Genomic DNA, 71,877 nt, shown 5'->3' with positions numbered 1-71,877 from the left:
GGACAGATTGTGGAAGATGGAACTGGGATCAGAAAACCTGGCAGCTGGAAAAGGGAGAGAGCAGGAGACCTGCTCACTGCATCCCTGCCGAGGCATCTTCTCTCACAGAAAGCAGGCCCTTATAGTGAGAAATGCTGTTCAGCTAAAACTGCATTTCAGTTGAAACTTTTCACCAGCTCTACACTTGCTTTCATTTGCAGTTTCTTCTAATGTTTTGCCCACTGGGTCTCTGTGCAATGAAAAATGCCTCTTAATTCAGAGGTGACCGTTAAAAATGTGTGTTAACCAGGCAGCATCGTTTACAGGCAGAGCTGCAGCATTCAAACAAAATTGCCTTAAGTGTAGCCATTAATGGTTTGCAACAGCACTGACTGTGGCAGGATAGGACATTTAAAATTCAGCCCATGTGCTTTCCATTCCAGAGAGTTTTGTGGTTTGCACAAGAAGGGTTATTGATAGTTTATCCAAATGTTTTTTGACAGACCCTTTCACACGTTCCTCCTAGGTGGTACAGCACACAGGGCTGCGTTTTATCACTGTTGGTTGGATGTTACCCAAGGCGGCTGTTCTGCCCTTGTTCATCACAAAACGATCCATAAAGCAAATTGGGATATCTAAATGCACCAGGCTGTTCACAGATCCCACAGCAATTATTTTGGAGTGTTGGATGTAGAAATGTTTGCCAGAGGTGGAAAGCAAGTCGCAAATTGTATGAAATCCGCTCTCTGCAAGTAGTGGCTGGTCTCAGTCCACTCTCACTTGCTCAAGGAGAAGGATGTTCTTGGCAAACCATCCCATTTCGAGCTGAAATATTAAGCACAGCCCATCATGGATGGTCCAGGTTGGAAGTTGGACTAAAGGACAAAACTAATCTCTTTCAGCCTCACTGTTTACGCATTTTCCAGCCCTTGTCACCCAACATGAGGGCTTCTGGGCTGAACCCCCTTGGGCCGCTGGTTATTATCCGATGGTGGGGATATGCTGAATGCACTGTAACTGACTGATGTGGTATCAAGCTGACATCTTTTTTCTTCTTACACAGAGGAATTATCTCAATGATCAGCCAGCTCTCTGCAGGCCATGGCCAAGAAATTCTTGTACCGCATGGGACCTATAGATTGCAGTCTGGGAACAGGGGATTAGGACTCTGAATGCCAAAGCCGATGGGTATATGTGCCTAGAGCATGCGATCAGATATATATTTATCGTGTGTGTCTCTGCATGGACATGTGTTTTTGTGCATGTGTTGCATGTAGAGATGGTTATTTGATAACTGTCACGCATGAGCAATATGGGTGAGGCATCTTCTCTGTTTCTGTACCTGACGTACACGTGTGTACAGTGAATGCTCTCTCTTTGTGCCTGTATATAAAGGCTGGGAGAGCTGCGTGAAATTTGGACCTTTGCTTTCATGTGAAACATTATCAGATCATTCCTTTGCTGAACTGGTTGATCTGATTAGAGGTGGCTTAAAAAAAATAAAATGAAGTGAACAGGTGGCAGACATAAATACACAGCTGTGCATTATTGCTGATTTTATTGCTATTTTATAATGTTGTCCGTGGTTATTTTACAACAATTTTCTCTATTCGTGACATTGCTGTAAATCTCATTGTAAAATGGCCCTAATGTGCAATGAATAACATTAAGCAAAATGGAGAAACTTAGAGAGTCACTCTTTTGCTGTGAAAAGAGAGACAGGGAGAGAGATGCAGCTGGGCAAATAGCAGAAAGCCATGGGGAAAGAATTAGGGGACTGAAAGGCTTGTTATGTAACAAGGGTAAATCTCCGCATGCGATGCCATAAAAGCATCGCAGGATAAAGCAATATCTCATTTGACCCACTAGATGGAGATGGAAAGAAGCATTTTCTACATGGTGATATTCCTGGTAGCTGCCTGCTATGTACTCTGCTTGCTTATTGAATGGCTTTTACTTACAGTATCTTAAGCCTATCCTTAAAGCAATTACAAGATTTCTCCAGAGTAACATTTGGCATGTGTGGGCTATATCTAGGCTTTTAGCACCGGCTAATTTGCCTGGCCTAATTTTGTATATGTTCCCATTTATATTCATGGTCAGTGTCTATTGTAGTTACAGCTTTTTCATATAAAAGGCACCTCATTCTTTTCTTAATTTTATTGAGAATTAATACAGCTTCTTGTATGTCAGCAGGATGAGGCTAGAGAATTGGAAATACTTTTCCTTCTGAAAATCAATACCTCAGTGGCTCTATCCATCATTAACTTTGCTCACTTCTTTAGTACCTACAAAGTCATTTGGGGTCAAGTCCTCTGGCTAGGACTGACCGAAATACAGAGAAGTCCAGCACCAGTGCTTGCACCGAAGTCCAAGGCAAATCTTGCATATGTCCTGCCATGAAAAATGTCAAATTCTCTGAAATGTTTTTGTTGGTGAAGCAGTCACCCCCTTTTTCTGAAAGTTGATTTTATCACAGAGTGAAGCCAGAACTTTACAAATGCCTCAAACCCAGAAATTTTGGGATTGAGGAAAAAAACCCAGACCTCCTGGCCTGTGATGTTTCTAAGAGAAAAGGTAGCGGGGATGGCCAGGCTGCGGCAGCCTGCGAGCTGCACGGCTCCACAGCTGCGCTCCCTCACTACAGTCACATCTGGAGCGCTCTCAGCTCCTGTGGGCTCCTGTGTGCCACTGTGGCACCGGCACTGCCTGCTTTTCCAGCCACTCAGCTGCCCGACACAGAGCCTGGAAGCCCAGCTTTGCTAGCAAAGCCTGAAGAGAACAGGATTCCCATCCAGTAGCCCTCTTGGAATCCATGCCCACAGACCCACTGCGATGTGTTGGAAGTTTACAGGGCATTTCTGACAAAATGTTTTGGATTCAGCAAAAGAGCATCTTCCACTGAAATGGTGTGTTGCCTGAAAATTTCTGATCAGTTCTGCACTGATGGCTTTGGGATGTGGGGAACAATTCAATGAATACCAGAAAGTCATGGAGCATCTTCTGTGTTGGGAGCTGACTGTCCTCGTAGTGCTCGGGAACTGGAACAGCCTTTGCTGTGTTTTCTGAGAATCTCTTTTATTGAGGTTTAGCTAACAGAGTTCACTCTGTGACCAGGGCAGGCTAAGAGCCCGCAGCTGAGTAGTTGTGGCAGCTCTACTGATGGATGGTGAAGCACAGAGCTGCTGCAATTCATTTGCCCTTGACTGCATGACCATCTCTTGAGCACTAGGCTGGCTTACAGTCCCCTTCCGCTGTGCAATAAGCTGTATTCTTGCAAGGTATCTGCTCTATTGCTTGTAAAGACTCTGATGGTTGAGCAGAGAAAGCGTGTTTGAACATGGCCATGAGTATTATACAGATCGTGTAATACTACCCCACAGGGCCATGTTCCAGCCGTTAAGGTTGTGAATCTCCATGCACTGTTTGCACCTGTAATATTTGCTCCCGTCTCTTGCAACCCCCAAAGGACTGGCAGCTCCACAGCAGCACTGATTCTTTCATCCTTTGCTTTTCTTTCCTCTCTCGATTGTCACTCACTGCATGGGGCAGAGACGTGCGTACAGATTTCCACACCCCCCAGACAGCAGCCGTCCTCTTGGAAACCTGGGTCCCAGGGCTCAACGTGCTTTGCACCTGCAGATCTCAGGCTTTGCAGGGCAGAACCTAAGACACTTTTTAAGCTGTTTATTCAGTGTTACTGTCACTTTTCATTCTTCAAAGGAGTGAGATCAGAAGCCACTTCAGCAGACCCTTCTCTCTCAACAACCAACTTCATGAATCACTTCCAAGCCTGCCAAATGTCAGCAAAGTGAACGGGAGTTATAACACTTGGGCTGCTCTTGCAGAGGAGCTTTCCCACACACAAGCTTTGGCCTCCTTACAAGATTATGGGTGATTTTTAGGAGGTGGTGATATATAGAATGTCAGAATAAATGCAGTAATGGTCTGCTGTGGGCTTGAACTGCAGAAATTCCACAAAGGAGAGAAGTAGTGCAAGTGCTATTCCTCTAGCAGGGGCCACAGTTTACCAAGGGTGGGGGATTTGTCCTGCCCATGATTGGGAAACTTGCATTACAAGAAAACAAGGAATGGGTCTTGATTAGGTGGAGTTGCCTGTAGGCTTGAAATGATGCTGAGCTGCGGTTAAAGGCAGGTACCGCTCCTGGCTCTGGGCAATTGCCCTCGTCGCTTGTCCCTAAAACTGCCCTGGGAGGCTTTCTGCAGTTAGCAATCTGTTTTAATCCCTAGAGAGATTATTTACTCTCATACTTCAGCTCTTACAGCTGAGCCTGTGTCTGGCCTTCATTTCAGAGCTGCCCAAGTGCTCGCTGTAACAGCTGCCTTGTTGGAGGTGAATTTTCAGCTGTGCCAGAAGAGGTTTGCAAGGAAGTTTGTATTATACTTAGTCATGCTGCTTGGTTCCAGCAATGTTATTTGTCCCGCAAGACCACAAATGCAAAAATCACTTACAAATGTATAAAAGCCCTCAAACCACTGAGCACCAAGCAGAAACACTCTTTTACAAGCCACTGATTGCTCCAAGGGTCTCCCTGGCATTGAAAGCCCGCCATTTGTTGGCCTTTTGTAACCAAATACACAAACCATGTCTCTCAGGTGGCAGGGGGAGTTTGTTTCCAAATCTAAGTGCTGTCACCAAGAGTATGTTAGAGCAGTAGAAAATAAGTATGTGTTTAAAGAGGGATTACATTTTCCAACTCAGAAATGTGTAAGGTTTTTCAAACTGATTGCAACTCTCTTTCTTTCTCTGGAGAGGACAAGTGTGTTGTCTGGCTGTAAACTGAAGTGGAAGGAAATTGGAGTAAGTGTTTTTTGATGGTATTTGAACAATGTCATTAGAAAGCCCTCAGATAGGCAGCAAATACGTCGCGGCAAGGGATGGTCAGGGTTCACTGGCTCTGCAAAATCCGGCTTCCCCACTGGGAACCCAGAGCCGCTGCCTGGCATGGGGGACGTGCCACGCCAGGGCTCCACGCACCAGCTGGTTTTTCTGTGGTAGGTGTGGGTCCTTATAACAGCAGAAGTTAAATCTGTATAACGGGTGCAGGGTTACCAAAGGCAGATTGTTCAGCTCATGTTATGTATGTGAAGGGCCGTATATGGAGTATGAATCTAATCCTTCTGTTATTTGGTGCTTCAAATTCCTGTTAACTAATATGTTATGCCTTTTACTTCTCTAGTACAAATGACTGGGCACTGTGAGTATTCTTGCCCCCATGGCGAAGCTGTGAGGGGGCAGTGGGAAATGTTTGATCATACAAGACTAGGATGAGGAGTCACTGTGTGATGAGAGCAGACCAGAAAATTTCTCCTGTGTTTAAATGAGTGGAAGTACGCTAATGGGAAGAGTTTGGGATGGCTGTTGTCATGTGCAGGAAGAAGTGCGAGGGTGGAAAATGTCTTGTGCGAGAACATGAAGGGAACAGGAATAATCTCTGCTGCGTGATGAAGTGAGAGGAGAGTCCTGTTCGGTGGCACAGGCACCCCTGTGTGTGAGGGAGGTCCTGTGCAGTGAAGCTAGCCCTCTGCTAAAGTAAAAGCATTTGAAAGGGAAACCTGCAGGTCAGTCTGTTTGACCTCCAGAAGTGGCACAAAGAAACAGCAGTTTGGTCCCCTTCACATGTGGTGACAGCTTTCTGTGCTGGGGGGGACGCGGCCCTGGACATCTTTAACATCCCCAGGTGTGATAGAGACACGGGTAACATGTTTATCGAAGGATCTGTCTTTTGCATGTTGTACACCCATGTATCTATTTCAGGGTAGAGCAGCTTCATTTAAACTGCCTGGAAAGATTAAATTATATTATTCTCTTAACATGACAAGAGGGTGACAGACTCCGGTTTCACCGCACAATGGTACACAGCGAAGCGGAACTTGGAACGTGTACCTGCTCCCTCCCAGGGAGGAGCGTATCGATTGAAGAGCCGTGCAGTGCATTAGAAGGACGAGAAAGCGTGGATTAATTTCAACAATCTGATGTAAAACATGAACATCCCCTTCTTGAGCTAAATCGCGAAGGGGGGTTCTGGGCCTGTCAGGTGTCACAGTGCAGGCAGAAGCAGGGGACTCCATGGCACCAAGGGGGACAGAAGACCAGCGGAGGAACAGCTTTAGCTTTTTTCATCTTTGTTTTGTTGTCAGCTTCTGACCTCACAACAAATAAATGCAACTTTGCACAGACAGAACAAAATAATCCATCTTATTTTCTAGATGGGAGCAAGAACAGTCCCTTGTTTGGGGACCAGCTGAGGGAATTAACAGGATTTCACTTTCCAGATCTTCTCCCTGCCCTTTGGCAGATCTGCATAGATAAACTTTGATTTTGATGGAAGTCTGGCACAGATCATCTCTGGGCCTCCTTTTGTTGTTTGCAAAACATCATTTCCCTACCTTACAGGAGTGCTGTGACAATTCATGCATTAAAGATTGTGAGATGCTCAGATTTGGGGGTAATTCATACAGGTGACTTAGACAAAGATAGACTGCTTTGTAGTGCATTAGACAAGATGAGCCAGGCATGTTTGATTAAAAGACACTTAGATGGACATTCAGTGATTGGTAACATAAACATCAAGGGTCTGGTAGAAATACCTATTTGGCTTGCAAATCTGTCTGTTATCCTCAGTTTTGGCAGGACCTTTAAACTCTTCAAACTTTTCTCTATTAACATGGCAAAGTGTCTCCAACGCAAGTTTTCACATGTGCTGCAGGAATATTTATTCTACTAGGAAGAAACTGTGGAGCTGTGCTGATGGCTTAAGCTCCTGAAGGCACCCATGCAGTGGGAAAATCAGGCACCAAGTTAGCTCTGACAGTAAATCCTGCAGATTTTCACGGCTAATATCAGAGGTCCCGTAGACCTTCTTATATCTCCTGTTGCTTACTGCTTATGCAATGGAATGCCAATGGCTGGCTCATACACCGTGCCTTTGATGCCAGAATAGGCTCTTGCTCAGCATTGAAGGGAGCCAGTTGCTCCGGGATGCACTCTCAATTAGATGTTTGATTTGCTCTCAGGAGGAGGGGAGGGATTTGTCAGGAGGGAAGATGGCATTGCTTCTTTTTTCACACCCAGCGTTAAAAAGCTTCTTGGGAACACCAGACCCCTGTATGCTTTCTCCCAGGTGAACACATCAGGTCTGACTGTTCTGCACAATAATCGTAAACCTCCAGAGCTTGGAGCATGAAGCATTTAGGAATAATGAAATTTCTTTTGTATTTCCTTACATGGGGTCACATCATGACATCAGGGGAATTCTGCTTAAAACCTGACATCACAAGACTGCTTAGCGACTACTGGCTTGACTAAGTAGCTACCATCAGTACATGTGAAAGCCAGTTTGTTTCGGAAGGTTGAATTCCTAAATACTCCAATCATACACACAACTGCTTACACAAAGCATTAGTTATGCTTAGTTCACTAAAAAGATTTAAGCGTGTGCTGTGCTAGAGGCAGCGAGACCATACTGTGCAACAAATGCTGTTCTCTGACAATGGCAACTCGCACTCTAGGTTAGATACTGGTAATTTATCACAAAGGCTTGACAAGTTTAACAATACATCAGGTAGATTTACTCTCACTTTGAGCTTAATGTTCCTCATTCTCTTATGTTCTAGAAATGATCCTTCGGTGAGGTCCGGAGGCTGGGAAGCTGTCTTAGAGGTGTAATGGGACTCACTTGTGGCTATCGTGAAATCTAAAATTGTTCCTTTGAATATTGTCTGCAGCCTTTAAGATGCAGACTGCATGACTTTAATGCTGCCAAAGGGTTTTTCTTGGTAGAGAAAAATCTTCCTCTTGATATTCAGCAGTTTCTTTATGGAGTTGTTTGGTCTCTAGACATGAGAAAATCCTGGCAATTTTGATCATTTGAAGAGAATGAGTAATGCGTAGTGCTTAGTACAGTGTGTCCCTCTTCAAATCACTGATTATGCTTTATTTTCTATTATGTTGAACGGAGTGATTCTATTATGGACTATCATTTTCTCCTTTTACTGCGGTTTATTTCAAGGATTCCTGCTGGAGCCCTATCTACAGAACATTTCTAGATTACAATTGACTACCTAAGACTGTTTCAGGAATACTTAATGGGCCAACTCAAATTAGCCAATCTGAAGAAGTGAATTTTGGCCTTGAGAGCTCTCTGAACACATGCCATTCTGCAAGCAAAGAGAAAAGGCTGGCTGCTGTCAGAATTTCAGTAGGTGTCAGTGTGGATTTTAAGCTGGATGCTCACCCTGAGTATTTAGGTTCTTTTCTTTGTGAATTTGTCACAGTCCTGTTCTCAGTTATCCGCCCTTGGTTCAATTTAACCTCCTCTTTCCACACTCTGATCAAAGATTGCTGGTGATAGATGGTCACTAACTTAGATAACAGAGCCAGGACTAAAAGGGGTCTTTTGCTCCTGTGGTCATAAGTCTCCACAAAACCATGACCCGTATATCCTGCCTCTGTAGCTGGGGACTGTAATAGAGCCACACATCTGGCTGAGGCCCAGGGTGAGATACTTCACATCCATCCTGGTGCAACCTTCAAGGTCCTTATCTGGCAGGAATTGCTAAGCCTGCATGGGAAGATCAAAAGAGCTCATCTCATTCAGCCCATCAACATTTGGGCCTAACTCTGATTGCTGTCAAGAGTACATCAAAGGTAAACAAAAGAACAAAACCAGGCAAATAATGGCCAAGAAGAAAGGTGGGCTGCCAGCGAGAGGCCATCTAATCTTCAGGGAACGATATCCAGTAACAGCCTTCAGAGGGAACATTGTGATGGGTGAGAGCAAACACTGAGCAAGGTAGAAGGCAGCAAGCGGTCAATTTATGGCAGTTTGTTCCAGATTTTGGGCAGAGTTTCAGCACATTTCTCATTTGATTGGCTTATCTGACTCTAATTACTACATTTTCAAAACTTATGTGGTATATACTGTCAGGAAATACACTGCTTATTGATGGGACTGAACTCCTGAGCATACTCTTCAAGCTACAGAATTATCTACTCTATTATATTCTTCCTCTTTAGCTTGAGGAAATTATGAAAAGGAAAAGAGCAAAATTATAGGCTGGAGGCATATTTTTTCCCCCAAAACTCTTCTTTCTCTAGTTATTAAATCTTGCAAAGGTTTTAATTTCATAAACTGAGATGGATACAGAGGCACTGATCCAATAAGTTGTCTTTCAGAGATCATTATTAAAATATCAAGGAATAATTTAATTTTACCTCTGCATGGTTTTATTTTTTCTTCTGTTTGAGACATAATCGTTCATGTGTATGTAAGTCACAGCTGAAGAGTGCACTGAGCATCCAGGGACTGGGGGAGAAAAATGTCAAAGTGGGCCTAAGCCTTTCTCAGCTATTTTCTAGGTTGTCTTCATTTGAGTGGCATTTATCAAGTACAGAGAGCATCAGGAAGACTGATATCCATTACAGAGCAATGCAGAAGTCCTCAAGAAATTAGGACAGCAACTACAGAGAGCAAGGCGCATTCCTGTCAGGGCTCTTTATATGAAGTTTCTTACCCCTGCAGAAGAGTGTGGGTTAGGCTAGGGGACCAACAAGGTCTGCGTAAACCTCTGAAGCTCCACCTTAGAGCTGTCCACCATGGAAGTGTGTCTAACCAGGAGCCTTGGGACGTGCTTCCCCCTCCTCACTGCTGCCCAGAGCTGTTGCACATTTGTTAACTGTTGCCTTTTGCTCCAGAGATGGTGGATTTCAGGATTGGTTTTGGCACTGCATCCCCTTTTCGGGGAAGGGCACAACTAGCTATTTCAGTATGGGTAATGCTTGCAGGATGTGAAGCGTGAGATTTTTGTTTGTTTGCTTGCTTGTTTAAATGAAGATGGAGTTAAGTGCATGCTTAAGTGATTTCCTGGTGGAGGATCCAATTTAGAACTTTGTGATGATAATTAAGGGGCCATTAGCAAAAAAAAAAAAAAAAAAAAAAAGAAAAATATTAGCTCATATTTGATAACAGCCCAGAGAAGAATGTGAGTGCCCTTCTTACTATTAAAATATTCCAGTGCATTCCCCTGGTCATGCTTTCATTGGGAAATAGCACTTCACAGAGAGGCCTCAATACGTGTACCTGTAAAATCTCTTGTGTGTTTGATGTTGGCACTTCTCTGAAGATGTATTTTTCCAACACAAGCCTGAGTCAGTAACAGACAGCTCAGAGGAAAGGCTGGGCTCCAGGAACAAATACAGCTTTCGTCTCCTCTCTTTGAGGGCTTTGGATCGCAAAAAGAAATGTAACCTGGCTGTTCGGTGTGTTTCTGTTCTGCGTTCAAAAGTCTGATGTGGAGGAGACCAAGAGCTGGTAATCGGTATTGAGTTAATTCCTGCCTTCATCGTTGCTGCCTTGCAAACTTCAAAGCAGAAAAGCTACTCTCTTTACACCTACAAGCATAATTTCCAGAGCTGAAGCAGGGTAATTTTCACATGCAAATTCAAGAGGCAAGCCTGCCTTATCTGAGCGGGTGGACATGCCGTTTAATGGGACAACAGCACCTCTCCTTTTCTTCCCAGAAGGGGAACAAGGCAGCAGAAATAAAAGGTTTTCTTTTGCTGTTGTTTTAGAGGAAGAGATGTGTACCTTTACAAAAGGGGAAAATGCCACCTTGTGCTTTGTTTTCATGCTTTGAATTGTGTTCAATGCTGGAAAAAATAGAATTCAGTTTACCATCTAGAGCTTTATATTACATTTTTCATAAGCTGTTGGAAGCATAATGCAGAAATCAAAGACTTGGCAAAGGAACAGGTCAGCTTTACAATCCCCCTTGTTCTCAGGCATTTGAAATACACAGATTTGAGGACATTAATCCTAACGTTATTAATGTAGTGGGAAAACAGGGAGCAAATTTATAGTATTTACAGTTCTCACTGTTGGTTTTTTTCATATTCTCTTTGGGACAGTAATTTCTCTCATTTGTTATTTCAAAAGCCGCCTTCTTCGTCTTGAATATTGGTTGTTTTTTTCATTGACTGTAACAGCGGAATTATTGGGAAGGAAAGTTATTCAGAGCAGAGAAGAGTGAGTGCCAGAGGACCAGGCAGGATAACAACTGCCGGTATGTTTTAGACAGGTCACTGTGCAAGCTTAGGTACTCCTGCTAAGTCATCTCTGAAATGACCTGAGGGTTTGAGCAACTCAAACCCTCTAGCTGGGCTGTTTGGCGGTGGCACATCGGTGAAGTGGGCACATCTAGCAGGTTTGCAAGCATAGCCTCAGGCGTTCGTTGGCCCTCAAGCATAAGCCTGCGTGCAGGATGCTATGTATAAACATATAAACAGCTGAAGCTCATGAATACTTGGAAAGTTGCATTTTCACAGCACAGCCTCTCTGCATTAGTTTCCTGTGCAGGTTGTCAGGTGAGTGTGCAGCTTTTTAACATGCTCAGGAAAAAGCCTCATCCCAATGCAGAGTGGTTTGGGGTGAGGGCAGTACTTTCCACTGGATTGACTATTACTGAGGCTTGCTCTCCTCGAGCAGCATGCAGGGAGCGTGTTGCTGTTCCCTGATCCAGGCACACAGGCCAACGTGGGCTGGCTGTCATCTCCCTGCACCCCACCACGTCTCTCCCAGCTGTCTGGGAGAGAAATGACTGATGACCTCTGCAGAAACTGAGGACTTCATTGTTAATTGCTATGGACTCTAAGTCTGATTAAAATCGGCCTTTATTAAATTAAATAAGCTCCATCTGTTAATAGTGTGTGTGCCCTTCCACTGGAGATGGAGAAAGCAAGTCAAAGTGAGCATCTTTCAGATAATATTCTGGTTTCGGTTAAGGTGCAGAATAGAGAAGTGGCTCAGTCCTTGAAGTCTAAGCCAGATCACCCCAAGTCTCCTGTCTCTAATGAATCAAACCCAAACCCCAGCTCCAGCAGCTCTGTGAAGTGGGAATGGGAATAAAAATGCAGATTCAGTGGAATGAATCTCAATGGTTTGGGCCCCACTCTTCAGTGTTGGCGATAAATGTGAGCCAGGAACTGGTCTGAAATCATACTATGGGAGAAATGGACTTATGGTTCCATTCTCGTTCTTCTTTTAAAGAATTAAATGTGTTGGGATGACATTTCTCCTGGCGTTTTCAGGTACCTCTGCGGGAATCTTAGAGTGAAGACAGATGTAATTTGGGTGGATGCTTTACTCCCCTGGTTTTGTTCTGCTTTTTCATGCCCCTCAGATCCCAAAGTCAATGAAGTACAGAGGACTTGCCATTTGTGTTTGCATGTATGCATCTGCCTTCCCACTTGATGAAGCTTTTAATTCACCCTTTGACATGCAAGAAAAATGGTGCAGAACTGAGGTCTAAGTATGGAGGAACCTTTAGTAAAAGAAATCCTACGGAAGGGAGCTTGGCAGAATTACAGCAGAGCTGATAAGATAATGATGCCTGTGCTCCACATTTCCCTTCCCTTCCCGAAACAGCCTCTTGGGGTATTTGGATTCTGGGTCTGAAAGCATTGCTTGACACCATTTACAAATCAGCCCAGATGACTTGCTGATATGAATGACCCCTGGGCAGATTTCCGATAGACCTGATATGCTAAACAACCTTTGGATGGATAAGAGAGAGCTGTGGAGAGGAAAAGGCATCTCTGGGTCAGTGATGCTGTCACATATGTTCTGTCACCTTGCTTTTGTGGCAGTGGGCAAGCAACATGGAAACTGTGTAATGCCTGGATGAGGAAGGCAATGCAATATCCATAAAAGCACCGTCTGGTACCTGGGGCAGTCCACGGTCATGAGGGACGCTGTGGCCTTCGGTGGACCTGTGTGGAAGAAGAAGCCTGAGGACCCAGAAGGCATCTGACTCCCACATGAGAAACTGTGAGCCGATGCCATGTGCTTAGGTACAATGTGAGAGGGCGTCAGAACAGGATATGCCCTGCAATCATGCACCAACCCCTGTCCTGCCACGGTTTTCAGGGAGCTGTTTTTTTCTCTTTAAGTTGCACATTGTGTTCATGTTTTTGTTTTTAGAGGTTGGAGAATCACAGAAAGTCCATTTAATGAAATGCCCATTTGAAAAATTCTGCTTCCATTGAAACCAGTGATAAAACTCCCACTGATTTCATGTAGGCTGAGTTTTTTTCCTAAGTCACCAGACAACGTGGTTGAGTCTCTTTGATTTGTTGATTGAAAGTTGAGGCTCTATAAAGGCAGTAGTCCTTCCCATATTTAGCTATGTTGAAAATATTACAACGACATCCTTTTATGAAGTACGTTATACTGTGTTCCTTGACCTTGGTCATGTGAGCAAAAATGAATTTTGATGTGTAAGTAGCAGAGGTAAGCATTAAATAATATTTTGAGGAGATTTATTTTAGGATTGAGAAGAAAATGCAAAAGGTTTATTGCATAGCCTGTCTCAGCAAGAGGAGAGCAACTTTTCTTACGTGACCTAAAGAGCACATAACAAAGATAAAAGGATGTAATTAAGAGAAAGTTGAACTTAGGCTGAACTTTTCGCTATATACGGGAATATTGTCCCAAAGGATGTGGTGGATGCCTCACTATCTGAGTCACTTATAATAACGCTAGACTGAACTTCTGTTTACTAAAAAATGTACAGCAGTGAACAGGAGTATTGCCCTTCCTCCAAGGGACGGATTCTGTAACCTCATTGGTCTTTTTCCTGCTTATTTCTGTGATAGCGTCTGCCCCGTTTTGACAATTCCCTTATCAGAGAACAGCCCTGTCCTGCCTGTCAGGTCTTCCAAATCAGTAAGACTTAGAGAGATATGACTGTACTATTAACTCGTGCCTGGTTTTATATCAAACCTTTCTACCATCTACATGAAAAAATTCTCTGGCTGAAGTCAGATTTCTACAGCCAAGCAAACTTCTTTGGCAGTGAATTTAGGATGAAAACTCATTGCTTTTAACAGGGATTAGCAATACTGAAGAAGACCTGTGGCCTCGGAAGATGCGCACCTCATAATTCAAGACTAATAATAATGTTTAAAAGCTTGGACAGAGCATTCACCGGCTGATCAGAGAAGAAACCGCAAGTGAGTATGCAGTAACAAAAAAGCCAAGCGTCAGAAGTAAGCAATGTGTTCATACAGTATAGAAACTGCAAACTATGGGAAAAAAAGGAACTAATCTTTCCCCATCACAGTTTAGAAACAGCCAAAATATGGGCTTATCCTTACACTAGACAACTGCTGCTGTGTGTCCACAGAGTAAAGAGGACCTTCTTCAGCTAAATGGGCCGTGGGCTTGACCAGGTTTAACATAGGAAATCTGTGGAAAAATGAGGCAAGAAAGAAAATCCCCTCAAAATCAAAGGAGAGGACTGTGGGATGTTCATTGTCAGATCAAGTCAGCCTAAAATCTGTCTGGCCATCGAGCAGAAATCGTGTCAAGTCATTTTGAAAGGTCTTGAGCCCAACTCGGCGTTGCCCTGAGAAGCCTAATCAATCCTACAGACTCTTGTTGTGGTTATTGCGTACATGCCTTCTAATAATCATCTGTTCTACTGGGTAGCAATGTAACTTCATCACTGTCACAGGGCCTTTGAAATTAAGGGACTTTTAACCGAGTGATTAGCGAGTATGAATTAACTCCCCTGGGTGCTCCAAAAATCCCAACCAATGCACGAATACTTCTTTCAATTGCTGTCTTGGTTGCCATGCCTATATTCTAGCTTAGCAGATTCAGAGCTTCAATGATGTGTGTAAAATGTCATGCCCTCTGTTTTAATTTTTTCTCAACCTCACCGAGGTTTTGCTGAAAGAGATAATTCATCAGTTTCCCATGCCTGTGAGGGAAGACTTGGGTGTTGGCAGACCAATGCTGGGGAAGAAACCAGAAGCAGTGAGGTTTGGGGAGAAAAGGGGGAACCAATCCTAATTTTCTTTGAGCGAGAAGCCAGGCTTGACCAGCAGTTGGCCTTGGATAGATGGGCAAACTATCTTTCTGAGGAGTTTGAGAAAGGTAATTTATCCCAGGGGGGCTTTTCGATATTTACTTGCAATTACATTTGTTTTAGTGAAGTGAACAGAATTTGTGCTTTGGATTCTCATTTCCATGCCCAGAGTTTAGAGTTGCAGGTACCACCTGTTAACACTATACAAACAAAATATAATTGACTCCCGCAGGAATCCCTCTGAAAGGCAGCACCTTGGGATTAAAGTTGCCGAGCCATCTATCTAAAATGATGTGGCAGATTTAATTAACGTGTCTAAAAATACACAGGCTGCAATCAAGCCTTTGCTTCTGCCCGTGTCTGTTCCCTGAAGGGGAATGCACATAATTTTCAAAATCTTGGGTTCTGTCAGCCACCTGTGAGTTGAATTTATTGATGCATGAGATTATCATAAAATTAATTTGGACACTGCTGAATTATGAGGTTGAAAACAGGTTGAGAAGTAGTTTCTCACCCAGTTTAAGCAATATGCTGTCAATAATGTTCTTTCAAGCCCATATGTAGAGCATTACTAGACAGCCACAGTTACAAACTGTAAATGCATGGAGATTGGATGCCTATAGCCCCTTGTGGCAGAGAAAGATCTCCGTAGTGTGGTACCGGGAATTATTTGGAATGACTTGAATCTGAGCGGCAGATAACTATGGACATCAAATACATTTCACCGCTTGCCACTCAGGAGACAGATCTTTGCTACAGAGTCAGAAAATGGTATAGCACCGAAACAGCCAAGGAGCCTTCAGTCAATATGTCTATCTGTCTATGCATCGCTTGGGGTTTCAGGCTTTAGATCCGCTTTTTAATTAAAAGAACTTGTTTTTGTTAAAGCAGTAATGGACAGCGATGAAATGCAGTTTGCTCAGACTGCAGGAAAGATGTTAAGGGAGAAGAACAAATAACATTTCTGGTAGTGCTAACATGGTCTGCATAGAAGTTGCTCCTAGTGCACCTTCTTGTGCTGGCAGGTTTTGGCATTGCTTTTTGTCAGTTGTTCCCAAAGGTCCTCCTAGGCTTTAGGGCGCAATAGAGGGCCTGAAATTAGATGCCCATGGTCTGGCTGAATGAAGCCATATTAATGGCTTCACTCACAAGCCCAAATGGGAGATTTCAGGTCAGGTTCTTCTCTGGTAGAGCTCCAATGAGTTCAGTGAAACTATCCCAGAGCATTGACCTAACTAAGCTAACCAGCAGTAATATTCCTTGGAACTGAAATAATACCCTTCAGCCGGAAATATCAGACCCTGTAGAAACACGTGCGTGGGAATGGAGTTGGGAAACAGAGTGCAAGTAACTCTGGGCACTGACATCCTTGGTCAAATTTTAAAAATCACCCGTCTTGCTGCACACGCAGTCCTGTGTGACAGGATGCAGCTCTGCTGAGAAGGGCCTTAAGGGAATTCAGGGTTTGGAGCTTGTAACTCAGGCTCTTGGCAGAGCCAAGTAGATATTGCCCGTTACGCTTAATTCATGTTTCAGGGTTATCTTACAATCTAGAGATTGATAAAACCACTTTTGAGAAGCTGAAAATGGGGGATCTGCTGGATTCCAGTGGCTGTGACTCTTGGAAGAAGGGCTGTAGTGCCTTATTTCAGCCTGGTTGCGATGGCTGCCTCAACTGCCTGCTGATTATCTGCCTTCGTTAGCACAGCAGGTGGCTGTCAGCGTCCTGGTAACTCAAGTGGCCTCCCCAGCCATTTTTATAACTACACTTGAGAGAATAGATATAGGTGCCAAGGTGACTGTTCCAGTTTTAAAGCCCAGTAAGATAAGATGATTGAGAAAGCTTTAAATAAAAGCTAACCTGTGGAAATCCCTTGACAAATCATCCGTTTGTGAACTTTTACTTCCTCTTGCATTGCCTTAATCTCCTCCATCAGATAGGCTAAAGAAAGTCCAAGGGTACAGGAGAACTATTTTAATTTAGACCACCAGCCTCATCCACATTAACAGCTGCGGCTGTTTGCGAAGGCCTTCTGCATGTGGGATAGCATGTGTTGGAGGGCTAAAATCTGGTGTTCCTTCAAAATGGAGTAAAAATATAAAATAAAAATGAGAAACTGTAAAATATTTTCTTCTGATAAATAAAGGGAGGAGCAGAGAAGAACTGTTGTGCAATGCAAAATGCAAATTCACATCTCTATGATCGGACTTCTTTGCCACCAGCAAAGGCCTATGCTAAACTTTAAGAGTACATTTATGTCTGTACCTTTGTCAGCAATTGTTTTGTGTGGTATTTCTGATCACAGTAGGATTGCAGGGGTATTTTAGTGTGCCTGCATGTATGTGAAGTAATCTAATGAAGTCCGGTGGGCTGCTCACGTGCCCTGTTACCAGATCAGGGCTGTACAGTCGGTATTGTGAGGCTTAATGACTTTGTACAATGTTAAATTGTGCATCCTCTTGGAGAGAGGGTTCTGGCTCTTTTTCAAGATCTATAAATACTCTGGAAGTCGGCCTGATTTCTTGTTGAGGACTCTGGGCACGGTGCAGGCTGGGTGTGTGTACGCGTGTGCTCTGCAGGGAACTCCTCGCCTGGTACAGGGCTTGCAGTCAGCCAGTCTCCTTTTCTAAAGAGATGGTGGAAAACACCACAGAGAGAAACAGGCAGGTCCCCCATGCAGGATGGATTTATTTACTTTTTCACCTTTCAAATATCTTACAAAAATGTTAGGAGGCCATTAAATAGCTCATCTGTCCCCCAGTGGGTGTCCTTCCCTCAGGTGGGGAGGAAAATGGGGCCAGATGTAAGCAAGCTGAGACTTTTGGAGGAGGACTGGGGATGTGAAGATGAGGAAAATATCCAGGATTGTGACTAACAGGGAGAGCTGTGAGATGTAACAGCTCTCACGTCACTGAATCTGCCTGGGGGTGCACAGAGAAACACATGGGGGACTGTGAAGCTCTCCACAGCAATGTGATACGGCAGAAGTAGCCCTTGTACATGGGATTTACCTACTGCAGTTGTGAGAGAAAGAAATGATTACTGCAGCCTCCAGGAAATGCACTTTATTAATTTATTTTACTGCTTTTTACCCACAAGCAGGGGACTGAGAGAGCGTGCACAGCTGATGGCTGGTTACCGGCCGGGCAGCCATCCGTCGGCTGTGGGTCTGTCTGCAGCGACAGGAGGCACTAGGAAGCACACCAAGGCTACCACCAGCTCCAATAAATAAGTTCTCAAAATTTTTTTAATAGCAGACACTGAATAAGTCTTTTGGACTGCAAAGTAAATGCTTCTTCTGGAACTTTGCAGTGGATTTTTATTAGAGCTGGCTGAGGCTGGAGGAAACAGCCCCTCTGACGTCAGAGGCTTTATATCGGGCTGCTTCCATTTTTATACTGTGCTCCTCTGGGCATTTAAGGCATTTCTGCTACATTGCAGATCCGCCTGGAACTGCTTCATTCCGTTCTGCTCTGATTTAAAGCAGATAAAAGTTCTTGCCTGTTGCCAATTACTAGAACGTGTTTCAGTCTAATTTCAGGTATCGTTTGGAGTTTATGTCAGTGGATATTTAGTTCTTTGGAGCACGAACCTTGGGCGGACCAGGTTTGCCATAAATAAGAGAGCAAAGATGCTGAGCCTACTCTGTTGCTGGAGATATACGATCACACTCCCTCTCCCTGTGTGTTGTAAAATGCGTGGTGTTGCATCTGCTGGCTCCCGGCCAGGTGTTTGAGTCTGTTTAGCTAGGGCTAGACTTGTTGCATGTGTTCTTCATTCATCACAAGTCATGTTTGAACTTGGCAAGTGCTGCCTAGGCCATGGGCGGCCACTCTGCCAGGTGAGCCATTAGTGGCTGGTCTCGGCTGGAAGTCTTCTTCCTGCAGATCTTGGATGCAATTCAACCATGCTAAACAGCAAACCGCAGCTACGCTCACGTGCATGCAGTAGTGGAAACAGTTTGACACGCAAATCAGAAATGTCACTTCATTTAGCCAACGACTCTTGGCTGAGAAAGACCTGGACTTTTGCTCGGACCTGCAAGAGACCAGATGGCTAATGTGGTCATCAGCCATTGCACCGTAATCCCACATCAAAACTTGGCTTTCCACAGAGGTCCGTGAACAGGAGTGAAATGTAGAATGTTAAATACAAAGCAAAGCAGAACCACTCCATTATAACCTGCAGTGATGGGAATTCAGTGCTGCTTTTAAGCAGCAGGGTTCTTAACTCCAGGCTTTTTCTATTTGGTTTTATTTCCCAAACCCTGCATTATCTTGTTAGAAGAGACATTATTTCCCTTTGGTAATTTCTCTTCCCTTCCTCAACTCTCCTGCATTTTTTAAGCTCGCAGTGGGGAGATTAAAATTTATAGTTGTTGGAGCTCTGTCTGTCTTTATTTCCCCCCTTTCCTAATTCTTCAACTCATCATGTTAAAATAGCACTAATTAAATCTGTTCTCACTTAAAATGCAGTCCTGCCTTCAGTAGGCAAAATTACATCTGGACTCTCCTCGAATCGGTCTAACCTTGGCAGTATTTCAACAGAAATCAGTGGCACTCTGCTGGGGTAAGATTGGTGTCGATAGATCAGAGTCAGGCCTCTGGTTATTTGAGTCATACGCAGTCAGTATGCTACTATCTGTCAGAGTTTGTTAGCTCACATGCGAGGTTACGTGAGCACAAGTACATTGCTCGTCTGGGTCAACTCGGGCTCAGCACCAGATCAGCCAGCTAGGAGGGGGAACTGCAAGCAGCCGTTTGGATCCTCTGCGCTGCTCCGCTGTTTTGGAGAGGATTTATTAGCCTGGGAGTAGCGTCCAGCCCATGGTGGCTGTGTGCTGCACCCACACGAGAAAGTCTGTGGAAATAATAGAGCAAAGACACTGTCGGAGCTGGCAGCCACAGTCCCTGTATTATTGCTTTTTACTGTCAGGTTTATCCCAACCTTTCAATACCTACATAATGAAAAATTGCTGGTAGATTCCTGTGCAAGCCTTTGGCTGGTGTGTATTAGGAGAGCAGGGAGCACTTATTCGATCTAAGTCTCTAGTGTGGATGTCTCCTTGGAGGTAATATCCCAGCCACCTGAATTCAACACGTGCTTCCAGCTGGCTCTGATGCTTTTTCTCATGATCTGTCCTGGACTCTGTGTTTCTGTACACAGCTGTCTTTCAGAAGTGGCTGGATTTAATGGCATGGGAATTTTTTCTTCCTGGCAGAGGTTTTGGTACCAGTCTTTGCAGTCCTTTCCAAAAGAAGAGCCAGAGATCTCTGCAAAGTCCACATCAGACTTTGCTGTTGCAATCGACCCATGATATAGCAGCAATCTCAAATGATGAGATAGATATGTAGTTAGCAAAGAGCTTTGAGAATTCTTTGTAATAAAAGATACATATACTGTATCAATGTAAGGGATCTAATTATTTTTATTTCTAGGCCTATGCTGAGCAACAGTGCTGGGGAAAAATCAGACATTGCCATTCTATGTCTCTTGGGATACAATGGGAGACTTGCTTAGCCCCAAGAAAAACTGCTTCTGTGCCTGCCACTGATTCATGCTGCATAGTTAAATGCCATGGGAAAGCACTTGTAATACAAACACTTTTGTTTATAGGCAGACATTTAATTATCATATTACAGAATTCTCAGGACCAGCTGCCACATGAGATTTCTGGCTAGGACATTTAACATAAAATTAAAACACGGCATCACATGCCCACTTAGCCGAAAACCTAAGCGTAGTATTTGCACTTTCCTGTTCTCTGTGAAGAGCTTCCTGGATGGTATTTCTGTGCAGATTAGTCATGAGGAGTCGGCGTGCTGTAAGCTTGATGACGTCTTTGTGACTGGATCAGAGAACAAATATTGTGATCTGTTCAGCATGGGCTCCCTGCGAGTGATTAAATTTCTTCTCCAAGGAATCTGGGTCATTTGCTAGGATCGGAGAACTGGGCATCTATGAAAAGGAAAAAACAAAGTGGATTGTTTCCATGCTTTTGAATCCAAAGTTTTATTGATAGTCCTGAATGCTTTGGGAAAATGCATAATAGTCCCACTACAGTGTGGAAAATAACGCTACATGTTAATAACTCTATGTAAAGGAAAGCTTGGAAACCTACTTCTAATTCTCATACGGTTTGCAAGACTGAATCCTTTTCTCAGGCAGGTAGGGATTATATTTGTGAGTAAGAGTGTGCAGGGCTGTGTTTTCTCTCCTCATCCCTCTCTGCTTTTTCCTGCACCCATCACATCTGCCCGCTGGGTCACATTCCCAGCTCCGATACTCTGTGTGCTCCATGCACTGGTTCTCTCTCCTTCTCTTCCTGCCAGTTCAATTTAGTCCCAGTGTCCAGGTCGAGATGTGCTTCCAGTATTCCAGCAAGGCTCACTCATTGCAGGTAGACTCCCCAAAAGTGACTCAGGAATCCACAAGCACAAGATTTCTGAAGCATCTAAGTCCTCTTCTGCTGCTCACCTGTCAACAGTGTCTACAGGAGCTAGGTGCCCAGGTTTCTAAAACAGTGGCACTGGAAAACACAGTGATGGCAACAAACAAATCCCTTTCCTACAGATAAAACCAAAAGGAGAAATCTGCTGGTTTCCAGGTCTGTTTTAGTGTGCATTGTCAGGAAATTAGCCTGCGATGTCTTCCTACGCCAAAACAGGAGATGAACTGTCAGGAATGTTTCACTAACATTTTTGGAACACAAAATCCCATTTATCCTGTAGGGAAAGATTGTCTGAGATGCCATCTAAAAATTGCTAAGTGACACTGCCTTGCCACCATGCTGTGCTTATAGGATGGGTGAGAGACAAATGCTCCAGATCAGGACATGTACTTCTCTCATGATCTTCCATCCGTTTTTATTCCTCACTCCTGTCCTGTCTCTGGGTCTGGTCTTTGCCTATGAAGCCATAAACAAGCGAGAATGCTGTTCTGCTTCCATGTGATAAACCCATAGCTGTGGGACTCCCAGGAATAGATGTGGAAGTTTATAACTTTGCTGGCTTTTTGGGGCTGTGGCTGGTGAGCCAGCTCCCTTGAATGAAAGCTGGAGCTATCTGGACTTCTGCATTGCTGTTCAAAATTCATGGAAGGCATAAAATGTGCTGTAACCCTTCAGCACTGGCTCGGGGCTTCTCAGCAGTGTTGGCAAAATGTGGTCAAAGCAGCGCAGCTTGGATGAGAGCCCTTGAGAGCTGCTTTGCTGAGAAGCTTCTGCTTCTGCTAGGCAGTGTCTCCTCTCTGAAAAAAAGCCACATTTAATATACCTCTGTCTTGTTTGATGCCAGTAGGCAAGAAGAGGAAGACTGCTTCTGGCTTTGTAGATACCTTGCAGTAGTGGAGCTGGTCTCTTTTTTTGCTTCAGCATATGTCAAGCAGCCCATTACCAGGGTCAGTGGTCATCCTGGGCAATGGTCTTCATGTCCGCTGAGAGCTGGATCGGTACCCAGGCTGCAAATGAGGCTTTACCAGGCTGCCTGCCTGGTGCTGTGACCTCTGAGCTCACCAGAGACGTGACCACATCCAGGTGCAAATACTGAAAGTGAAAAAGGGAGCAGGGGAAGGAGAATCCTAAAGCATGTTGGGGGGGGGTTTTGTCTTTTGTTTATTTTAGTGTTTTTAATTCCCTCCCCCCTTTATCCTGAGGTCATGAAATGTTTTTTTTTCCATCAGTGTCATGGCATGAAGAAATACAAAACCACATACTCCTGTTGCAATATAATCTGCTGGTGGAAACCATGTGAATGTTTTGAAAGACCAGGAGTTTCTTCACAGATCTGACTGATTAGTGTGTCTGAACTGTAACTCAAATCACTAAGCATCTGCCCTGCATTGCCACACTGGATATGATGAAAAATGACCCATAGTCCACCAGGAACACACCAGGCAAATGTCTTGGGATTTTGAAGAGAATATTTCAGAGATGGGAGAGAGGGAAGGAAGGTAAATAAACTTAGAAAATACCCCGTGTAATAGCCGCAGGGCGGGTGACAGGCTTCCAGCTTGAAAAAAGCAGTCCAGGGACAGTTTTTCACAGCTGCAGTTTTGTGACCTTAGAGCTTCAATAACCCTGACATGCATCTTAGCAGAGTAGAAAACCCTGTGTTTGAAGCAGGCACCTCTTTTCCACTGTGCTTGCGAGGGAAGCCTGAAGTCTCTGTGAGTTTCTCCCACAGATGGGGGGTGAAGAGGATGTACGAGGGATGGGGCTTCAAAGGCCGGATCAGAAGGATGAGACGTGCAGTCTGTGAAGGAGCGTTGCAATTGCTGTTCCTGCTGGAAGCAGGAGCCCCAGAAAGAGCTGAGCGTGGCTGGGGCAGTTGGTGGGACTGGACCCACTGGTTTCCCAGTGAGAGTCCCTTCCATATCTTTAGTCTGCTTTGTCTGAGAAAAGAAAGAGCCAGTGCTTACTCATGTTAGTGTTTGTGGGATGCTGTCTGAGCTCAGATGGCTGTACCTCAAAGTGGCCAGTGGGCTTGGAAAGAAGGGGATTCACACTGCACTGCTGTGGATGTGTCTTATTTGTCCTAGCTCTTTCTAGGAGTGAAAACTTTGAATTTCCCGGAAGCCAGGCTTTTCTTTACGGTGCACTGAGATAGTCATCTTCCTGGGGCTGCTGAGAAAACACCCAGAAGATCTTTTCTGTGAGGTAACCTAAACCTCACAGATGTGCCTTGAGAGAAGGAAATACTTTCCTCCAAAAACCATCTCCAGTTCCTCTTTCACTTTGAGCGCCCACAGCGCTGTCACTGCTGCAGGCGCTGTATGAGCTTGTACGAAATCCATGAAGTTCCCAGGCTGTCAGGGACTGCGTGACCATGGGGGCTGGCAGCCGGCGTGTCCACGGCCGACCCACCAGTGAGCAGCGGCCGCGTGGCCGTGCCATGCGGAGCGGCTGAGAGCGTGGCTGGGATGCAGCCACGCAGGCAGGCGGTATGAATGAACAGGGCATCCTTGACACGTGAGGCTGATGTAAGTGCTTGTGGGTTTCTGCATCTCTGAGTCTCGTTGTGGTTTTTGGTGGGGTTCTTTTTCCTTTTTATACGAGCCCTTTTTTCACAAAGTCTCGAGCTACTGCAGCCTCACAAACAAGATGATTAAGAAAAGGTCCATGAGACCGGTACGAAGTGGCATAGGACCAGAGGCTGAAATTCTTCTTCCAGGATAATTTCATAAAATTGCTCAAAATCAGAGGCTCATTTTTATTTTAACACCTTATTTAACATTGAAGGTGTTGTGGGTATTTTTAACAGAATAATTAAAACTGCTAAGTAGAATTTAAGACATAATTAAGGACTTCTCTGGGATTGTATTTGATAAATCTTACACTATTTAAAAAAATGTTCTACAAAATATTATTCTGCTAAATTATATCTAAATTACAAACAACTTTTTCACCGAGCAGTATTATTTCTAGATTTCACATCTTTTCAAAAATTTCATCTCAATATTTTCAGCCAGTTAAAAAATGCTTAGCATTGAACCCTGTCAGATCTGGACGACTTGCTGTTTGTTACACTGCTCTGTCAGGTCCTCGTGATTTCAGCTGACTGCAATTAATAATGATAATATTTGGTTTTAATTACTTGGGGTAATTTCTTGTTTTTCAGAGGTGTGTTTGGCATTTGCAGAAAGCACCATTGACTCTAATCTTTCACCGGAGGGATTAATCCCGGTGGGTTCATACTCTAAGCTCTGTGGGACCAGAAGGGACTGGACTGCTTTGCTTTGCACGGAGCAATGACCACTTCAGCCCGTGAAATATTTATGTCTTCTCAGCTGGCCTGTGTGACTCTCAAAGCATTAACACGGCAGAGAGTTAAATGATATTGAAACTACTTTAGGATTCAGATGACTGCAAAAACCGAAACCTCTGTGGGCTCACATATGCTTCACCACGTTTGCAGCACCCAGCCAGCAATCTGTGAAACAGCCCATCGCCAATGGAAACACAAACAAGGGCTGTCAGAAAATTTCTGTTCAAAGGTCAGTGGTAAATGACAGACACTTAAATGTTGTTTTCTCTCTGTTCCACAAGCTGGAAAATAATAGGATTGGATTTTGATCAAGAACTCTGTTTTATTCCCTCCAGTCATTAGCTTTGTGGTCTCCTATACCCTGAGACAAAATATAGCTGATAGTAAAGGGAGGAGAGCTTTGACAGTTCATTCATTTTTTGGATTTTTTTGGAGTTCAGCTATTTATATACAGTGAGCGCTGTTGTCTTTGACTGGGACTCAGTCTGTTTCTCCTGATGCTTTCTAATCTGAGGCTGCTGAGCCAGGCCGCCTAATACCCCAGCTCCCTGTGCGCCCCGATGCTGTCAGCTGGGGCATATCAACACAAACCAGTGAACATGTGGATTTTGTTATTACTTGATACGAGGGCACAGCAAAGGCCCTTCCGCAGAGAACCAGTTTCTGTTCTGAAGGGGGAACCATGGGTGGTCCTCACACCTCTGAGCAGTGGAGAGGAGTCTCCTGGCTGGCAGGATTGGAAGCAGAGTCCCATTAGCTGTGGGCTGAACCTGTGGGAGTGTGAGCTTGACACGCAGAATTGCAAGGATTGGGGATTTGGGTTCTGGACTGTTTAAAATAGGTATCTTCTGAACCTTTCTGACATGGTTTCAGATTATTTTGGTAATCACCTGAACATTTTTGGACAGTTAGTTAGTGTTGTGGGGCAAAAAACCCCAAACCTCCAAAAACAGCTTCCGTTTGGTTTTTTTTTTTAATGAACATCCTCTTTTAGAATAAGAAAGCAGGTTGGAGTTTGCATAATACGGAGGCCTCACTGCTTGGGTAGGTTTCCACGTTCCCCTTGGGACCCACAGTTATGCATATGTATGCGCTCATATAAACTAATAACTTTTCCAACAATCTCAGAGATGTTAGGAAACTGTTTCCATCGTGATTCAGAAATGAAAACCTTCTCTTTAAAGAGCAGTAGCAGTGGATGTGCATGTAATCTTAAATAGTGCCAAATGCCATTCAGACATGTTTCTAGAAAAGAGTTTTGTAGATGTTTACCAGGCTCAAAATATCAGGGGGGTGAGCCCGCTGGCGCGTCCCCTCTCCCTAGCAATATACACAATAACAGTGTCCCATCGCTTCATGTTAACCAGTGGGACGCTGGTCAGAGGGACTTACGGGGTCTGTCCCTCCAGAAAGTCACCTGCTCCTCTCCCATCAGTGGGATGCCTGGGGCAGAAAGGCTGAGCTGGGGCATGATGGTGGTCCCCTCTTCTCTCGTTCATGGGCTGCTTTGCAGATTAAATCCTGCTCTTGGAGGTTCCCATCCAATTTATTGTTCTGATCACTGCTTTTAACACCCAGATGGCTGCCTCAGACACTTTTCTCTCTCTCTCCGGTCCACTTGCCCTCCCAGCAAACTTTAGCCCTTTTTCTGCCTGCAATAGGGTTGTTTTTGTCTGGATGGTCACTTCCAGGAACAGTTTCAGCTTAAGAACAACATTTCCACGTAGGGTCAGATTCTGCCACCGTACTTGGGACCTCAGGATTATTCCCTGTTAGGGGGTCAGGACCCCATGTGCAAGGTACAAAAATAAGAAATACAGGTAGCTCCTGCCTCATGGACAGGGCAATCTAAGCTTCACAACACATTTTCCATGTTAGCACGGCATTCTCTGCAGTGTGTTCTTGCCCTTCCTATGTCTTTATTAGATGATTAAGCTCATCTTCAAGTGAGGAGCAAAATGATCCAGTATCTTGCAGAGCACGAAGAAAATGTCAGTTGCCTTTTAACTCAGAAGAAAAATCCTTTTCATCTGCAAGAGGTACTTCATTTTCAAGAAAGCCTCATTTCCTCTCCTTCCTGTCCACCCTTCCCCAGCTCCGTCATTGTGTAGCACAGTATCACACCTTTGCCTGCTCCAGTAGTTGAAGTGAGCCATGGAGGTGTCATGTTTGGAGGTAATTAAAGGTTGCTGCTCTCAGTCCTCACCCAACAATGTACCCTTTGCACAATGTACCTTAGTGGAGACTTCACCCCGTGTTTTAGCGTCGTTTGGTCATTTCACTTCTAATAGCCCTTCCATTTCCATTATATCCCCTGCCTGCTTGGAGGACAGTGCAGTAAGTGACTTCTCCCTAATCTGATTTCTGATTCTTAGTGGCCTGGATAGACCAGCATTAGTTTGCTATTTCAATCTGATCCATCAGAGTCCTCTGCTGCACAGGGCTGCTCTTTTATATCACTTACATGGCAAAACCACAGCTTGATTCAGCTGGTCTCCAAAGCAAGGCCAAGCAGGTCATGTGTGTGCGGAGCAGAGACGATTAACGGCCTCCCACTGTACCAAATCCAGTACAGGAGCTGAGCAAAGAGGTCTGCTGTTGGCCAGAGCTGCTGGGGAGAAAAGGGGCCTCTGCAGGCTGTGAACGGGGTGTGTGCTGCAATGCAATGATAACTGTTTATGCATTATATTAATACTTTGTCATCTGGATGCTGGCAGGATTCACTCGACCCCTTTGTCACCAGTTCTGCAAATAATGGACTGTTTCTGAGTGCAACTTGAAATAGAAATCCCCCAAAAAGCATTGCTTTTAATGTGCCTGATGGAAGTTACAGTTAAGTCAGTCATCAGACATAGCTGAACAAGGTGAACAGAGTGTCAAGGCTGGGACTGGCATGGGTTTTGGGATGGAAGATCATTACACTCTCGTTTATGAAGTGCTATACTTCTCCCTGCTGTCCAAACCCTTGCTGATGGATTGTAGTCTGGAAAGCGAGAAAACAGAAAGGAGGGAGGTACAGTGGTCTTTTCCTGAGTTAAGGGACCTGAGTGTGGTGGGAAGAAGCTGCATCTGCCATTCCATCAGAAGATCCTTCCTGGGAATTAGGTGAGGTTGGTAATGCTCTGGGGATATGCCAGACTTGTGGGCTCCCAAGCTTGGAAGGATGTTGCAGTCAGACATAGTTATTACCACCCACCTTTGCTTCAGAGCGGCTGGCTCAGGAAAGGCACAATGGGGCAAATCACAACGCTGACAATGCAATGAGGCGAGGGTCAGGGTAGGAAAAGCTTTGGGACCAGTGATTTGACTTGTTGGATTCTGGAAAAGATCTGCTTGAGTCTGATGGAGTTTGGATGTGTTCCCAGTTCCCTTTGGGGTTTCTCTTTCTCATGGCTCCCTGTCAGACGTGTTCGTTGCTCAAACCCAATGAGATTTCTTTACTTGGCATTACTAGACTGCATGTCCAAACTGAGATCTGAAATTCCGCCATCCTCCCTCACTCTGTCCACCGGCCCCAACCTGCAAGAAAGCAGATGATCCTCTTTAACATCTGTCAACTTGGTTAACAGGGCAGGAAGATGAAGAAAATAGCCCATTTCTTCCATAGTTCAACATGTATGTGGCTGACTGTGGTGATGTTTTATTTTTTTTTTGTCAACAAGCAAGAAACAGAGACATGGTTGAGCTAATTTTTCAAGGGCTGTGGTCTCAATGGCCTCTTGCAGCTTTGCAAACTCTCTTGCAAAATCCAAGAGCTTTGAAAACTCCTGGATACGGTTGCACCAATCTTGGAGTGGCATGTGCCGAAGCAAGTCATTCTGCTGCCTGTGCCACCTGTTTAGATAACCAGCTATGTGCCTGCCTGCCAAGCCCGAGGCTGAAGTAAGGGCATAGGCGTGAATGGGAAAAGGTGCAGACTGGGAGAGGGTGGATCTTCCCATGAACTGTTGCCTGTCTCTCTCTGACATACCCCAGCATCAAAGGTCTCTGCTGTGACCTTTGAGGATGACTGAGCTTAGCATGAGGATGAAACTGCCCGTGTGAGAAATATGAACTGCATCCTGGCACTCTGGCGGGACCTTGACTTAGGTCTGGGTGTGGTGAGGGGTAATTGCCTTTCCAGCAGAGTCAGTAATAAGTTGATTTAAGTCAAGAGCTTTCTGAGTACCTCCTTCACTGTGGTTTTCTCCAGCTTGGCAGCCTTCAGCATTACTGAAATGTGACTGATGTTGGCACAGGGTGAAATGGTTCCTTCACTACAGAGAAACCAGTGCAGCTCCTTACCTGTCCCCTATCCCGCTCTGGTGCTAGAGAGCAAGACAGGGATTTGGGAGTCCACTGACTTCTGCATCCCCCAGGAAAATTACTCTGATATATACAGATTGTGGACTGACTCTAGGACTCATGGATATGTATTATGATGTAGTGCTTATCGAGTGTTTGGAGATTTTGGTAAAAAGGCTTAAACTTTTATTCTTATAAAGGGATTGAGCTTGGGTGTCTGAAGCTAAAAGCAGAAGTTTCTACTATCTGAAATAAACAACTACGAGGTAGGCAAAAGTGGTAGCATACTTGTGTGCTCGGTGAATTCAGCACAAAAAGCAGGATGTAGTAAAGAGTGATCAGTAAGCAATATTTGGAGAGTTTTCCAGGACAGGCTTACTGGAAGTACGGAGTGATTGGTAACTACTGCCTTGACTCTGCCTGGTAGGACATGTTTTCTCATGCTGGCTGTGGAAGCAGAGCTGGAAGCTCTGTCCTTTCCAGATCATGTTGAATCCAGCCCCAGTGACACCAGGTCTGGTTCTGGATCCAAGAGACTGAATTCCAGACAGATGTTAAAATCTTTGCCCCCTTTTTGTGTCTGTCCCCAACACCAAAAGCTTTAGGGTAGAGTGAAAATGTGCATGAATCTTGTGGTGCTCACTAGGTCTGGAGCCAAGATCTAAGCAGGATACATTCACCCATCATAATCTGCCTTTCTTCCCAAAAACTCCTGTATCTGTTGCCTCCAGTCAGAGGTAATCAGTATCCAGTATCCTGCAAAGCAGTGCGGTCTTACGTCTGTTCTCTATTTCCAAATCTTTGTTGTTCTATTTGTGGGTGGATCACAAAAATAATTACCTAAATGAACCAGGCGCCGAAACACCATAAGTGATCATGTACTCCAAAGAATAACAATGATTAGGTCACCCTCCTTGCTTATCTTGGGTTGCCATCCTTAAAATAAGGGCAGCAATATTTTTGCTTTTAAAAGAGCAGGATGAACTTGTTCATGTTTGAAGTATTAATTGTTGTTGTTATTATTACTCATATGGATGACAGGGAAGCACCTAATAAATTCTGGTTATGTTACAATAGGCCGTGACTGCTATTGTCATGACTAACACAGCATAAATTCACTAGGCTGCCTGTTTATACTAATGCAAACCCCACCACATACTCATGGTCCATTACCAATAGATCACCGTGGCCAGGAAGTTCTTATGGTGCTGATCGTTTTGTATTACACCTCCGTCCTTTCAAAACACAGCAGCCTTGCTCATTCAATAGAGCATCTCTGCATGTGCCTCTGAACAGGAGCTGCCCAGCGTGTTTCCTTACTGCCTAGCAATGGCAGGGTCTCTCTGGAGCAATTTCTTCCTTTCTGCTTTAAAGGACAGAGAGAGAGAAGCAGCTCACACTTCCAGCTGTTGATTTCAGATACCTTCTGCGGAGCGTGTCCTTTCGGCTATTAGAGAATTGATGCAGAAAACCAAATTCCCTCCAAGTGTGTCTTTGCTCAGGACTAAACATTGCTCACCCTGTCTTTTTCTTTCATAGAGAGCGTTTCTAATTATATTCCTTAATAATTTGCTAGAAGTGACCTGGGGTGCGTGGGGTGATAAAATGGGACGTTAGGTGTTTGTATTTGGGTAAGTAGGAGTGGCGTTGTCTTTGCTGTTGGCTGTCAGACAGGCGTGACGCCGTTTCCCCCATTTGCAGCCATCGCACTGGGAAAGAGCAGCAATCAGCCGTCCTTCCCAGGAACTCTGCCCATTCCTCCAGGGGCCGAGCCGCATGAGCCACACACCCCTTTCTGGTTGGGGCCACCTCTTCCCGGCTGCTGCTGGCCGGTGGCCCACACCTCCGCCCCCACATCCCCACGGAGGTTTTTGGTGTTCACCTCTCCCTCCTCCCAGTGAATTTTCAGCCAAAGGCCACCTCTGAAAGTTGACTACGTGGTGCGTTGCGTCAGTCCCTGCACAGCTCATGATTCAGCAGTTGTACAAGTTTCATACCTGTTAGGGAGATGCCAGAAACCACAAATGTTCCTAAGCCAGCAACAGCAAAAAGAACTGTGAGTTTCCACTCAGCTGAAGACAATGTCTGCAGTAGATTTTCTTGCAAATTGGTTTCATTTCATTGCCAAGAGATGAGAGCAGGAAAAGGATGCCAAGGGATGAGAGCAGGAAAACCAACATCTGGATTGCTAGAGCCCAGAAAGCCCGCAATCTTCAAGAGAACAAGTGACACATTACTCTGCACTGAAGTCTGTTTAAAGGGAACACAAGTCCTCCTGGAAGCAAGGCCATTAAACCATTAAGTATTTTAGGAAAATCCCAGGCTGTGAGATCAATTAAAGGAAAACACTCCTGAGGTGCATGGGAGCAAAATGCAAACATCTCTGCAGGCGTCAGCTTGAAAATATCATTATTCAAACAAGTGTTGGCACAGGAGCCGTCGCCATGGCGTACGAGCTGCGTGTCCTGGTGCCAGACCCCAGGCAGAAGGGCTGCCCTGCTGCTGATGGAGTCGTGCGTAACCCAAGAAGGGGCATCTCCTGGCATCCTGCGATGCCTCCTGCCAGCTCTGTCTGCCACAGAGCCAGGAACGTGTGCCAGCGATGGCAAGATTGCTTCTCACTTAGCGTAGCAGAGACTAGGACACAGCCTTATTAATTTCATTCAACCGTTGGCTCAAATGAGTTGAGCTGGCAAGGAGAGCTGTGACAGCAAATGCTTGTGTTGCGAGCACAGGAAGCCTTGTTCCCTGCCTTCCTCCTGCTCATTTGCCACCCTCTGCTCTGTGCAGGGATTTTAAGATCAATGCAATTTAGGTGTAAGGGGGAACGGAAGGATTGAGCAATTGAGGGCTGGCAATGGCAATAGAATAGCCGGTCTTTGCTCAGGGTTTGTAGTTGCGAGGTAGCCAAGATAACAGTGATTGTTGTGCAGTTGTCTGGAAAGAAGGGAGTAGTTAAGGTGCAGTTGAAGGAGTGGGAGGGATCGCTGCCTGCTTGGGCCTGTGGGTGATAGCTTACGCTTGGGAAAAGTGGCACCACTGTAAATGGATGGAGAGTGGGGGGCGTGGAGAGAAGAGGGGACCATGAAGAACCAAGCCTGGTCCATCCTGGATTGCCATCCTGCATTAAGTTAAAATGTCCCAGGCCAAGGCTGATGATGTTGAACTTCTTGTCAGGCCATTCTCTCTTCTGCTTTTCCCCTCCCAAAGCAAAATTTTCTGGCAGCATGTGTTTAACAGTGTGTGTTGCAGGCAGAGATGGGGATCCCCTTGAACTGTGAACTGCTGTAGGCACGGGAATCCTCTCTAAATAGCCTTGAAGTCATTTTTGCAACATGCTTGGATTGTAAGCGTGTGCCAGATCCCCATAAGGGCTGCTTGGCTGTGATCAAACAGAAGGCTTAATGACGGGAGATGCAAATGATTGCTATGGTTGCTGGTTGAAGACGATCCGAGCTGAAGTGGGAGGCTGAGTTCTCACGGAGCTCCTGGTGCGAGGTGGGGGTTGGAGTGGGGCTGGGGGGGTTCAGCCTGCGACATGCACTAATGCATCTGGGGGTGACAAAATGGCTCGGCTGAGCACAGGGGGCAAAATGGATGTACATGGCTTGAGCTGGACTCTGAGCTCTGCCAGTATTCGGTGCGGCTTTGACAAAGTCGCATTTGATAAATAATTTTAAGCATAAATTGAGTGCAAGAGGGAAGGATGGTGCTCTTAGCACTGCCTGGGCTTTCCTATCAGCTCCCACGGTGCATAACCGACCGATTACCTCCCTTTCCCCGTGTCCATGTACCAGTACACTCTGCTGCATGCCGTGTTTGATAGTGAAGTGTTTCACTGCTTGGTTTGGGCTTCTGCCTGGAAAAAAAATACATACCTGGCACGCACCCAAGAGCTATTTATAGCAGGAGTTCCTAGAAGAAAGTGTGACAACTTCAGAAAACAAGGAGGTGCCAAATAACCCTGTAGAGAGCAGCAAACTACGCCCCCCCCAACAGCCCCAAATCCCAATGAGAATCAGTACCAAGTGACTTAATGAAGGAAACGCCATCAAGAATCAACAAGGACAGCTTAAGAGTCCTGCACAAAATGCCACGTCACGGGGAATAGCCCATGTGAAAGATGAGGTGAGCTTGTCCTTCTGACAAAGCCTTTGGAAACAAACCCCGAGGACACGAAGACTCGATTCGCCAGCGACATGGCACAGTGTCTTTGAAGACGCCTCCACTATGTAAATAGCGATCTGTGCTTCAGACTCTTCCAGTCCTCAAACCTTCCTTGGGTTTGCACATCTTAAATAAAGGATCTGCTAAAGAAGAAAATACCTCTCTAGTATGACCGCTGAAACAGGTACCTGGACAGCTGTTGGACTGGTTGTTGCAATCAGGTAGATGCAATTTTTGCATCAGATGTCGTTTCCCCTTTCATAACTCACAGACAGCAAATGTTTCTCTCACCTTGTCAGGAGCTGATGGGCAGAGGTCTGCAGGGAAACCCAGACTTTATTTTTCACTCTGCCTGGCCAGCTACTGCACCAGGGTGACCTTGACCCTTCCTGGGCTAAGGGAGTTCAGCATATAATTGAGCATTGAACCCAAATATGTAAAAATAACAACAACAAAACCCCAACCAAAACCCCAAACCAGACATTACCTAACTTCTACATGGAGCAGAGTCCTGTCCAGTATACCATACTGCCTCCTTCCCAGTACTTCTCTGTAAACACCATTTACGTTGTGTGTTTATACAATCCATATGCTTCTTGCAGTTCTGCGAGACCTTCACTTGTTCCACCCGCCGGACTAGTTGTAACAGGCACTAAATTATGGGGTTTTTGTTGCTTGCTTACTTTATACACCTGTAATTTCCTGGTTTATATGTCCAGAGAGGTTTTGGAGTCTTTAATTTAATACTATTCATAGATTTTATTAAGTATTAGTTAACTTTGTAAAGCACCTTAATGGACAGTGTCTTTTTAATTATATATGGCAAAACCTATAGAAACAAAGGAAAATTGACCCAATTTGTTAGAGTTGGTTTACAAAGAGCCCTTGGGGTGACTGAGCATCACTTTCCCTTTTTATTGTATTTCACACATTTCCCAACTCCTGTCAATTCAGATCACGCCTAAATTCTCTTTCCTGAAGCAGCCTCTGCATGCCGTGTGGCTGCCCCTTCTCCCTCCAGCACTGAGCCAAAACCCAACATCTTGTCAGTTCTTTTAGGCAGGAGGAGGAAGACTGACGTCGTCTCGTGGAGTTTTCTTTTCCTGCTGCTTACTGGAAACGTGCAAAGCGCTGTTTTTCTGAACACTGGTGCATTCTGCGAGACTTTGTGCTCGTGGATCCAAACGCTTTGACGCAGCGCCTTGCCCCAAAACAATTCCCCTGTGCTCTTCTCGAGGCTACAGACACATCGCTTGCTCTCACTGCCATCTTGTTTCTCTGTTTTTCTTTGTCTCTCTGTCACGCAAACCTGCAAAATAAGAGAGAAACTCTTTTCTGCCAGAAAGCTGGGTGGACGCCTTTCCCGATGCCGCAGCGTGTGCCCGTGTTTCAGCTGGAGGCTGCTGTTGTCACAGCGCTGTCTCATCAAAAAGTTCAACTATTTCCTACAATCATCTTAAAAAAGACTTTCAGTCCTGTTGAACTGTAATGCTGTTACGTCTATCGTGGAAACGACCAAGAAGCATTTTCTACAACTATGCAACTACACGATGGCTAAATGACTCTGTATTGGTTAATGTATCTCCTTTATGCAGCAAAAGCTGCCATAAGCATTGAGATAATCTATGCCCTTTTCGAGGTATCCATCAAACGCTGTCTGGCGCATCGGTGAAGTGTGAGATACAGCTCTGGTTTGTATAGTTGGAATATGTTGGAGTATCAGCTACACCGTATCCTGGACGCAGCATTAATTAAACAGAATGGCCCTGCTTCAGGCCCCAATGGACAAGCATCCACATGGCAACTGTGAGCCTTGTCGGCAGCAAGAGATTAAGGAATTAATTGGCAGGGTTAATCTTCATGTCAGGGTTGGAAATGAATTGTTAATTTGTTTGGATGAGCGTAAAGTCCTCTCCCAGCGCTGGCAGGTGGGATCACATGAGAAAAAGCCTGTGAAGCTGCCCTTCCTGGGGACCTTTCTATTTAACACCTCCTGCAAACAGACCTCTCAAATTCTTTGCCCCCGATGTGCAAGACCCCTGCGTGGGGTCGGAGGAGCAGGTTGTGCCGCTCGCGTGTAAGCTCACGTCCTTGCAGACGCCGGCGCAGCTGCTCTGGGCTGTGAGATGGGAGAGGGACGGGCTGCAGCGTGCGAGGGCCTCTTCGCTTTTCTTTTTTGATCTTGCTCCCTTGTGCTAAGCAGATCTGACTGCTGCATTGCAGACGCTGCGTCTCAGAGTGAAGGAGAGGTGTGCTGACACCGAAATGCTGCTGTTGGGGCAAGTGGTACCAGCCTTGCACACAGCGTGCAAGACTCGATAGGTCTGTATGGACACTAAACCGTCTCAGACGCTTCTCCTTCAGGACACTGTAGTATGAAAATCTGTCGCATCAGTTAATGCTTTTCCCTTTCTGCTCTCGTTTTACACTCAGGACAGCAGAATGTTTTCCATTTTAGGATATTTCTAATCTGTTAAGGCTAATGCATTGGTCACATCACATTAAGACATAGGAGAAAAGCACTTCGGGGCTTAAATTATTTAAATGAAAATTTAACTTTTTGTCACTTACGCTTTCTTTTGTGCACTGATTAATCTAATTAGTTCAGCAATTCACTTTCTTCTCATGCTGTGATCTGATATGTTGTGACTGACAAAACGTGATTCTAGATGTGACATCAAATAGGACTGGCCTCCACAGAAACCTGGGATCTTTGAGCGTGCAACAATCCTGTTTAAGACCTTGTAGTCAAAATACTACCCTGTTGCCCATGCTTCAGGTCCCACCGTCAGCACTTACGCTTACTCTTTCGTTTTCCCTGAAGCAGGGCTGAGGAAAGCGCGGGTTCATGTTCTCCAGAAACTGAGGTATTGCTGTTCACAACACACAGGCGCTGCAAGGTCTGACCTGAAGATGTGTACGATGGAAGGTCAGGTCGTGATTACAGTCTGATCCACTGAAGTTGATTTGTAAGAAGTTGTTATTATACACAGGCAAGGTATGCTCCTCATTTTTTTGAAAAGCCTTTGTGTGTGTATATAAATATCACAGAACTGAGTACTGAAATACAGGTATAATCATCCTCTGTTGTTGTCTGCAACAGTCAGTGACAAGCCACCTCTCTGTGCCCAACGCCTAATTTATGGGGAGGCTGATGCTGTTCGAAGGCGCTGTAAAATAATGAGAGTTTTTCATAGCCAAAAATATTTGGCTGGGTTTAGCCTCCATGTCTGCATCGCGTCTGCGCACATTGTGTGTCACCATGTCTGAGACCAAGTCCTGCCAGTAAAACTCCAGGAGACGGAGGCGAGTGGTTGTTTTTGGTGTTCAGGCTAAATCCCCTCCCGGAGGAGTGGTCGCTGCTGTGCCTGTGTCCTCTGCCCGACACCAGCCGCTTCTCCCTTCCGTACCTGCCCCATTTCCCCACTCGGCCAGCGTCCGTCCCACAGCCCCCACACCGGTGGCTGCCTACCATTTTTACCTCTGTTCTCCTTCTATTTAATAAGACTGGAAATGTCTTTATGCTGCTCTCCCCATCTGTGTGACCCTACAGAGACTTCCATCTGGGTCTTGTGCTACAAGCAAGGTATCAATAAGCAGTTTTGCTGGAGAGGGGAGAGCAGGGCAAGGGTGCCCATAGAGGTCTGGGACACTGAGCAGAGCTAGAAGCAAAGCAGAAGGGCTGGTCTGATGTTTGGGTGATGCTTTTTGTTGGGCTGTCACAATTGCTAAGTAAAAATACACCTGACATGATACTTGGGTATCCTTAATCTGACCACAGTCGCTTGTTATTTGAGACCACAAATAATAAATGCTGCCATCAATTGACACAGCAAATACCTTGTGCATTTCTATAAAAATGTTTTGGGCTGCTCTGCATTCTTCAGGTTATTTGAGGCAATCTGTTTCTAGGCATCTGTCAAGCACCAGCACTTGCACCAACTCTCACCTTGCATTTCGTGTTCTCCTCACCCTACAGGCAGCCAGATGGCTGAATGTAAGCCAAAACTAAGAAGGATTTCCTCTTTTCTTTGGAAGGGATGGGTGCTCAGAGATTTATCAGTAATACAGTTGTACTTAATCAGATAGAGTCTGTCCCGTGTAACTAAGAAGGCCCACAGCATGTTGCTGGCATAAGCGAGTGAAGTCCCACTTGAATTGCCATTTTGCGTTCCATGAAAAACTGCGCTTTATGGGTTTTTGACTTATCGTTATTAGTCAGTTGTCCTAAAATGCCGATAATGCGGTGATGTTCTAGTACAGCTTTTGTGTACTATCATTTCATATTAATTGTTTAGAAATTACGACCACTACATAATTTGGAACAAGACTGTCACCCTGTCTGTGCTACATATAAAATTTTAATATTAAAAGTGAATGACCGGGTTCATTACAGACCTGCTTAGCTCTGTAGAGAATCTACTTTGTGCAGTAGCCTGTGCTATCCGTATCGATGTTAACATATTATATAACCAGCTTTAGAAAACGCAGCAGTCGGAAAGCGGGTTTCTATGTCCCTGTGCTCATTCACTACCTCAAGGAGAGTACCGAAAATCAGAATTTTACTAGAAAGTAGGCACTTACTTCTGCTGTGGGGTTTTTGGGGGTTAGTAGAGCAATTGACTGTATCTTCAAATCAACTTTGTCTGCAAACTGTGCTCTCCAAACACTTCTTTATTGATATATATATAGTATATGAGATTTTACACAGAGTTAGATGTTCCCTTCTGCTGTTGAAATTGGGTGGTGAAGTAATGGAACATGCTATTTTGATAGTTTGGAACACACCCCAGGAGTTGATTAAATGCTCTCTCTTACTCTGTCTGTGAATTGTGCGTTTCCATGCAAACATCAGAAGTATCGGAGCTGCAAACACAAGCCTGCAGTAACTAACTAACTAACTAAAACTGCTCTATCCCTGTACGGCAGAGCACATCGTTTACTACCTGTTTAAACATATTTTAATAGACAATTACAGTTTGTCAACAGAAATAGTCCCCTATAAAACTTAACAGTGGATGAGGGGGAATTGCTACTGTGAACTTCATGAGAGGATATTTTAGCATCATTTAGTAAGAGACCTTTTAGAAATCTAAGAAAGAAAGACCAGAATTTGAGGTTTTGCATTTTCTTTTCCGTGAGTCATGACCCCTTCTGCAAGCTCCAGCGCTTGAACACCTGATCCTGAACAGCATCTTCACCTGGGTTTTCCAAGGCGAGGTTTGCCGTCTTCCCTCGAAAGTGGAAAGGACGAAGAAATCAACTGTTCTGTTTGCTGTTCCTCAAATCTTTGGGAGTCAGGACCCTGACAGAGATTTCATCGTCTCATTTATGACTTAGGTGAGCTATGGGGTAGATACAATTTGTCATCTGTTTCCCCGTGGTAGGAGGTACTCTGCTTTAGTCATTCTGTACTATGGTTATAAGGTTGTTCTAGTGTGTTTAGATCAATGAACTACACAGCAGAGATAATCTTGTCTAAAGGAAACACAATAAAATATCCAGTAAGATTAATACATGAGATGAGAAATCCAATTAGAGCACACATCCTGCCACTTCAATCATTATGGGTAAGGTACCCACAATTAAGTCCTGTATATTACCTAACGACTATAGGTGGGGGCCAGCCACGTTTGATGAATTTGTTGCAATTCTTGGTTATGGATAGTTCAGGGAACTAAAGCAGTGACAGATGAAGGCAAAGCTCCCAGGTCAGAAAAGAATGAGGAGATCTCTATGCGTTCAAAGTTGGTAGAATACAGTATTTCTTCACATTGCAGCCATTTGTCTTAGAGACACCAAACCAGAGATGAACAGCACAACGTAGGTTTGACAATTTTATTAACAAAGAACCCATGGGGCTCATTCATTAGTACAAAATACAATCATGTTCCTGTATGTTAAACAGCATTTTTTTTTTTTATTTTGTCTCTTTTAAACTGTTTCACAGTTATCAAAACAAAGCCCCTGCATATTGAACTTATTATTGTGCAAACAGTAATTATTTTAAGGATCAATTTCTGCACTAAGTCAAGTGTCAGAGAGCAGAATTTAATCTTGTTTTCACCCCTCCTTTGAGGGGCCATGTGCTTCCTAAGAAACACATGCTAGTTGTTTGTCTTTTTTGCAGCAAACAATCTAAGGCCACAGTTTATCTGCAAATAATAAAAGAAGACTCAAAGGTTTTAGGAAAAAAAAGGGGGGGGGGGGGGGGAGGAAAGCACATCTTTACCCTTCATGCTCTTGTTTGCTTGACTATGTTTATACCAGGTAGCACACATCGCCTATCAGGTCTTACAGTCCAAAAAGCACCTAATGTTTTATAAGCTAGTATTTGAAATTATTAACATGCTAGTTAATACACAGCCATATTACTTTTCAAGTAACTATAATGGTATCTGTTTAAGGAAAATATGCTTGTTCCCTTTCCAGGTGATGTGAATGAAAATCCTGCATTGATTGTATGGGCACGCCACCACTTAAAAAGGCATGAGAGCTACATCTTGAAATTTAAGATAAATAGTAATTTTTAGAGTGTCCTTTCTAAACCATGCACTCAAGTTTTGGTTAAAGCTGCATTTGCTGTAGAAGACAATACTTAAAGTTGCAAATGAAAGAAAATAACTGCAGTTTGGGAACGTGAATCTCGATCAGTATGTCTTTCACACTGATGCAAAAGTGACTTGAGGTGAAGTGCTAGAAATTAGACAATGTAAGGAAGTCATACTAAAAGAAGACTAAAAATATATATCCGTGTATGCCTGTAGAAAAATCCTGGCTTCTTAAATGAAGACAGATGTCATAAAAAAAACATTTAAACTTTTTTAAACTGCAGTTACTGATGAAATGAAGGAAATTCAATTACTATTCTTGTAGTTATCAGAACGTACAATGTTTTACCACATGAAGCACCGGGTTTTAACCTCAAACCCTTCTGTAAGACATATGGAGTAGTTCTAGTAGTTCAAAATTCCCTGTAGTTTAAAGACTTGACTGTAAACGTGTGTATTGATAATGCTGTGTTTCTGCTCCTTTAAGTGATCTGTTGATGGCGGCTTACTTATTCCAATTGATGCTTGGCAGGGAGCAAAAATTCTACTTTAAATGAAGGCAGCAGAAGGGCCAACTAAAATGCTGTGCCTTTACTCTTAGCAGCAACAAACTCTCACTGTTCTAAATGACCTGAGGAAGAAAACATTAAAATATTGCACCAAAACAAAATTAAACAGCAAAAACAAACAAGGAAACACACTGACAAAAAATAGTATGGATAGCAAATGACCAGTGCAGCCCCTGACAATAGATCTCTAGACAAAAATACAGGAGTAATGAAAAGCTTTGTGCCATTCCCAGGATTTTGTTCCCCTGATGTCTGCTTTCACTTCAGTTACACGCTATGTCTATTCTGGGTGTATTTACACCTCTCCCTACGCCTCCTATCTCATTCACTAACCACAGAAACCATTTAGGGTCCCTTTTAGAACCTTGAAGTATACTGGAGCTTTAAACAAGACTTTTTTTGGTCTCAAATCTGACCGTAAGTAAATATCCAAAACAGAGGTAGGCTTATAAAGGCTTCTGAATAAATAAGTATTGTCCATTTTGCTAAGTACACCTGCTGTTGGCAAAAGGATTCTCCCTTACCATGCTTCCCCTTATCATGCTATCCATAGGCTTAAGATGCAGAAAAAGAACTCACAGTAGAAGAGACTACAATAATTCCCTTAAGAAATCCCTTGAAAGAAAGCATAGTGCATAAGCTCTTATCAAAGTTCACTTTTCTTTTACATACTTGTGTCTTTCATTCAGTAAATGGTTACCTTCATAATATTGCGTAATAGCTATTCTGTCATCCATGATGTCTTTAGAATCATTCTGAATGATGAAATAGTACCACTTGGCAGCTGTTAGAAGGGCAGGTTCTCATGAAATACAAAGTTAAGCTTGAGTGAAGACTTCACTCCGCATTTTAGTAGTGTTCCTTTCTCGGATGCAGACAGTGCAAAACTGAAGCCCCTTGAACATGGAATCTTTTGGAAATGTTTTCTTACCCCACATTCTGTTCTACTACGCAAGTTCTGCTACGGAAGTTCTCAACATCAACATCGTTACGTAAATTCTTCCGGAGTGTTTCAAACAAAATATAATTTCTTTTCTCTTCAAAAGATCCTCACATCTCCCTTCGTACTTCATGTAGTATATCCACTTTTTAGAAAGCATTCAGTATTTTCAGGTACTTCTCAAGTATCCCAAACATTGCTGCTCCCACAATATCCTCTGTGCAGACTAATCCAGCAGATTCTCTTCCATCACCAAACGTGCTCATACCTCCCTCTCCATTTTCCTTTGCCTTTCTTGTACACAAACTTAAGTTTTGAAAAAGAAAACTTTCCTTTTTAGCTGCACTACCAGCTTAAGCAGCAGAAAGATTAAGACATTCATCACAATGATGCTCATTACAAATCCTCTTCAGAGCATGAATGAAATGGGCTGAATTTCTTCTACATCAGTTGGATGTGGATCAATCTACAGAGAGAAGAAAGGCAACAATTACTGCCTGTAATTCTTGCATTTCTGTATGTGGGTTTTTTTTTTTTGCCATCTGACAATAAAACCACCACCTGCTGTTTATTTTTTTACCTCTGAATAAAGAGGTGGAGGCTGAAACCGGAACTCTTGTATGTAAGCAAAGACAGGACAACACAATTGTTCCTCACAGTCAATTGGTGGTGGATAAGCAGGAACATGTCTGGAGAACTCTTCCTCAGACACTACATCAGCATAATTTGGTGGTGCTGAAACACAAGAGAAGCCACTGTCAAATTTCAAACTATTCACTCACAGCAAGACAACATATGTATTACAGTATTCAAGGCCATGAAGACTGTATGTATTAAACATTGTACTATTGTCAAAGTGTGCTATACTCGCAAATACTGTAACTAGAATTATGTTTTTAGTAAGCTTAGGTGATTCAGCAGCAATACTGCAGATGCTTTTAGGGCTACTCTAGCAACAAACCTGTATTGTATCAAGATATATTCAGTAATGATTAACTTTAAAGGTGTCTACCTCCAAAGCAGAATTCACACTATGAGAAGTTACATTATTTCAAGATTCAGCTGAAAGTAGTCAGATAGGGGCAAAGAGCGACTTAAAAAAGGCTGAGTTATGGTATCGTCACCAATCCTTTGGGATTTTGGCTTAGATTTACATGCCTCACTTCTCATGAGTCATACTTTAATGGCCTACATCCTTAGCAGTGCCTTTAAACTGGCACTACTGTCCTTCTGTTGCAGGTAGTACTATGCTGTATTATAAAGAGTTCAATATATATTACCTTCAGGGTGTTCTGGCATCGTCAATGCCAGCCAACTCATATCCATACTAAACTGGCTGGTAATGCTGGAGTTTCTGCTTGAAAATCCAATACATGGGATAGTGCCAATCACCAGAGGCATTTCAATCATCAATTTCTTAGCACCAGGAATATGGATATACACCTATGTGACAGCCCCCAAATAAAAGAAAAAAACATCATAAGACCCCATTAAATTGCTGCTCCTAGAAGCTACCCTACTCCCTATGCTGCAGATTGTTTAAAAATTAGGAGTTTTCTCATCTCAGATATGTTTAGCTAACACTCTGACAGCTTTCCATATTTTCCAGCAACTTCCTTCTTTCTGTACCTTGTCTCTAGGTGACATTAAAAAAATACAAAACAGGTTGACAAAAATAATTATGCACTTGACTTTCAGTCCTATCTTCCCATTTCTGAAAAGAATCACTAGAGGAACCCATTCAGCTTGAACTACTTTCCCCTTAATAACCTCTGCGGGTCTAAACCTGAACTGCTTCCTCCTCAGAAACATTTTTTCCATTTTCCCCATTATTCCTATCTTTCCATTTCAGATCTCTTCATGATCTTCAGTCTCTCACCTACACTGTATATGATATTTATTTATATTTATTGTCATTCCCAAATTCAAAATCTAATAGCTCCTCAGTGGAGAAAATTCTTCTGTTCCCAACTCAATGTAGTATTCAAGAGCATGTAAATTTGTAATAAAAATCCATACTTACAGCTAATGAATATTCTACTCTAATAATACAGCAGTCAAGTATAGAGGGGGATACAGGTGGGATTTTCAGAGTTTTCCCATTCCAGGTATCTGTACTCCCAGAGGCAATGTGGTTTCCTCGGACATTGGCAACCATCTGACGGAAAGTTTTTGTCTTCCCACTGGCCAGGTAAGTTTGCGTTTGGAAAATGGCAGCTTTTGGAACAATCAAACGAGAAGAGCAGTTCTCAATTTCTGCATAGATTGGTATGGCTTCCCCTTAAAGACAGAAAAAGTTCAATGATTAATTTGTATTTACCAACTTTCCTCTGGGAGTATCAAAGCATGTTATGCAGCACGTACATCATCTGCAATGTTATGAGAACAATACTTGGTAGTTTCCTCAAGCTAGGTTGGTTTTTTTTTTTTTCAGAGTGGTATCTAGGCAGAATTATAGCCACCTACTACATTTTACATATAAACAATGATTCATTTTGAAACATTAAGCATAATATGAACAAGCTATAAAAGCTTTATTGGCAAATTATGTGCCAATCTTCCTTTTATATAGTATAACTAAATTTCAGAATGTTTTATTTTGTTTCCTCAATGTATCTAATGTTATCAAGATGACAAGCTGCTAAAGCTCATTCTTACAGAAGTGTAAGCCTACACAAACAGGACATAAAAACCTGATTACATCCCCAATTAAGTATTTTATCCCAAATAAAAGCATTTTATTGTTCTTTACACTCAAATGTACGTGGCTTTTCCGTAAGATTACTGCCTAACAGGACTTCCTTTCAATTTATATTCCCAAGGGGGGAGTAAGGGGAAAGGCAAGATGATTTTTGTTAAAGCAAGTTCATATAGATCTCAATTTACTACCTACTAAACGGAATTATTCTTTCAACTATGAAGTGTTAGCTTCACAAAGATTAAAAAAACCCTATCAGATGTTTAATATTCACATTTTGAAGATAATTACTCTTACCATTACAGTATCCCTTCCTCTCAATTTTGGCACTGAGAGACACTGGCCCAGAGGTGAAAAACCAACAGCCAACCATCTTCTCCTGACTTCTTAGAACAGGTGTCTATAAAATATAGAGTATTTTTCATTTTATGGCATAAAGCTATCAGTCACTTGCAGTTTAATGTTATGCACACCAGTCATTGCAATCTAGCTCTAAAATCCACTTGATCTGAATCACTGTACTACTACTCAATGCAACTGGAGTTTTGCCACCATGTAAAATGGAACCAAGGCTTGGCTAGCTGAACATACGGCTGTTTTAAAATCCTAGCCTGCAGTTAGACCATATCAACTAGGTAACACAGAGGCCAATGTGCATTTGAACGCAATCTGTCTTCAAAACCACTGATTCAGCAAATTTTATAGGTGTGACTTCTTAAAGGTCGAATGGAGTACTGCGGTATTTATGCCCATGTTCCTCAGTGCAGGAGAATGCAGAATTAATTTTATCTGCAAGCAATTAACAGTTAAGCAGGTAAACTGTTTTTACCTTTGTAACCTTCGTAAGAAAGGACAAATGTATACACACTAGGCCAAGGTGATGCATGTTCGTAACTTGCAAGCCACACAACCCCCCAAAAATTTAGGCTCGTGACAAAACCATCTTAATTTTTCATGGAGGACTGTCACATTAGATGACATTTACACTACCTGTAAGATTTTCATTAGAATAAACGTACAACATACAAGCACACATGTCAAGGGTCCAAGCTAGGATTCAAGCTACTTAAAATAATTTAGTGGGCACTAGTGCCCAGTCAATATAATGATGAAGGCTGAAATTTGTGTTGGTTTGCACTTTTTTGGTGGTAGCCTTGGAATCCATTAAGATAGGCACCGCCTACTTTATATGCCCCCCGCCCTCTCCTGTGCAATAGGCTGTGGTCTATCCTTGCAGTATCTACGTTTGCAGTATTTAACAGTTGGACTTGATGATCGTAAAGGTCTTTTCCAACCTAAACAATTCTATGATTCTATCTGGATATGCTGTCTTCATACTCCTAACATACGTTGTTGAATATAAAGACTATATTCTCCTTACAGATGTCACTGCCAAACTACTTCTCCAAGTTCTCTCTAGAAAGATTAAAATGTAAGCATATAAAGAGGAAAAAATCCCTGCTCAAAACATCTCTTAGCTACGTTCACATCATGATGAAATGTTAAAATTATCCTAGCGTTTTAAATAAAATAGAAATTACTCATTCATATTTAAATGAATAACCATTTAGATCCAGTTGCTATCATGAAAGTGCAAGGTATAATTTTATATTATTTTCATAATATGGGTTGAGATAAAAGAATCCAGCTCATTAGCTTCCATCTTGCCTATTTTCTCATTACTTAATGCGTGATCTTTCTTATTACTCTACAGTATTTCTAGCGATTATTAGAAACTCAATGCTTTAATGTGGCCAAATCTGTCATAAGGAAATAACTGAAAAGATCTCTGAAGCAGCTGCATGCACGCACTTAATGTTAGAAAACGACATGCAAAATGGAGGGATACGTAACATAATGGCCAGAGCATAAATGACAGGCTGGGCATGATTAATACTCTTCTATAATTACTGTTCCTCAACCTACTATTATTGTAGAGTTTAGGACACTGCAGCCCTGTGAATGTAGTTGCTCTGGTAAGAGTAACTACTTTATGCTTGTGCATTATTATTATTAAGCCTTATTTATGCATCTGAAGCCTGCGTAACTTTTTGGCAAGAGCATCTCTGCCAGCAGGGATGTAATCAATGGTATTAAAAAAAGCCACTCTGTTTGCTATTCACACAACCTAAGATCATCTATTTATAGAGAAAAGCTTAGGGAGCTTATATCCTTTCAGAAGTCAGAAAATGACACTCCAGAATAACATGAAAATGGTTATGGCTGGATGTGAATGCTTCTTGGAAATAATTTTTTTGCAGCTGGCTTTAAAGGGGGGAGGAGGAGCGGAGAACCCTCTTACCAATAAAGCTGGTGAGCTGACGTCGATATGGCTAATGACCTGAAGCTCTGTCTGTACACTTTGATCAGGTGCTGCAGGCCTCTCCAGAATTGCTTTCACGTAGTACTGAATACTGCCATACTTCCCAGTAAAAGAGGTCACCAGAGGTCTGAAACAAGCAGTCAGAAAAGCATTACTCTAAGTTTATAATTCAGGTCCAAACATGAACACTTCCTGTGTACATAATTGTTTACCAATTTAGAGCTTGTACTTTTAGGGCCTTAGAGAAACTGAAGCCAACAAGGCATGTCTGCGTGGTGGTTGATTAAGACAAACATATAAAGCTGACCTATCGGTTTGATATTAAAAAAAACACAAGTCAAATTACATTAAGTTAATGTTCCATAACAAGCAGTATCCAGCACAATCCCTTCAGGTTGGATTATTTAACTTACTCTTGAGGGAGTTGAAAGCTGAACGGAAATTCGTGTCTTCCATCTAGAAGAATTAAGCTTTCCTCACCTGTAGGATGAAAATGAATAGTATGTTTTAGTTATTCCATAAATAGAAGAACAAAGCAGATGCTTTCCTAAATTATTTATGTATAAAAACACCCAGATGCAAGGGACTAGGCGAAGTTTTTATTGATCCCAGTGGGTTCTGGATTGGAGCCCATGCTTTATTTATGCTGTGATGTGATTTCAATGAAAAAATCAAGGAAACATGGAGACCTTGAGTTTCAGTTCAGGACTCTGGCCAATTTCTAATCCAAAATGGCTTCTGGAAAGCATAAAGCAAGTTTCTTTTCCTTTTTGGCAGGACAGCCATTAATCTACTTTTTCAATTAACATTTTTGTGCTAAAAAGCTGCAATTTAAGGTCAATATCATGAAATTCTATTAATATATGTAACCGTAATACATTCACAGAGGGTCTACTGTCATACAATTTTTAAAGGCCTAAATTTACTTTTCCTACAGATAAACGTGAGCTGTGTTTCACCCTTACAGGGCGAAATGCCAGTTCCCTTTCATTTTTCAGTACTGCCATAGGGCTGCAGTGCCCGAGGGACAAAACTGCCAGCTGGAGACCTATGCAACAAAGAGCTTCCTCTGCTTTCTGAGGCCACCGCGGCAGGAGGCCGGCTGCTCCGGGTGTCTTCCAGGGGCAGCTTCACCGGTGCCGCGTACAGCGCGGGACGGACAGGCAGGTGCCCGACGTAGGTCGTGGGAGAGGTAACCCCTTCGGGCCACCGACACGGAGCGTAGGAGACAAAGGGCTGCTGGCTCGCTTCTGGCCCCGTTCCGCATTTTTCAGCCGTTTACACAAAGAACCGGGTGACCCCTGGGTGCAGCCGCAGCACGCCTGCCTCGGGCACACGCGGGGCGGCTGGGGCTACACCAGCCAGAGGCTCCCAGTGCGGGAATGACGTCCCCGTTGGCCGGGCACCTGCCCAGGCCTCCCGCCGTTCCTCAGCATCCAGGCCCGACGCCGATTTCTCCTCGGAGCGGGTTTCAACCCTCAGCCTTCCCCCTCTCCGGGAAGTTCCGCGCGTGGGCGCCTTCCTGCGGGGGGAGCAGGGGGGGACTTGGCCCCGGGGCCCTGCCCCGCCGCCTTCCCCCGCGGAGGAGGCGCCAGTCCCCCCCGCCGTCGCTGCGGCGGCCGGACGGGGCGCCTCCCCTCCGGGCCCGGCCCGCGCCCCGCACAGCCCCGGCCCCCCGCCGCCCCCGGCCGCCCCTCACCTTCGGGCGGCTCCCGCAGCAGGCTCTGCCGGATGTCCAGGTAGCGCACCTCCGCCTCCCGCCGCGGCCCCGGCCCCGGCGTCCTCACCGCCACCCCCCAGGTTCCCGCCCCAGGGACAGCGCCCGAGCTCTCGCTCCATGCGACGCGGGCCCGGCCGGCGGCCTCCAGGCGCAGCCCGCGGAGCGGCAGCGGGCCCGCCAGCTCCAGCAGCACCTGGCCGGACACCGTGTCCCCGCTGCAGTAGCCGCCGCCGCGCCGGGCCTCGTCCTCCAGCACCAGGGCCAGCGTCTTCACCGTCCCGCCAGCCCCGGGGCCCAGGCCCGGCCCGGCCGCCGCCATCGCTCCCCGGCTCCGGGGGAAGCCTGCGGCCGCCGTCGACGGTTGCTTTAAAACCCGCCCGTCTCCGCCAGCGCCTGCAGCGGAAAGTCCCGCCCCGGCCCGCTCCTCATTGGCCACCCCTCGGCTCCACGCCCTACTATTCGCCGCGGGCTGCCCCTGGGCCCCCTCCTCATTGGTTCCGCGTCGGGCGCACGCTCGGAGTGCGTCACGCTGCGTGATCACCGCGGCGGAGCCAATCGGGTGCGGGCGGCCGCGCGTGGACAGCGCCCCGATTGGCGGGACGGCGGCAGCTACCAGGCGAGAGGGCCAATGGCGCGGCACAGCTACCACGTGCGCAGCCTGTGGATAAACAGGCGGCGAGGGGGCGGGGCGGGGCGGGGCGGGGCGGCGGGGGCCGGGCGGGAGGCGAGGCCTGGGCAGGGCGGGCCGCGTCCCGCACCCGCCTGAGGGGGCCCGGGCAGCGGGGCCGCGGGGGGTCCTGGCCCTCGCCGTGCCACCCCCAGGCTGCCGTCACCGCCGTGGCAGCCCAGCGGGGCGGTGGGCCCTGCGCGGTGGGGAGGCTTTGGGCCCTCGGTGGGCCTCGGTCCCTGTCATGGCGGCTGAGGGAGGGGGCGCTGGGCCGGGTGCCGCCTTGCCTTCGGCCTCAGCCTCTCCCCGCCGACAGCCGGGCCGGCTGAGAATGTTAAACAGGGCAAAACGATGCGGTGCTGCCGTTCCCCCCGGTGTGCGGGGGGTTACTTCAGAGCTCTGCACTGCCTGCGTGAAGCCCTTTCCAGCCCAGTGGCGAGCAGGCGGTGAGGGGGGTTAGTCTGCAAATGAGCCCCCGGCATTGCCTGGAAACCTCCTTGTCCACACAGATGCTGTATTGTTCTGCACTTCGTAAAGCAAGAAGTACCCTGGTTCAAGAGCTCGTTTTTACAAAGCCCCATTTTGTAATTGGGTAGCTCAATGGATACAATGGATATATAATGGATACAATAGATATATAATGGGTACAATGGATATAAGGAAGAAATTTTTTACAATGAGGGTAGTGAAACACTGGAATGGGTTGCCCAGAGAGGTGGTAGATGCCCCATCCTTGGAAACGTTCAAGGCCAGGCTGGATGGGGCTCTGAGCAACCTGATCTGGTTGTAGATGTCCCTGCCCATGGCAGAGGGGATGGACTGGATGGCCTTTAAAGGTCCCTTCCATCCCAAAGCATTCTATGCTTCTATACACAGAGCTGCATGCTGTTAGCCTGAGCAGTGTGGCATAAACCTCTCCATACAAATGATCTATAGGTAATACTTGGAAGATCTATCCACTAGAATAAATGCAAAGTTTTTGCTGTTATTTTCAATTTTTAGAAGGAAAAACCCCAGCATCTATAGGAAGAGTGGCAGATATGTCTATGTTGGTAGGTGGGTACGGCCAGATCCAGCAGCCTGACAGAGGTGAGGCTGCTGCAGCTCTGTGCCCCAGGTCCAGCCAACAGCCAACCCAAGACATGCTACAAAATGAAATGCTTTGCATATCCTGGACCGATACTAAAATTAATTTTGTTCTAGGAAGTGTCATATTTTATGCTTGCTTCAGTCTGCAGTCACGCATCTTCCTGAAGGTGTGTACGGTGAATGAGCTGCCAGCATTTCCATTGGTAACGAAGGAGTCATTTCCCTTTCCAAGTCACCTGCCTGCTTGAAGCTTCTGACAGCTGCATCTTCCTGCATTCCTCCGTTCCTCCGGAGTGCTGGAAAACACCAGCCTGGTGTTTCCCAGCTGAGTCAGTTAATTACTGAAATTAGCAAAAAATGTCTTCCAGACTCAGAGCCTTGGCTTTTAAATAACTGACAAGATAAGGTCAGGCTTCCTCAGAATCCCTGGCATACCTTTGTGATACCCTGTCCTGTGAAGCGTAGGCTCATATTTAGAGTCACTTCAGTGATGAAGAACTTGTCCTGGCTAAGAGCGAGGGAGGCCTTTTGAGCACCTTTCGTTGGCTACAAGTTAATGCACACCTCTGTGGTAATCAATAATGATGTGGGAAAAAGTCATGTGGTTGCAGATGGGGTGGATTTGTAGGCTTTGTTTGGACCCTTGGCCACGGGTTCCCCAGCCCATGATGAAGAATTATGTAAGTAAAGAAAATAATGCTGTGATGGTTGTTTGAGTATTTAAAGCATTTTTGGATATTCGTATCTATTTGTGCTCTTTGAAATAGTTTTTATAGAAACTGCAAATGTTGCATTATAGTTGGGAATTGTGGTGTATAAAATCGTGCTATCTATCTTTGTTATTGTTTAGTACAATTAAGCTAATACGGCTTGAATATCTAGTTTTGCATAAATCTTTTCCTTATATCCAGCTTTTCACATTAGCAAGTATCAGGTTAGTTTTGTGGCCAGCTAACAGAACATGCTTGGATGTGCGTACTGAATATTTGCTTATTTGCTAAATTTGCCTAGGTACAATGTGTGTATGCATTTTATTGCAACTGATTTTGAAAGTATGATACAGAGGAAAAAAAAAGAACAAAATCCCACACCTCCCTCTTTTCCTGTATGAATTAGATCCTGTATAAAAGTAATTAATTCTCTTATGGGTATTATGTGACTATTCAAACGTTGCCTCCCGTTTATTCTTTGCAAGTGCAAATGAGCTAGATAGATAGGGAAATGAATAAACATGGACAATTGCTTATGAAACAAAACATTATACAGAATTAGTGAGAGTGACGAGGCTTGAATAACTTGAACAATTAGCCCGTAGAGGACTCAGTTAATAGGAACGTTCTGTCACAGTCAGACGATACTTGTTCCAGATACTTGTTTGCCCGTTGATACACTTTTTTTTTCAGCGGGATTCAAAGACCAGAACTTGTTGAAATTATCATGGAGCGACTGCTTTTCTCATCCACCCATCCTGAGAATACTTTCTTGTGCATGAGGCATTTTAACTGACCAACGCAGTGAAGTTGTAGCATGAATGGTGGAAGCCACCACATCACTCTCTCAGTCTCTGATAAGCCAGAAGGAAGGAACAGAAGATGAACACTCAGACAGTATGGGTGTACGCATGTGACTGGGTATTTGTGTGGGGGTGTATGTGTGAAAGAGCAAAAGATACATTAACATGCTGATTATATTTTCATTTCACTTATTTTGCCACTTTGTTCAGGACTATGTAAGAAAGAGCTGCCTGAACAAGTTAATTAATGCACAAGTTAGCCTGTAGGAGTAAAGAATACATAAAGGATCTCATTTGAGAGTATCCACAAAGCTGTGAACAGCTCTAGCAATAATCACAGACTTATCTTGAAGGTAAAGGAACTAGGAGAACATCTTTCCACAGCAGCTGGTAATATTCTAGCTCTGCTGGTTAATTTGGAAATGACTGTGGTGGTCAGATCACTGACCATTTAGATGGATCTGACGGTATAAGTTTCTACATGTAATAATTCTTTTTAACTCATTTCAGTGCACATATTGTAAATAGGCTATCAGGGCTTGAACCTGCCAGATGAGTTTTTGAAAGTATTGTATAGATTCCAAGTTTCCACAGCGGGAAGGACACCTGTTATATAAATAAGCATTTTTGTGGAAGATACAAGATAAGAAGTGGTCTTAGCAACAGTGACCTCCGCCAAGAAGGTCTCTGTTTTTCAGGGATCCAAGCTGTGACTGGGAAGGAAGTGAAAAACTTGATCAGTGTTTGCTGTCCTCTTCCTGCTCGAGGGGAACTGAGACAGCGCTCTTAATCATGAGTCAGGCACCAGCGCTGAGAGTTTGCCAACTAAGCCTTTCTGATCTTAATCAATGGCCTGACAGTTTAGAGAGCGAACAGCTATTTCTGCTACTGGAGGAGGACTTTGAGGAGTATTTATGAGAGCTGCTAACAGCTAATTTACAAACTGTGGATTTCTTATTTGAGATTGCTGTACTATAACATCCATTCAAGCGTCTTTCTTATCCAGTACCAAACACAACGGGCAAAACCACAGTGACTGAGCTGCAGTTCGGTTCAGTGGAAGAGCCATGAGATACGCTGTGCTTGAACGAAGGCCTCGCAAAGGCAGTGAACAGCGTGTAAACCCCATACTGACCTCCTTTCTGCATGGTGGGGAGGATTTGCGTGTACACCTCAACATTTATCTGCAGGTAGTCTCAACTGTCATCTCAGTGGGTCTGACAGACGTTAGAAAGCAGCTGAGTGAGAGCAATGTTTACCCCTGGAAGCAGATATTATGGACTCTTTTTAAGTTCCACAAAACCCCTCAGAGTATAGGGCCTTTTTTGCCGGATATTCAGAAATCCTCTTTCTGGGTTTGCTTATGGAGTCAGGACAGGGAGGGATGGGAGACGACTCCTTTCTTTCCCTTGTTCCTGGCCTTTTACCAGTGAGTGCCTTTATTAGCGCTGTGCCAGAAATGCATCCCTAGAGCGGAGCGTGAATTCTCCCTGGCACTCCCAGTCAGTACCAGAAGGTGACGAATGGGTATTGGTGACACTTGCTGTCACGTACAGCCTTTTATTGCTTTTATTCTATTACCAGTAATTGAAAGGTCAGCCAAATTTTTCTTAGACAATTAAGTGACATTTACAGATAGGAGACTGCAAGGAGCCAGAGATGCTTTTCCAAGCGCTGCTGCAAACACAGTGCCCAGCTAGTCTGATATGTCACCACTGCCAACGTGTAAAACACCAGTAAGCATATTTTTAAGAATCATACCGTACGTGGTACATTGAGAAAAACAAATACTGAGATACTGACCCGGGAATCTCGAGGCGCACGTTTTATCTCGGCAAGTGTTCGTTCACACAGCCCGTAAGACAAAGTGCAATCGTCTTGAAGGCCAAAAGACCAATCTTAATACAAGGTAATGTCTGGAAATGGAAAATCGCAAACGACAGTAGGACAGCCGATGGAGGAACTCTGAAGCAGAGGAGGGACAGAGTAGGTTGCACTAGGCTGATGACTGAGAACCAAGCTGTCAGGGCTCGCGCACTGAGTGCTTGGTTCATGCAGCCGCCTCCTACCCTATCCTTACTTTCCGAGGGGTGGGAGAGGTGTATCTCATCCCTGGGTCGAGAGGCTGGGGTAGAGGAAAGGGTCGTGGTGCAAACTGCAAGGGATCCTTTCCACTTTCAGTGGCGGCGCAGTGCCAGGACCTTCCCCCTCGCCTCCAGATGAACAATCGGGTGAGGTGGCAGCAGCAAGCCTGCCCGCAGGACACGGGTCCCCATACTAGTTCCTAGCCCAATGCACTGGGTTGTATCCCAGCACGTGATGGGCCATCGTGTTGTTTCACGCGCTGGTAAAGAAAACACTTGAGTGACCTGTTGCTTGCTTAAATGTTTGTATAGTGAATCAGATTGCAGGATCTGTTACGGCTAGTTCCCGTAGATAAAAGTGATCTAAACCCAGCACTCAGTTGGGCAGCAGAGGACTGCTTGAGGGTGGCTTTGGCTGTTTACAGCCACTACAGGCTTTGCAAGGAGCATGAGTAGAGAAAAATGGATGTGATTAGAACATCCCTTCATCCTGGTGTCCCCTGAGGACAGAAAGATTTATCGGGGTTAGTGGCGCCTGCACAATTAGAGTGGCCTTCTGGAAGTGCTCCTCTGGAGGAAGAGCTTCCTACAATTGTAACGTGTACCCCTCTGCTTTTCAGTGACTCTGACTTCAAAGCAAGGTGGTCAGAAATATTCCTATAAATATCTGACACAGAGGGAGGCTACGGATTTCTGTTGTTGAATCAACTCTGAAACAGCAGCTGCATTATTCATGTGTGGATCGTGGTTTGGTGTTCCAGCTCAAGGGAATGAATAGCCAGAAAGGGAAAGGGGAATTAACAAACTCATGTGGGTTCTTAGTTATGTGCTGCTTTAGCTGGTTCCTACTGTGGGCTGTAATTTGAGGGTTTTGAGGGCTTTGTAAAGTGCCTTTTTTTTAATTTAAACTGAAAATTTTGAACTTGGGATGAATCTGAATCTCGTACCAGAAAACCTCACACTGAAGGGAAGTGCATGCCGGGATCTGAACTCGTCTTTTGTTAGAGCATTCCTGTAAAGAGGAATGTGTGCCTTGTGGTGACTCTTCAGCCTTACCAGTTCACACCAAGCAATGACATGGGATCGTATCTCTGAGAAAACACAGATGGCATATGCAAAATCATTGTAAACATAGTTCCAAGTGCGCTATTTGCTGGATGGCATCTGGTAGAAGCAGCCGCCCCCACGCTGTGTATGGCTCTCTGCATAGTCCAGCAATGCAGCAATTAACAGAGGTAGAAGCTCTCCACGTGAAGCGTTTTTTTCACAACACCGTTTCTGATGGCTGCTGTTGTTGCCCAGGCTTAGGAAAGATAATACTTCAGCAGAAAATGGAGATAATGGAATGCTTTATGCCAAAAGGGAATGTGGAGTAAGAGCTACAATGGATGGAAAGTGGAGTCAGCAGCCCGAGATAACATGAGGGACCGGCAGGACAGGAAGCAGCCAGGGACTGCGGTCGAGCTCTCCTGATGGGAACGCGTGCTTTAACTTAGCAAAGTGTTATTTGGCTTTTACTGCTATTTCAGCATGATTTGCAATATAGACGCGGTATGGTTCTGTCCTTAAAAAGATGCGTGTCATGAAGTGCTTATGTTTGATGTCAGATCTGTGGATGTTGTAAGGGAAAGGATGATGTTAGAGAAGTTGTAGAAATGCATTCAGATACTTGACCTCCTACGCCTGAAGTAGAAGTTGCTCCATGACATGGAACCTCTTTCCTTGTAGCACTGAGGGAGGGTTTGGAGTTTCATAGGAACTGCCCAGAGTTAAGTCCATCAAGTCAAGCTAACCCAGTATCACAAGCTACTAAGTTTTCCTTGCATACTTTTGCTCAAGCTTAAAGGTCAAGCCGGTATTTCAGTCATCATATAACTGCAGCGCCTAGCACAGGAGGGGAACAAATGAAAGCAGGGCACCATCGCTGGTGAGGTGTGTAGAGGTGGGGTCTCCCCACATGGTCCCATCAAGAAATCAACCCTGGGTGGCAGAAGGTGGCAGAAAAGCAAGCATACCCCAAAACAACCCACCTCCTTAACAACCCTTCCCTAAAAGCTGGTGACCAGAATAACCCTGAACCTGTAAGCAAGGCGTATCATCAGGTCAGCCAAGGATATTCTGGGTGTCCAAGGGAGGACATTGAGCTCCTGCCCCCAGTGCTTTGGAGGAAGGTAAAACAGCCCCAGCAATGGAAGCTGAGTAACAATCCTAGGGGGAGAAATCCTCTTACATTTACCGGTAACCAGCTGATGCTGCAAGGCATGAAATCTGATTATAATTATTGTCTTAGGGTAGAGCTGCACCTTTTATGAGCATGTCCAGTTACGAAAGGGAATCTGAATCTCTCTCAAATCATTTCCTAGGCCCTGGGGAGACCAGGACGTTTTGAGTCACATCTTCCTCCACTTTCCTGTGCGTACAAGCAGGGACTCCCACAAACACTGGATCAGAGCACGCATGCTAGAAAGATACTGAATTTTGCCATATGGGTGCCAGGACATGGCAACACCATTATTCTCTCTAGTCGCCTCTGGTTTTTTATTCATCTTGCTTCAAGGAAATGGTGTCTCAATTCAAGGTAGAGATTATTAGTTTCTAAATAGTAGGTTATTGTTTTGCTGCTTTGTATGAGGTTCAATCATTCACGTTACTGAATTTTTCTAGATATCTATCAAGGATTATCACCCTCCCAAACCTTTCCTTTAATAAGCTGAAGAAGTTGAATCTTTTATGCCTCCTATCATGATGCCCGTTTTCCCAAGCTTGGGAGTCTGTGTTTAAACTTTCCCAGGTGGTTTTTCTAAAACCATTAGTGGGTTAACCACATTTAAAAATATTTAAATATTTCTTGAGAAATTTCTCAGTACCAGTTCAAGCTGTGATTCAAACTGAAATGAAAAAGCTGGGCTGACAATAGGTGGTTAAGCCTGAATTTCCTTTTAAAATAAAGTACACAAATTATTCTTAAATATAAGAAAAGGTTGAGACTTTCTGTTAATTCAATTACTGCCTGTCTATGTAGTATCTGTGTGTTACAGACATGCATATATATGCATGTATACATATATGCATGAATATATATGCATAAAAGAAAAAGAGACCACACGTAAAGCTCACTTGCTACGGTAACTGTTGTTGTGGAAGCCAATAACGGTCAGCTAGCCATGAAAAGCATGGGAGATAAGAACACTCTTAGTATTAACACTGTTCATTTTTAGAAGTGCTCACAATGAGGCTCCTATTTGGACACTTTCTTCTGAAATATGAAGTATTAGGCATTGTCAGAGCCAGGATACAGGCTAGATGGACTTCTAACTGCCTGCTGTTGTGATTCTTATCTTCCTCTATGGGGTGAATTAGAATTCTTTGGATCAATGAATGTACACAGTCTTTTCTTGTATCAGAATAACATTACACATCCTCTTGTCATTGTAACACACCAGAAGATTATTTTCAATGATAGTGACCAGACCACATCAATCATAGGACTTTTGTAGCAGGAATTTGCTTCTTATTACATCTTTCACGTGAAAAATTTTCCCCTTTTTTCTTCTTGAATTACCACTCAGAAGTTGGTAGCAAAATGTTCAGAATTTAAAAAAGAGAAAAAGAAGGCATCTCACTTGTGCTGCCACCAGTGCTCTAAGTTATACAGGCATTATTTTCTCCTGGGCATCCATGATTATCAAAATGGCATAGGCAGAGCCTGCATTTTGTTCTGCTTAAATATCTGTACAGATCACAACTTTTCTCTGATAGACACTATTGTTGGAAAACATTAGTATGCGCTACCTGTATTTTTCCATGTTCAAAGGAAGCAATCTCAGAGCACTTCATTTATTTTACTAAGAGCTCAGTAAATGCTGCGCTGTTGCCATTCTGCAAAGAATGTATTTTCATGTAGAGGCATTATCATTAACATGTTCTTTTCAGATTCCAGGAAGAGTGTGATATTTTTATTTGCCATAATGAAGTCTGAGCACTTATAAAATTTTATTGTTTTAAGGCCTTTAATTTCCTCCACACTTAATTTTTTTACTTAATTAAGTTCACTGGAAATTTCTTCCGTGTAGACAAGTTCTTCTAGGCCCAATGGTAGATCTTGGGCTCGGTGCGTAACTCATGAAGACACTCACTATTGGTGTCCACAGGATCTGAAAAACGTAGAAATGGATTAGAGAAGATGCCAGCTGTAAAACAACTGCCCCAGGAAGTTAACTTACAAAGAGCAAAGATTTAGCTCAAATGTTGATGGAGCAACTAACCTGAGGTGGCTGAAGGTAGGCAATCTGGATCCTCTTAGTGTCTCCGGAGAGAAAGGAGCATTTTCAGATACATCTCAGACAGTGTCATGGATTTAGAGGTCAATCTCACTCTGAAATTTTAGGAAGTTAATTCACATTTTCCAGTATGAGGGATAGGAGCATAAGGCTTCCTGAAAGTCAGTAGGACTTAGGTTCCTAAGTTGGGAAGATGCTTTAGAAATGGGGCTGGTTATCACCTCCATTTAGCACATTTTCTTTATCTTTGTTTTGGTCATTCTGTGCATTTTTGCTTGGGACTCTTTGCCCTTTTAATAACTAACCAATTGAAAATTAATTATAATTGATTAGCCTCTTGTAAGCCTTCAGTTTTCATACTTTGCTAATCTGTAAAACTTGCCAAGAAAAATGGTGTCATAATTGCAACGTTTTGCACCTTGACATTAAGTGTATATTTCACTCATGGCCAATTTAAAAATCAAAATAGAAACTTTGTAATAATCTCCCTTTACAGTGTGGGTTATGAGAAGCTGAGAATTCCCTTAGGCTTGATTGATAAAACATGGCATTTATCCTATTCCTAGGATGATGTTCAGCAAACTTTATGACAGAGGGAAACAGCTGGTAAAGTGGGTTCATGGAAAGGTGAAGGTAATATAGACATAAAAACCAAGAGGATAATGATTTTAAAAGGGATAATAGTTGTAATAACACCATTAACCTTTTGCTTCAAATTATTGAATGTGTGGTCTCTTCAGCAGGCTAATCAAAGGTTTGCATTAACTGCAATGCAAGAGGAAGTGGCAATATACAACCTGAGGTGATTTTTTTCCCTCTTCCAATTATTCACTATCAAACCCCTTACTGAAAAAAAAAAAAAGAGAGAGAAAAACCAACCCTTTGGCTGTTGAAGACCCCTTCCGATTTTGAAATGAAGCTGAGTTGCTTTCAGAAGCAACAAACTCCAGCTTCCTTCCTGCTTTGTAAGAGGTGGATTTTGCTAGGGAAAAAAATAAATGAAAAATAAATAATTTGTTATAGGTACAAAGTCAGAGGTGTAAACAGGTAGCGAAGTGTTACAGGGCAGCCTGTCAGTAAGAGCTAGCCCTGAGCTGGTTGGTGGTACAGCACCGAGGGCGATCATCAGCAGAGGCCCACCCCGACGGGCAGGTGTAGACATCTCTTCATCCACAGCGTAGGCACATCGCTGCAGAGGTCTGGTGGCTCACTTGGGATGCGCGAGGCTCCGTGCTCTCTGTCTAGGTCACTTCTGGTATCTAAACAGCTAATTCAGTCTGGAACAGAGCAAAACAGCCTTTTTTACTTTCATGTGACGTGCAGGCAGGGTTGACTAGCAGAGGCAGACTATGCTTTGACAGTTTATTCGCATGCTAAAAGGCAAACGCATTGATGGTGGAAAATTGCCATAGATGATGGAAAAGCTCACGGTGACTTGATGGAATTGTTCAAGAATTTGTTTGGTTGGACAAATCTGCTCCGTGATATGAATTCACAGGTGGCGATCTTTATTGTTCACTTAAAGCATCTATGCGAGGTGCACATCAGAGCACCTTCGGCTGGAAACCTCCCTTCTGTATGCAGTCAGCGGAGAGAGAACCGCCCGAGCTGGACACCCAAAGCAGGACTGTCTGACTGGCGTGCAACGTGTCCTGTCAATCTAGTATGAAAGGAAGAAGTGTAAAAGGAAGTTTGCACCGTTCCTCGCTGACAAAACCCCATACCATTAACAGCCCTATTCTGTGGAATCAGAAGACGGTGAAAGACTTCAGGAGCAGCGTGCATTGAATTTGAATTAGCCAGATTGAATTTAAAATCAACAAGCTGAAAGGGCCTGAGATAAGAAGTCAGAACATTCAGAGGAAATGAGAACTGTTCTGGGAACTAAAGGTGAGAGAAACACTAAGTCACATTAAAAATATTCAGCAAGAAAAGAGACACCTTTTCTTTTTCTGGACACCTTTTCTTAGAAGTCGTCTATAATCAGTAACCTTTCCCAGGCACTTTCCCAGGCTGTTTTTAGTAGCTGAATCCTTTGTTTCAAAACCACCCATTGATTCAGTGCCCTAAGTGAGAAGTAATTAAGGTGGACAGAAATCTTGCCTGCTATATGGATGTCTGAGGTGTTGAAGACAGAGGGAGAAAGGGGACTGAATGATAAAAACATAGCTCTCGCAACACACGTGAGTCTGCTGTAGTGTATTGTTAAATACATGTGCATGTAGATCTGCAGCTCTATTTATCTTTCTGCCTATTGATCTATTTATTTCCATACACACATGTGCTGATGTACCTACGTGTGTATTCCTGAAAGATAATGAACTGCTTAGGCAGTACTTTGTCGGAATATCATTTAAAGAGTTACATCCTTTTAATGCACAGTAGTTTAAGCAAACTCCAAGGCTCTTACTCAGCAATAAACCCATTAAATCATCTTAAATACCATGTCATAATGACAATTTGATGCCACCAGATGTGGCACTAGGGATTTTTTTTTTTTAAATGCTTTCCTGGAGATACAGCTTCCGGAATTTTAAATTCTCTAGCCTGTTTGCACAGCTGTTAGATCACAGAGCTCTGCCATCTTTTTGCCTTGCATCAGTTATTCACTAAATCATGTGTGGCATGACTACAAACTCACTGCATCTAAAACGTTTAGGCTCATATCCACTTCACCCTCGTAAAGGCTGAATAGTTGGGCCGTGTGGGAGAGGGTGGATGGCGTTAAAAGCCAAGAGCAGTATCCGTTCCAGCTGTGGAGCTCCCTCATGGAGAGACTTTAGAGAAGCAGTCAGAAGACTGCCCTTCACACGCCCCTTTTCACTGGCTGCTCAGCATCCTGGATCTGTGAAGAACAGAGATGCCTGGCCACTTTCCTGGCTTTTCTCACCTTGTTAGCCAAAAAGGCAACCAGATCGGTAGTACGGCAGCACTTCTACACGAAGGAGACTTGGGAGAGGGACACATTAGCAGGATACAACAAGAGTCAAAAAAACCCCAAACCTCTCACAAAGAAATACTTATTTCACACAGTGCATATTTAAATAGTGGAGCAAGCCACGGGCGGCTGTGGAAAACTTGGAGGCCAACAGAAGTATGTTAAATGAGGAGCAAAATGAGCGGAGGAGAGATGCTTTCCTAGCCCTGAAACACAGTTGTCCAGAAGCAACCCCTGATCCAAGAAGACCCTAATTTTTGATTGACAGAAAGCCAGGATACCCTCTAAGGAACAGGCTGTTGATTTACCTCACCAGCAGCACTGGACTGATCAAAGACGGGACTTTGCTCTGAGCCAGTATGAGGGGCACCATGCTGGCAGGCTTTTTGTCACACTGTGAGTTTGTATGGGTGGGTGCTGCGTGATCTGAGGTGGCAAACGTGGTTGCTTTCCCCCTGAGAGCCGGCGTTAGATGTACCTATCCCCTAAAAAAAGGTGGTGGGTGTGTGAGGGATGTGTGTTGGCAAAGATTTGAAGTGGGGTGGTGAATTTTGTGCAATTTGAACATGCTAATAAGTGTGATCACATCTGAGGTGCAAGCATTGGTGATGGGGTTTGGAGCTGCTCTTTGGTGGGTCAACATCGCCGTCTGTGACTGCGGGGGATCGCTGTGGGCACGTCCCGAGGGTCAGGAAGATGGGCACAAGACATGGAAAGCCTAGCTATCCGTAGGTGACAAACACCCCTGAGCTCTCATCAGTGCCAAAGGATTATTCAATCCTGATTTAACGTGCATTAGAAATGCTCTTAAAAAGGCTGATTCAAAGCCCAGTGGAAAGATAAGCATTGCCTTGCATGGAGTCTTGGGTTGATTTGCTCTTCGGCTCTGGGGCTGACACATGAATGTTTGAGCAGCTCTGGATTGAAGAGGGCATGAAATGCTGTCTAGATTACCCTCCAGTGAAGTGTAATATTTGATAACATCAGTAAATACAAAACAGAAACAAAATGACAACAGCATTTGAGCATCTTCTACTAGCAAATGAGGTGGAAAAGTTAAACGGATATAGAAGAGGATCCCCAGAGGTTGGATCACAGCACGATGCTGTAGGAGCCCGGTTGTTACCATACTGATATCAACATGTGGAGCTCTAAATCTTTTTGGATCGTGGCTGAACAGAGAGATTTGCTCGTAGCTGCCTTCTTTTTCTTATTCATATTGTATAGGCTGTCCTCCTCTCCTACCAGCAAACAAATAAAAACTGTGCCAGCTATAGCAGCAGTTTACATGGAAAAGCAATGAAGCAATTTCAGGAAAGTATTAGATGTAATTTTGTCTTTTTTTTTGCTGTCACTTAGCAGCTAGAAAGAGGAGATGCACTGATGTGCAGAGACGGGTGTGTGTTATGCAAACTCATATCACAATCTCATTGACTGTTCGTGGACCCCCATATCTCTCTGTTTCCATCTGTTGTTTTAAGACTGTTTGGAGGATGTCCAAATTTCTTTTCCTTCCCCAACTTGGGTGAAGTACCTGCCTGCCTGCGGCTCCCTACATAGACAACAGAGAGGCTTCTCCAAAGAACGTGATGTGCCAGGGGATGCTCCTTTCTCTCCTTCTCCCCCTTCCCTCCTCCCATCCTCTTCCCCTGACTGCACAGGGATTTTATAGGGTGCCTAAATACATCTCCCCAGTCAAGGGCCGGTCGGATGGGGTGAATTTGGGCTCTGCTGCTGTCTTCAGATGGTCATGGTTCAGAATTAAGATAGCAGAGACTGTAAGGAGTACGAATGTGTGATCCACTGGTTGCCCGTGGCCCACGAGTGGGCAGCAGCAGAAGCTGCCGTGTCTCAGTCTAGGCAGTAGCTCGTGGCTGATGCAATATTTTAAGAGATAACAAGGGAACGTCGAGCTTATCCAAGAAAATAGAAATGACACAGAAGATAAATAAGCAAAGCCTATAAAACATAAATGCAATCCTATTAAAATTAAGTATGTTTTAATTTCTAAGAAGAATGACATTTTGGTGTTAGATTTACTGAACAGGAAAAGATTACATGCATCATTAAAAGAAAATGTTTTCAAGGGCCCTTTTAAAAAATTGTATCTGTATTTGCAATTGCCACGTGCAAAATATAAAAATCAGAGAAGGGAAAAAAACCCCAGCAAGCAGTGGAAATAGCCCATTTTGTGAATTATAGGAAAAAATATACCATCTGTGATTTAGTGCAGTTCCCAAGATCCCATCTGTGATCGAAGCACAGCCCTCGTTGGAGGCTGAATCCCTGAGCCGTTCCATATGATAAAATATTTCTCTTGGAAGGGGCTTGGGCTAATGGGTTTGTTTTTCTGGAATATGGCTCTTCTAGATGAGACACAAAACCCTAGAGGCCTAATTTTGCCTCCAGTGGCCGACTACAGCTGACGTCAGGAGAAGCAGGAGTGAAAGGAGGTCAAAGATCTAACCACATTTTCCTTCAAAAATTCTATACTACTTTTTATCAGGTCAGGTTGCGAGGTCTGAGAGGTCTAGATGGTGGCTTCGTGCTCTCTAGTACAAAATGTTGTGGTCACTGGACTCCTTGCACGACGAGGGCTCACCGTGCAGCTGCAGCTGCACAACAGAAGCTCTAACTATTTCCTTTTGTTACCGCTATTAATTTTTCGGCAGAGTAGAGTGAGAGAGAGACATGCCCCAAACTGGCCAAAGGCCTCTAATGCAGATGCACTTCTACCATCTTCTGATGCCTTTATATATGGTGTCACTGTGATCTCTTAGTCTTAGTCCAAAGGTGGCCATGGCTGTATCAGGTATCATCATTTATGTCATCATTTATTGTATCATCATTTATACAAATGCAATGTATTTCATTCCAGTCCTCTGTTAATTACACACACATGTACGGACTGGCATGATATCAGTTACCACTGAAATTTATACTTGAATAATAAATGCATTCACCTGTTTAATATATGTTTATATTTTCTACTCTAGATAATTACAGGCTGATTATACAATTATAGAAAATACTTACATATTTTGCACAATTATACTATTACTGAAATAATGCCTGCAATAGAACTGCGTGTGTGTGCGTATGCGCATGTTTAGGAAAATACAGCCATGGTTGGTTGGTTCCGAGTCGTCCAGAGCCCGTGCAGCTCCGTCTCGAGCGAGGTGTGCTGCTTGAGCAGACGGCGATATACTGCAGGAGCGTGGGGGTTATTACTGGTATCACCTGTGAATCTAGCTCTGTTACAAAGTGGTTTCAGCTTTATTATAAAACACCTGCGGTAAGGATGTTCATCCACCCTGAGTTTGTGCTTGCTGGCTTGGCTCCCTGTGCCCCTCGGTTCTGATGCACGACAGGAGGTGCATGCGGGCTGGGGGTGCAGCTGCCCAAAGGGGACACCCCCGAGCCACTGTCCCCCTTGCGCTGGGCTGTGGGGGTCAGGTCGCCAAACCCCAGTCTGTGCTTGCCTCTCCTGGGTTTAGGACCGACCTTTCCCTGAGCCTACACGGCCTCAGAGCACTTCAGGCATCCTGCCAGGCTCGCGCTACCCGCCGCCGCGTGAGCGTGCGAGGGATGGGGCAGATTCGTGTCACGGCATGCGACGCCGTATTGGAGAACACAACTGCAGCTGGCTCTCGTACAGCCCTCTGGTCTGGGTGCTCTCATCTTGCGCGGGGTTCCGAGTCACTGGCTTAATACAGATGAATAAACAAACAAGTAGCAGCCATTGATAGCATCAGCATCTGTGTTTGTACTGCTGGCGAGTGAAACGATTCACCCAAGCTAACACAACAAAGCGGCGTCAGAGCTGGGAGCGGGATGCCTGCCTCCCACCTGCCTTTCCTGGGATCAGCCGGCTGCCTGCACGGCACCGCGAGGGAGAAAAAAGTCCTGTTCAACGGGGTAAATACACCCTGGCTTTGCCTCTTCCATGCTGTACAGGTCTTGCGGCCGAAGGGTTAAAAAGAAATGAGTATGTTCGGCATGCTCTGCGGAGTGCCCAAAGTCTGAACATGAATGACCAAATTGCTTTTTACTTTTTAAATTAAGCCCTCTGTCTGTACGCATGCAGCTAACACTGCTGTTCCATTAAATAAAGAATTTGTTCCCACTCTTATTTTTAATAGGGTAAGACCCTGCCGTTCCATCTCACAACTTTACTGACACAGGATCTGATTAAAAGCCATCCTCCCCCTCTCCTCCTTGAAATCTGAGCTTCTGATAGCTTCATCCACATTGTGTTTATTTTATATACACAGCTCTGCAGCTGCTGCTTCCTTCTTCTCCGATAAATGACAGCATAACTGTTGCATCCACTAAAAAAAGTAAATAAAATTAAATGGGGAAGAACAATACATCTCTGGCAGAGAAGAATAACTCTTTTAAGGCACGTACCTAAATTGTACAGCTTGATCTTAATTGTAAGGATAATTCTTTGTTATTTCAAGCAACTTGGAACGCGACAGCAAACGCACGCTCTTGGCAGTACATCCAGAGAGATTTCTGCAGAAACAATGGGGAGAATTCTCCTGAACTGAAAGGAGATTGAAGTGTCTTTATTAGGTTAATAGGGCTGTAGTCTGTGATGAGAAAGAATGGAGGAATATGTTACAATCGGTTGGTTGGTTGGTTGGTTTGGAGGGTCTTTTAAGCACAGCCTGTGCTGGATGAGGGCCTGCGTGGGTGATGTGTGGGAGGGGGTGAGCGTTCGGTGTCCGCAGTCGCAGCCAGGAGCCCCTCGAAGGGGCAGCCTCCAGCCCCTGCGTCTGGCTCCCCAGGGAGGCCCCAGAGCAGGAGGTTTCCCTCGTCCTCCCGGCCGGTGAGCCAGGCTGGTCCCACGCTGGGCTGGTGCTGCTGATGTGTGGCCCCAGCCAGGCTCCCGGCCAGTGCCTTTCTGTTATCATCTCTCTTGCGTTGTCTCTGCCATCGCTGCTGAAGCCAGCGCCGACGGTGGAGGCCAGCAGCAGCGTGCTGGCAGTTACTGGTGCTGTTTAGCCATGGCTGTGGGGCTGGGGTACAATTTCAAGATGTCTATTCAGTCCTTAGACAAAAGTCCTCTTGAATTTGCCCGTAATTTGTCTGAGGAGCTGGGAAATGATATTAAAGCAGAACAAAGTGAGCGAGAGTAATGTGAACTCAAACTACTAAGTTAGAGGAGGAAAATATTTGTGGTAGCATCAGAAACTGGAATTGTTTTTGAGAATCATCCTGCTCTGTCTGGAATAAGGGGAACTTGTGCAGATGTGCGATCAGCTCTTGTAACAGCTTGGCTAATTCAGAAACTGCATAGCTGAGACTTTGGGGGAAGGCAAGTTGTTGGAGGGGAGCTGGGGACAGCAGACAGTCAGGGGGCTGGGGGAAAAAAGGGGATCTGGTAGAGTGATCTGATGGAGGAAGGGAGAAGAAATACTTCCAAGCAATGAAACACTGCCCTTGGTGAGGAGGTAGGAAAGGATGAGAGGACAAAAAAAAGAAATATCCAGGTGATGACTTAAAAAAACGTAGAAATCTTTTATTTAAAAGAAAGAAAAGAGAGAGCTAAAGCTACGAGAGGTGGGAAGTGCGCTGTCTGTTTTGAAAGTAGCTAAGAAAGATCTTGGGAAAGATCAGGCTGGGCAGGAGCACTGCAGCTCTAAGGGAGCAGGAACAGTTGACAGACAGCTGAGGTGGACGCCTTATCAAAAGGATGAAGAAATAATGGCTGTAAAAGGAATGAAAAAGGTTTCCAAAACCGGTGAAGTAGCACTTGTGGAAGATTTACCCTGGATGTTATCTGGGAGATGTCTGGAGGAAGGGGCGAAGAAGGGCATCGGCTCAGGAAAGCCTGCGGCATGGCTGTTTGTATGATGCACAGCAGGACACAGCCTTTCTGCTCTTCTGGGTGTAGAGCTGGCACTTGCCAGGTCTTCCCTGTAAGTGATCCCCTGCCATCGGTGTGGCACCGCAGCCTGCGCAGGCATCCCTAGGAAGATGCTATGGGGACTGAGCAATCTGCAGAGGGACCTACGTGCCGGGAGGGTAGGCGCTCGCAGCTCCTCATGGATAACCTGAGTCTTGAGGGCAATCTCAGACCTTCTACGCATCATGTTTACCATGTAATCGGTGGCTGTTTACCCTTGCACTGGAACAGATAGCAGCAAGTTGTTTACTGTGGCCTCAGCCTGCTTTCCTGCCCTGCTTGCAGGGCACTCGCTGGGCTGGGTGCTGCCTGGAGGCCAGACTTGGGAGAGGGAGGGGTGAAACCTCAGCTTCCAGGAGAGGAGGATGCGGATGCTCCAGACCACATTCAGGTACCTGCTCTGCAAGGCAGGCTGAGGCTGGCTGGGGGTTACTATTCCAGCGTAGCCTCAGGGATAAATAAAGGGAGCCACGTTCCCATGAATGCTGGCCCTCCTACCAGCTTCAGGTGTCAGCAGGGAAAAGAGCAGCTCCTTGTCCTCAGCCAACCCAGAGGAGAGTCTGAGGGACCTGCATGTCTCCCTGTCACTGTTTCAAGGAGGAGTCCGTTCTGCCGGGCTGGACCATTTTCTCTGCTCCGTCGCAGCGTGGCTGTGAGTAACACAGCATCACTCAGTTCCCCTTGGGCCAGCAAATTCCAGGCATGAACTGAGGACAACATCTGGCCCTTTGCAATGATCCAAGAAGTACCAGACTATGAGAGGCAGGAGGAATCTATAAACCCGAAGCGGCACCCTCATTTTCCGATGCTGCAGTTCGGTAAATGGCAACAAGGTCATTGCTGGGTCCGTTTTTGTCGGTTAATCAGGAGGAAGATTTAGAGCTTTTGGAGTATCTGGCCCAGCAATTATCATACAGCTGCTCCTTGCATATGCTCCAACTTGAGGCAAAACACAAAGTAGTTTGATATTAATATAAGCTAGAGCTCGTCATGAAATAATCACGGCACCAGAGATTTATCCTTTGGTGAAAGCGAGAATTTGTCTGGGAACGGATCAGGTTTTTCTCTGTGCACTAAACACTGAATTAGGACCAACGAGGTGGCGAAGACACGGTGAGCAGAGTCTTGCCCTGTGAATGAGGGCAATAAATGAGGTTTTCATTTAGTTGCATAAGCTCTTAACCTTTCTTGCTGCAAAGTGCCATCTAGTGTTCACAGCCATGCCTGCCGGCCCTGGCCAGCGAGACATTGCACTGTCGGGCTGTGAACAGCTTCGGAAGCCTAAAGGGAAGGCAGACAAGCAAACAAACTTTAATTGTTAATAACCAGATGTTATTGGTCTTTAATACACGATTGCAGTAACTTAGGCAAATGAAGCTTCTTCATTATGTGATGGAATAGGAGATGTTTCAGCTGGGTTCAAAAATGAACCTGGATCTCAGCAAAGGATCAAAGCAAAGCGGAGCCCGTGCTGAAGGAGCATGTTGTTGGAAAAGCAATTGTGGCATTTCACGCACAAAATATATGCCCAATGATATGTCAAATTTGCATGTGCAGCGAGCATCGTGGCATTATTGATGTTTGTGTTGCAGCGGTGCTTCTGCGTGCTCATGAGGGAAGTGGAATCGGGCACCGCACACTCGGAGCGGCACAAGATGGTCCCTGCCTCACAAGTTTGCAAGCCAGCTGCAACGAGTGGGTGAATCCAGGACCAGGAGAGCACCTTAATGACCATCATCCACGGTGTAGGTACGTGCAAGTTAATTGTGCATGCAAATTAGTCATGCAATAGCCTAAAATCAGACCTGGCAAAGACACAGGTTAGCATCTAAAGTGCAAGAATCAGGGAGTTATGATCGACAAGAACGTTTAGAAATTGGAGGCGGAGGGGAGGTTAAAAAGTGCACAAAAATAACTCCACATCCAGATTTGTATCTGGGGCATCTTTCGCACTGGGCTGGGGCTGTCCTGATTGGCTTGGAAATCTCCCTGCCACATCTCATCACCCCTGAAGCCACCGCGAGCGCAGACCTCAAACACAAAGGTTGTTATTATTATTTGTTGTTATCTGCAAAGCGCTGACAGCACTTAGAAGTGCCAGAGGATTCATGCCTTGGGTTTTGCTCTTGCAATGGCCAGGAGCAGAGTCTAATTAGCCCAAACAACAGCCATGATAGAGAACAGCCCTACTGACAGGGAGCAAATTAGGTCTCTGACCTAGCAAAGCATTTAACCATGTGCCACATTTTTTAGTACATGTATCTCTGGATTAAGACCTGGATGATGTAACCTTTTGCTGCCTCTAATTTTTTTGATTGCAATATGAAGCACAGCTCAGCTTGCTGGCTGAGAAATCTCTGTGTACGATATTAATCTGCTTTCTAAACTGACTCCTTGTGTCTGGACAAAACACCAGGGTTTCCTCCTAAACCGAACGATCTTTCCCACCTGCCTTCCTAGACTTTCTGTAGGAAACCCCATCCCCGCGTTCACCCATCCACAGCAGCTGGCCCTGCACTGGTGCTGGTTAGCAGCAACTGTGGAGGAACTGAGAGTGGCTTTAGCACCTCTGTGGCATGACGTCTTAGCAGTAGTGCAGACTTTTTCATGACAACAGGTCACCTCAGGAGCTCTCAATCCCTCTGTCCACTTGTACACAAACACACACACGTGGTCTTAAGGCTACCTCAGCACGAATGGCAACAGCTTCTCCTTTCTATTTGCTCCTTTGTGATCTGCTGAACCTCTCTCGCGTTCCTTGTCTCACCTTGGCGATAAATGACAAAGCAAATGCAACAGCAACGAAAAACCTGGAAGGCTGCACAAACTATAGGGGAGGCTGAGAAATACCCAGCTTTATCTTCTTGGCGTTTGGGAAGCAGAAGTTGACTCTGAGCTTGAGGTGGTCACCTCGCTGTCAGAACGGACATGACCTTCATGAATTTCTCAGAACACTCCTTGGCAATGAGGACTTATGAGGAGCTACATGTCCCTCAAAGGGAGTTTGGAGTTTAAGGTTTTGCCCTGGATCTTCTTATGCCATGGCAGAGGCTTATCCTCTGAAGGACAGTCTGGGAGCACGTCTGCTTTGCTTCCCAAGCCACATTATAAGCTTGGTGGTTTCAGGGTGGGGAGAACAGGAGGTTTGAGGAGGAGACTCCAGCTGGAAATTGGTGGGTGTCACACTTGATGATCTGCTTGCATCCCTGCTCAGGAAGCCTCTGGGAGAGTGTGCCACAAAATACTCTCCTATGATACCAGCTCTTTCCCCGTACTCACTGTTGGACATCTGAAATCACTGGGCTAGCTGGACCTTTGGTCTGCCCATCACTGCTCTTATCTCCCATGTCCTTCATTAGTTTCCACCTCTTCTGATCCACTGCATTGTTTGCACTGCTGTGACAGGGCACGGTACCACAGAGGGCAACCCCACTTCTCTGTTTCTGCCCCGCTGTGAAGTTGTGCCTATACATGTACCGTATGAAGCTGGTAGATGAGGTAGCTGCCTGCGGAGACTTTGCACCCCTCACCATGCGCATCCATCTCTTCTACTGAGCTGGGAGGGTTACTGTTATAATGTATGCTGAGTTACAAACTGCTAGGGTCATCTTCAATTTTGATGCAAAATTAAAACAACGAGGGAATTTATCAGCTCATGCTATAAGTGATCGTTGCGACTGTTTCTCATTTGCGCTGGCCAGAAGTGCCTGGTGATCCCATTCCCGAGTGAGCACCTAAACCTAGGTGTTCACAGGCTCCTCAGGTAGCAGTACAAGAGAAACAGAGATAAGAGAGCACTTCTGAGTTTTGGAGAGGCAACCTCAGAGGTTTGCATGTGAGGGTTACAGCTCCCCTTGCAAGTGGAACCGCCAGTTCTTTCTTTAATAAGCCCAAGTGCCATGCAGCATATGCCCAAACAGTACAGGGTGTGCTGAGAAACTTGAACTGTGTTTTGTTTATTGTCATGTACTCAGAGCTGCAACATTTGTGCAGATCAGATCTGAAGATGGGGGGAAAAAGCCCACCCCTCTCTTAATTAGTTACAGCACAGGGTGTTTCTGTAGTGCCACGTCTTGGCCAGCAGACTGTAAGGTTTCATACAAAGACTGGAGCATCTCATGTGATGTAAAGGTGTTAAACCTGCTCTTCTCCATGCTGGTGTTTCATGGAAGGAAGGAAGCAAATATTGTAAATTGGCACAGAAGAATAGCTTGAAATATTTGTATTTCTTCCTTCATTTTTTTAACAGGCTTATGCTATGATGGGCATGGTATGGGTTTTGATGTAGAATCCTACCAGCTGGTGTGTGCTCAGGCTTTGAATATGTCATGGTTTAACCCCAGCCAGCAACTAAGCCCGACACAGCTGCTCGCTCACTCCCCCCTGGTGGGATGGGGGAGAGAATCAGAAGGGTAAAAGTGAGAAAACTCGTGGGGTGAGATAAAGACAGTTTAATAGGTAAAGCAAAAGCCACACACACAAGCAAAGCCATCCCCAGGAAAGCACGGCTCCATCACCTGTAACGGTTGCTTGGGAATACAAATGCCATCACTCTGAATGGCCCCCCTCCTCCTTCTTCCCCCAGCTCTATATGCTGAGCGTGACGCCATACGGTGTGGGACAGCCCTTTGGGCAGCTGGGGTAAGCTGTCCCAGCCGTGTCCCCTCCCAGCTCCTTGTGCACCCCCAGCCTGCTCGCTGGTGGGGTGGGGTGAGGAGCAGAGGAGGCCTTGACTCTGTGTAAGCACTGCTCAGCGGGAACGAAAACATCTCTCTATTATCAACACTGTTTTCAGCACAAATCCAAAACATAGCCCCATACTAGCTACTATAAAGAAGATTAACTCTATCCCAGCCAAAACAAGCACAGAATACGATGAGACAAAAAAAAGTCCAACATTTTCAAATATAAAAATGCCACGGTATATTTCCCAACACAAAAATAGATAGTTAAAGGAAAAGATTATCCAACATTTGCTTGGATTATCTCCTCTCAACTGCACTTCCAACATATCTTTTTGGATTTGTAGACCATACGGTCAGAAGGACCCCTTCCACCACACAGGGGGATTTTTTCAGCCAGTCTTCCATCAACTTCAGAACTTTGGGTTGAGCAAAATGACGGGTTTTCGGACTGTGGTCCACAAATCCTAGGTTTCACAACTTATTTGTGCAGAGTCAGGAAAAGGTAACTAATACAACCAGGGCAAGCTTAAGGTTTGCTACCCAAGAGCTGAATCATCCATAGCAATATTTTCAGGAGTCTGTGAATTGAGAAGAGTTGCACACAGCTGCACTAGAGAATGCTCTTTAGATAGCTGCTCACCCTCGAGGTGAGGTTTTCGAGAGACAGATCATCCATTATATCCCTAGGTAATATGTGAAGATAGTTAATTGCCTCCCCATGACATAGAACATGTGAATCTGGTTTGTAGCCTGAGTTCATGTAGCTTCCATTTCTAGCCGGTGGTTTTAGTTAGGTCTCGACGGTGAGCTCTTCCAACC

The 71,877-nt window shown here is 44.8% G+C and overlaps 1 protein-coding gene across 1 annotated transcript; it reads right to left on the bottom strand.

Annotated features, from left to right (window-relative positions):
• Nucleotides 1–38,952: 38,952 nt before the first annotated feature.
• On the bottom strand, nt 38,953–48,262 carry ARRDC4 (arrestin domain containing 4). The gene is made up of 8 exons (XM_082321206.1): nt 47,868–48,262; nt 46,582–46,648; nt 46,148–46,295; nt 44,143–44,245; nt 43,171–43,427; nt 42,428–42,590; nt 41,728–41,882; nt 38,953–41,613 (listed from the first exon to the last, which is right to left on the bottom strand). Exons 1-8 carry the CDS (start codon nt 48,205–48,207, stop codon nt 41,557–41,559), a joined length of 1,290 nt encoding a protein of 429 aa, XP_082177332.1. The 5' UTR covers nt 48,208–48,262; the 3' UTR covers nt 38,953–41,556.
• Between the last annotated feature and the right edge of the window lie 23,615 nt (nt 48,263–71,877).

Source organism: Platalea leucorodia (genome assembly GCF_965183815.1).
Source record: "Platalea leucorodia genome assembly, chromosome: 9".
Classification (NCBI taxonomy): domain Eukaryota; kingdom Metazoa; phylum Chordata; class Aves; order Pelecaniformes; family Threskiornithidae; genus Platalea; species Platalea leucorodia.
Note: the sequence above shows the minus strand (reverse complement) of the source record. Positions and strands in the feature narration are given on the sequence as shown.

What these genes read in the sequence shown, in the direction of transcription:
- ARRDC4 (XM_082321206.1), bottom strand. Translation starts at nt 48,207, where the DNA reads ATGGCGGCGGCCGGGCCGGGCCTGGGCCCCGGGGCTGGCGGGACGGTG. An exon ending in GCTGCGGGAGCCGCCCGAAG is followed by an intron (nt 46,649 to 47,867) that starts GTGAGGGGCGGC and finishes TTCATCCTACAG; the next exon opens with GTGAGGAAAGCTTAATTCTT. An exon ending in TCAGCTCACCAGCTTTATTG is followed by an intron (nt 44,246 to 46,147) that starts GTAAGAGGGTTC and finishes TATATTTTATAG; the next exon opens with ACACCTGTTCTAAGAAGTCA.